Source organism: Mytilus californianus, unplaced genomic scaffold (assembly GCF_021869535.1).
Source record: "Mytilus californianus isolate M0D057914Y unplaced genomic scaffold, xbMytCali1.0.p SCAF_44, whole genome shotgun sequence".
NCBI lineage: Eukaryota > Metazoa > Mollusca > Bivalvia > Mytilida > Mytilidae > Mytilus > Mytilus californianus.
The window spans coordinates 1,619,395-1,688,492 of record NW_026262695.1 but is presented as its reverse complement, the minus strand read 5'-3'; the positions used below and the strand labels follow the sequence as shown (position 1 = coordinate 1,688,492).

At 32.0% G+C, this 69,098-nt stretch overlaps 2 protein-coding genes across 2 annotated transcripts; both read right to left on the bottom strand.

Annotated features, from left to right (window-relative positions):
- Positions 1-9,215: 9,215 nt before the first annotated feature.
- LOC127699925 (uncharacterized) lies at positions 9,216-29,979 on the bottom strand. The gene is made up of 11 exons (XM_052203306.1): positions 29,835-29,979; positions 26,679-26,870; positions 21,454-21,551; positions 20,155-20,257; positions 19,275-19,400; positions 17,973-18,152; positions 16,535-16,663; positions 15,115-15,219; positions 11,948-12,031; positions 11,533-11,605; positions 9,216-10,193 (listed from the first exon to the last, which is right to left on the bottom strand). Exons 1-11 carry the CDS (start codon positions 29,893-29,895, stop codon positions 9,704-9,706), a joined length of 1,641 nt encoding a protein of 546 aa, XP_052059266.1. The 5' UTR covers positions 29,896-29,979; the 3' UTR covers positions 9,216-9,703.
- A 32,551-nt stretch (positions 29,980-62,530) lies between these two features.
- Positions 62,531-64,797, bottom strand: LOC127699934 (uncharacterized). Its single transcript, XM_052203312.1, has 2 exons — positions 63,886-64,797; positions 62,531-63,146 (listed from the first exon to the last, which is right to left on the bottom strand). Exon 2 carries the CDS (start codon positions 63,140-63,142, stop codon positions 62,531-62,533), a length of 612 nt encoding a protein of 203 aa, XP_052059272.1. The 5' UTR covers positions 63,143-63,146; positions 63,886-64,797.
- Between the last annotated feature and the right edge of the window lie 4,301 nt (positions 64,798-69,098).

Here is a 69,098-nt window from a genome sequence, read left to right as displayed (position 1 = left end):
GAAAAGAATTAGACGTTCGATTGTCTAACTACTAAACAAGAAGATGTGGAATAACCCAGCGACACAAATAAAATTGAGAATGGAAATGGGGAATGTGTCAAAGAGACAACAACCCGACCATAGAGCAGACAACAGCCGAAGGCCACCAATGGGTCTTCAATGCAGCGGGAAACTCCCGCACCCGGAGGCGTCCTTCAGCTGGCCCCTAAACAAATATGTAGACTAGTTCAGTGATAATGGACGTCATACTAAACTCCAAATTATACACAAGAAACTAAAATTAAAAATGATACAAGACTAACAAAGGCCAGAGGCTCCTGACTTGGGACAGACGCAAGAATGCGGCGGGGTTAAACATATTTTTTGAGATCTCAACCCTCCCCCTATACCTCTAGCCAATGTAGAAAAAACAAACGTACAACAGTACGCACGGTAAAACTCAGTTTAAGAGAAGTCCGAGTCCGATGTCAGAATAGGAAACAAAAGAAAATAAACAAAATGACAATAATACAAAAATAACAACAGACTACTAGCAGTTACTAACATGCCAGCTCCAGACCTCAATTAAACTGATTGAAAGATTATGTCTTCATCATATGAATATCAGGCACAGTCCCTCCTGTTAAGGGTTTAGTATTATACCGTCATAAAATATATGAGAAGAACATAACCCGTGTCATGCCAACAACTGGTTTTAGAATAAATATGTTTAATTCCGATGCAAAGACCCTATATGTGAATCAATATTAAAGCCAAAACATGCAATCTTTAATGACCTGACAACAGTATCGTAACTATATCCCTTCTTAATAAGTCTGTTTAAAAGTTTTGTTAGTTTTTGAGGTGAATACTGACATTTTTGTGCTTTGTAAAGAATATTACCATAAAAGATTGGATGTGAAATACCCGAACGTATAAGATGTCTGTATGTTTAGTTATATTTACGAATGATATCCTCATACCGATGATAAAATTTAGTAAATATTTTGACTAGTTTATGATATCGAAAACCCTGGTGTAATAATTTTTCAGTAATATATGAATTTCTCTCGCTAAAATCTAATACGTTGTTACATACACGAGCGAATCGTACAAGTTGAGATAGATAAACACCATAAAATGGTGACAAGGGAATGTCACCATCTAAAAATGAATAATTAACGATAGGAAATGAAAAATCATCTCTTTTATCATAAATTTTTGTATTAAGCTTCCCGTTAGTGATATAGATATCAAGATCGAGGAAAGGACAGTGGTCATTGTTAGTATTAGCTTTATTTAAAGTAAGTTCAACAGGATAACCTTCTTTAGTATACATACTGAAGTTGTCATTGTTGAGAGCCAATATATCATCCAAATATCTAAAAGTATTGTTAAATTTTTGTATCAGATGTTGTTTCGATGGGTCTTTGCTGATTTTTTTAAAACATAAATTGTAACTCATAACAATACAAAAAACAGGTCCGCAATAAGTGGTGCACAGTTAATTCCCATTGGAATTCCGATAACTTGACGATATACGGAATCTCCAAAGCGAACAAAAATGTTATCAAGTAAACATTCAAGGGCAGATATAGTATCAAAGCATGTCCAATTGACATAGCTCTTTTGTTTGTTGCTACTAAAAAATGACCTGAAAGAGTTTGAACATATGTTTTCGCATTCCGACTTTTTAAATGCCCATTTAATCAGGTGTGTGAATTTTTTCTTAATAAGAATATGAGGCAAAGTGGTATATAGGGTAGAAAAATCAAAACTTCGAACAGATTCAAAATCACCAATCTATGCATGCAATTTATCAAGTACTTCCAACGAGTTTTTGACACTCCAAAAGTAGTTAATTCCAGTATTTTCAAAGGCCTGGCTATAATTAAACACAAATTTTCGGGTAGATTTCTTGTAAATATAACAAATAAGAGGGAGTTTAGTATTATCAAAAAATCCAGGAATTTGTTCGCTCGGACACACACTCCATAATCTAGTAAACTATAAGAGCATAAACCTGAAGCACGGGGAGGCACTCTACTGTCTCCTCACGGCAGTAAAGATAAACTCTGTGAAAATTAAATTGAGAATGGAAATGGGGAATGTGTCAAAGAGACAACAACCCGACAATAGAGCAGACAACAGCCGAAGGCCACCAATACATAAAGAAATGATTAATTTTCTTTTGGTAGTTGACACACATGACAGATAGTTTTCACTTATCCAGTTTTGGAAGTAGAAAAAAAAAGATGCGATATATATTGACATTGATTTATAATTATACACATGTATGTATCTATCTGTTAGTTTTCGTAAATAGAAAAATTAAACATAGTAAAGAATTATAGTCAAATACCCGTCTGGACAGTTTTATTCACGAGGGCATTTATATAGCATGTTTTAATAATACATGTAAAAGAATTTTTACACTATTTCACCTAAATCCTTAACAGCATAGAAAAAGACCACTAGCTTATTTTTTATACAATGAGAATTTTTGACAATATCATATTGAATTAATAGTTTAACATTTTTTTTCGTTACTTACCCATCACAGATTTTATATCTAAAACACAAGCTAATAGGATAATCCACAACAGGTCTTCAGCCATTGTCATTTTCTCTTAAAACTAACAGTAGCACAACAATGAAGTAGATGTGATACATAAAAGTTATTTAAATCTTTTAAAGTTAGTTATTTATGATGTAATGTTTACAAATGACGATACATTAAGGAAGTTGAATAACTTTTCAGTAGTTTCCCTTGCATGTTACATATTTTGTTCACTAAAACTACTGATAATGCGTATACAAGTATAATGATAATGTATTACATTGATATCATTCTTGTATACTGAATAACCCTATGATCATTCGTTCTCGCCAAATCAAACCAAACACAATGACGCATATATAAATGCATGCCATAGTAGTAAAGCTATCCTTTAACACTGGTTCATGCGTTATTTTCTTGTATTACAAAATCAACACAGAAACGTTCGTCTCGGCTGATGTTGTTAGCACGAGAAAAGCGTTTATCAATGTATTTTTTGTAGCCCCTGTTTGTTAGGTTGCCAGCAAAGTCTTGTAATTGTTTTATCACAGTATCATTGGTGCAAGAAATCCGCTTAATTCGCTTAATTCTAATGACCTGACTGTTAGAAATGCCTCTTGTACAGTATATATACACGTCTAAATATGTGACAACTTTACGACAGACGTTCTCCATCGGATAACCTATAGTTATACTGGGCGGACACAATTATTTATTTATACTTCTTCTCAAATTAAGCCCAACAATGTTAATCTTTATTTTTGTTCTTCTATCATCGGGATTCAAACCCCTGCATCTTACAGTCTTAGACACCGTGTCCAGCGCTAGACCACTGGACCAACTAGGCTATAACATTTCTTCGTTAGTCTTGTAATGCCTTTCCTCGTCGGCTTTATCTAGGGTTGTGATAAAGTACATAATGCATATTGGCAAGCAGATGGTATACCTTGCAGATATGTTTTGTGTTTGTATATATATATATATATATTTATAAACAAGTCTAAATTGTAAACAACGTTCAAACCTATGATTGCGTTGGATAAAAATCGCAATATTTATACGTGTGCATGCAAAACAAATTTCTTGTTAGAGGGGTCTAAATACAGGACAAACAACATTTTCCAAAAGACCAAAAAAGTGAACAAGTATATTTTAACAAAACGCATTTGATTAACAGGTCGAACAACAAATGTTCTTAAACCCTTCTGACTGCCATTGGCGATTGCCAAATAAATGGATCACCGATGTAACAAATGGAACTTAATTATAAATTTAATACTAAACAGAAAACAATAAACTTGCGGAAAAGATGATATACCGCTAACAAAAGGTGCAAAGGTTTTTGTACACCATATCCGGATTTCGACAATTAATGTCTTTTCAGTGATGTTAGGAATCGAAACGGTATTTGGAAAGCCATACAATTTACCTCAATTTAGGATAGACTCTTGAATTTTGAGGAGTCAAAATAGGATGAACGGATCATATAAACCCGAAGGCAAATATAATACAAGCCCAAACGAACAATATAAAGAAGTCTGAATTGTAAACAACTTTCAAACCTATGACTGCGTTGGATAAAAACCGCAAATTTTATACGTGTGCATGCAAAACAAATTTCTTGTTAGAGGGGTCTAAATACAGCACAAACAACATTTTCCAAAAGACCAAAAAAGTGAACAAGTATATTTTAACAAAACGCATTTGACTAACAGGTCGAACAACACATGTTCTTAAACCCTGCTGACTGCCATTGGCGATTGCCAAATAAACGGATCACAGATGTAATAAATGGATCTTAATTATTAATTTAATACTAAACAGAAAACAATAAACTTGCGGAAAAGATGATATACCGCAAACAAATGGTGAAAAGGTTTTTATACACCATATCTGGATTTCGACAATTAATGTCTCTTCAGTGATGTTAGGAATCGAAACGGTATTTGGAAAGCCATTCAATTTACCTCAATTTAGGATAGATTCTTGAATTTTGAGGAGTCAAAATAGGATGAACGGATCATATAAACCCGAAGGCAAATATAATACAAGCCCAAACAAACAATATAAACAAGTCTAAATTGTAAACAGTGTTCAAACCTATGATTGCGTTGGATATAAACCGCAATTTTTATACGTGTGCATGCAAAACAAGTTTCTTGTTAGAGGGGTCTAAATAAAGCACAAACCACATTTTTTCCAAAAGACCCAAAAAGTGAATTTTTATATATAGATCATATATTTGTAACAACCTTTGTTGCCGATGGGTTATGTTATTTCCAAAGAAAGATTTCATACAAAAATCATTGAGAGAGATCATATTAGTAAAAGACAATTGTGTTGAATTTAAAGCTTGGCCTACCTGAACCTACTGTTGCAAATTCAGTTTACGGAGATAAAACAAAAAGGGATATCTGCATCAGTAAAATCATGTTTCACGTAAGTATTTCTATACGATTATCCATATTCTAATGTCAAGTAATCAAGGCATTCCATTTAAGTAATTATTTCGGTGTAAAAGATTCATTAAACGACAATTCCATTAAATGATGATGTCTTTTTGAAAACCGAACAAGGTGACATCATCTGTATGCCTTCAATGTCAACGCCTTACTCTAAGTCTGTACTAATTTTCGTAGATTGAGGATTATGCTTTCATGGATATTTGATTTCGTGGTATGCCAAAGTCTGCATTCAAATCTATAGGAAATGTATACTTCCTTTACACACGCAATTCACCAAATTTGGTATCCCACGACCTGGGGATAGAAATGTGACTTACCATAGAGTTTGGTCACTGGTGCATTGTTGATGTTGTATTAAGACTTATCATTAAGTTTGGGCACTAGTTCATAAATGAAGGTAGTGGTTCATTAACGAAGGTAGATTGGCATTTTGTGATTCATTTCAAGCACTGATCTGTTACTACATGTTGTATTGTGACTTCTTTATGGATTGCGTCTTTAACTTGTGTAGACTTTAGCGGAACAGTTTACTGGATTACTACTTAGCTTTGTATGACTAACAAAAGCGGTCAAGGTTGTCTTGTGTCGTTTGGTAGGTTCCTTATTGTCGTATACACAAACCAAATACTTCATTTCTCAGTGGTTTCGTTCTATTTAAATTTAAATTTCTTAAAAGTTAAGTAACGTCCAACCTAGGTAATATTTTCAAATTCCTATATTTTATTTTTATAACTGAGACACTCAAGGCTTTACCTTACTTAGTTTATACCATCAGGGATTTCGTTACCACAAATTAATTACAAATTTTACAAAATATTTAAATAGATACAAAAATTTGGTAATGAAGTTTCATGAATATTTCTTATTATGAAAGGGTTGTCATATCCCAAATTTTACGGTGATATTGTTTAAAAAGGTTAGTGGAGGGTTATAATCTCACGAATATGTTTAATCCCGCAAAATTTTGTAATGGTTGTCGCAAGCTAGGAGCCTGTATTTCAGTGGTTGTCGTTGGTTTATGTCTGTCAAACTTCTTTTTATCTTCCTGGTTTGAACTCAGGTGGATAGTTGTTTCATTGGAAATCATCTCCCTATTCCTTTATAATATTTCGGTAGTCTGCTTATTCCATGATGTTTATTCATTTCTCACTAATTTTGCTTCAAATTAACAGATTCATTCGACTTATTTTTGGAAAAAAAACTAAACATAATTCACGATACATTGTGTACAAAGCAGAAGAAAAATTACGATAATAATAGTAATGGATTTTTCGCAGTATGTCTGAAAACTTAACTGAAAATGACTTGATAATTTATTGTTCAGTCTTTTCAGCTGTTCACATCAAAATGACCGTTTCACGAGGGCTTTTATTTAACATGTTTTAATAATACAGGTAAAATATTTGTTTTACTATTTCACATAAATCATTAGCAACACAAAGAAAGGTCATCATCTGATTTTTTATACAAAGAGGTTGTTAATTTGTAGCTTATTTTAGACGCCATATATCCACTGTTGACATTACAGGTGTTATATGCTTCCATCCAAGTGAACAGTCCACGTGGGGACAGCAAAACTAAAAGGGGTAACATCGAATGAGAAACTTCAATTGATGCATACACAACTCATAACATTTACCAAAAAAGGAATATGTAATTAAATGATTGAATAATTAAGCCAGTTTTGGACAGAACTATGTTGCACTGAGTTCACATGAACTAGACCAGGAAAAGCGTCTCATTTTCTAATGGTAATATATAAGTCGTGGAATTACGTAACCTTGTATAGTTTACCATGACAATTTTGTTCGAATTATTCATGCCTTACGAAAAATTCAACAAAGAAGATTTAGTACTTTGTTATATCAAACGTGGCGTATTCAGATTATACATACCCTTTTCGATTGGGGATCCATGTTAAGTGTCAGTTATTACGCATATTCTATACCATGATATAAAGCTGTAGTATTAGTGTACTGTATTTTGTTAAATTAACCAACGCGTGTTCCAGATCAAAAGTTACCAATAGTAACAGTCAGAGGGAAATTAGTTTACACCACCTTGTGGTATTACTGTAATTTGTGAAAAAGCAGCATATCCGAACTATTTGCTCCGATTGACCTTGAATTAAATTACAATCTCCCGTGCTTGCATTAGCAAAATCATCAGTATTGTCAATATTGTAATCTACGCCATCCTGGTAAATGAACTATAGTTATAAATTATCAAAGAAATCGTTTTGTCTCATAAACTATAAGCGAAGCAAATAACAACATCCTACTAGTTTCGTACAAGCGATATCATTCAATAAATTAGCAATTTATATGTAAACTTATTACTTACTATCGATAGAAAAAGGAAAACAAATTCTCCTGTACTTAATGAGCGTGATGTCAGTTTTGCTAGTTGCTTTTTCGAATAGTTACTTGTTCAATGATATAATGTATATACTTCTGGAGTTTAAGGGTTCTGTACCCCTAGGCACAGATGGCTTTAGCAGTATTTGCACAATTTTTCGAACAGTTTGGATCTCTTTGATATCTTATTTAATTATGTCTTCAAACTGATTTGATTTAAGTGCCACTGATGAGTATAATATAGACAAAACGTGCGCTTAGCGTAGCAAGTTATAAGCCTGATATCTATTATTTAGTGTTTACTGGATTGATTCCACAGCCGGTTGGTCGTTCAGTGCCTGAGTGTATTACCAGCCAAATAGTCAGCATTTATGTGTTTACATGAATTATCAATGATAAGGAATATTTCTGCAAATTGTTTGTTTACATCATTTTGAATAAGAATTCCAAACACTAAGTTATCATTACCATCAGACACATATGGCCTAAGCCGTGTGTGGAATAGTAATAATGTACAAATTCTGAAAATGTTCTGATTACATAATTTTGAATTAAAATTCCAAACACTTAGTTATCATTGTCCTCAGATACACATGGCCCTAGCCGTACGTGGAACAACTTTTTGAATTCTTTCCGCCAAAATGTAATATCAAAATCTATAGAATATAAGAAATTAACGTATATACATTAATGTATATATATGTATATATATGTATATACACTACTATCTAGTGTGTGATATGGATGTAAGGCGCAATTACTAGATAAGTAAGCCGCCTACCAAAAGCAATAACAACAACAACGAGTTCTTTTATTTTCATTTTTCTCACATGTCGTGTTTGATTATGACTTCAAGTGGATTCGTTTTTGGGGACCAATTTAGCATCTATATTAGCCAATTGTGCTTGGTGTAAAACATGCTGTTAACAAGGACAATAAGAAGAAAACATTATCCTTTAACTTCAATTTCCGCTGTATCGATGATGTCCTTTAACATAAAAATTCAAACCGTAGAGTTGACCGCATTTCTTACATTTCTCTGAACATCAAGGATACTATTGGTCTTTTATCAAAATCTGGCTGTACATTAAGAAACTAACAGTGTGTGACGGTTTGAAACTACAATTTACTCACAAATGGAGACTTGATATTTTCTATTATAACATTAATTTAGACTTTTATGCAGCAACCTTCCAACGATATCTGAATATTGAATATATATCTCTGAGTTATTCGAAATAACGTTGCATACACTATTCTTAGGTTTTTGTAGACGTCATTTTGATTTTAGTGACCATTATGAAATAAAAAGTAGCATGGTCACGGATTCACTGCGGTCATCCGAAAATCATTTAAAGATGCTGCGCGTCTTTTTGCCATTGGTATTCCGGGGATTATTTTGTTCGATAATCATACTAAAAATACTAATTTTGGACAATTAAATTTTGCTGTATGAATAGGTACCACCGTGAGTGACGCTCACATAATTTCTGGTTTTCTTGTAGAACACACAAGAGGCTTATATCATTGTCTCGGTATTGGCGCAGTCCAGTAAGTATGAACGATTAGATGCAGACAGAGATAAAAAAAAATTAAAAAAATCAGGGACTAGCATGCAACATAAGGTATAATGGTGAAAAAGCTATATACGCCACAAATTGTGTCTCAAAAATGCTATTTCGTTTGTATTTGATGTTTTCACTTGTGAGAAACGATAAAAAACCCGTATTTTCCTAAGCAGATATTGTTTAACAAGATTATTGTGCAATAACCTGAGATGATGTTGAAAACAGTCTACGTTTTTGTGGATATGATTAAAAAGTTAATTAGGTAAATAATATTTACAAACTAGTATTCAATACTAAAACAGGTCAGTTTATTGCATACAATATGTTTCGTAAGTACTTTCTACAAACTGGAGTAACTATAATGTTAATAACATGTGCGTTCTTTTGTTGTTTAAAAATTAAAAAAAAACCTTTAACTCCTCACAAGTTGTTTTAAACACCAATCTGGATTTATATGATTCATCTACAAATAACTTATGTGTAGATATTTGCTCCACCAATGTAAAAAAATTTAAAAAAATTACCATTTAATTTCTTAATCTGAATTGCTTTGAAATAGTTATGAAGACGATGAAGTGTATAAGATGACCGTAAGGTTGATACCTGGTTAAAATAATGTGTGAATTTAACCTGGATAAGATATAATTCTACCACATCAGTCACTTCTTGAAATCAGGGTTACAAATAAATCAATGTCATCAAATATTTTATTGTGTCCATATTCAGCAGTACTGAATTACCAATAACCCTTCTCAAGATAATAAATTGTTGCCGCTAGACTGCTTTATCGTATACATCATTTTCATTTCTAGTTTCTGATTTGAGGGTTGACGAATAACCGTAGTCACTACCGTCTGTTGATAATGTGTCTGTATGATCATAAACATCGTTATCAAGTTGCAGTCTTCTTCCTCCATGGTTGGAACTGTCGTATGTTTGGTCATATTCGTTACGAATTCCTACATGGCTGTCATATAAATTTGTCTTTGAATCAGTTCGCCTTTTTGATACACCATTTAATCGATCATATTCTCCGTATGATGTTTCAGTATAAGTGTCCTCAGTTGTTTGGAGTCCGTTCTTTTTAATTTTGTTTACGACTGCATACGTGTTGCTTGAATTGATTGAAGCTAAGCCATATGATTCGTTAGAAATCGGCGTCTCACTTGTTCTAACTTCTGGATTTTGTGAATGCTCGTAGAACTCGGTGGAGAATTGGACTTCTTGCTTATCCGTATTAGCCGATTTAAAAAATCCCCATGATCTAAAAATAACATGAAATGTTAGATCTAATTGAGACAGGTAGAAGATATCAAAGCGATAGTCATAGGTTTAAGTCAAACACAAACAAACAATATTGTAAATGAATAGAGAAAAGACCAAAAAGAGAAGAATGTCGGCAAGTTTATAAAATATTAAATTGAAAACTATGGAGTCAGCAACAAAACGCCACTTACAGATGTCGGTGCACTCCTGTGTCATATGAAAGTAAGAAGTTTACGTTGAGTGAAGAATATTATTGTATAGTTTTATCACAAAACCGTATGATCATATTAGGCAGCTTTAGTTCAAATAATCAAAATATAATAAGAAATATAAACAGATTGGCATAGTTTTTATTAAAATCAGTTCCCACTCAATGCTCATGGGAAACAAGTAGTCTAAGTTACAAGGTCTTTAAAGCAAGTTGATTTTCGTTTCCCTGTGTCAAGTGCAACAACTATGAATTGTTTGTCTTTTATAATCGTTTATTGTTATAGTCATATTGCTGTCTTCCCGGTCATTACCCCAGATCTCAATTAATCTAAATGCAACTGGACGAGGTGCAGGTATTAACCGTAGCACACACGTTCACAATTATAGCTAAAATACTTCAAAACCAAAAATGAAGTCAAATGGATAAGTTGAATCAAATACATTAAATGAACAGTTAGAAAATCGATAAGTAAACATGTGTAATAATGACTTTAGCACACACATGAAGTGATAATTATTTCTTTTGTAAGTTATCAAATGTGTGAGCTCAATTAACATGAAATATATTTTTAATGTGCAAATACACATTGTACAACCCTATAATTTTGTTTGTTTCAATGTCCATTTTTATAACAATAACAAGTTGTGCCCCGACAGTGAATATAGACAATGTATTTAGGTCGTGCAAATCAAAGCGCCCGCAAATCATTAACATGCTAGGTTATAAACTAACAGTTCGCTTAAAAAGCACAGTCTATGGGATAAATGAAATGTTTGATAATTTAAATAGGAAAGTATAAAAATGAACTGTTACACAATTCATTTTGTATCTAATTGTTTAAGTATGAACGAATGTAAATGTTAAAATTAATGCATACTGGTTTCAAGGCAGGCACTTCAGTTTACAGCGGTTTTAAAAAATGATTCAGATCCGTGGTCAATAGTGCATCATTGTATGATTTATAAAAAAAAAGATGTGGTATGAGTTAGTCTTAAAGTAATGATTAATTTAAGGTCAACAACGAATAAGTTTTGAAATAGCAAATTCAGATTTTTGTTTATAACAATAAATGTTAAGGAAAATTAAAATATTGTACTCAAAATGTAGTACGTATATATAATGTTACCTTATTTTGCAGAAAATTACAACCGAAACAGCTAAAAATGCGATTGCACCTGCAATACCACCAATTATTGGACCTAACAAGAAAAGACAACAATAACACATTGGTGGACAATACATATCACTTATATCGGATCCAAATGTAATAATAAATAAAATAACATTTGTTGATTAAACCAGATTTTCAGGTCTTATATCTGAGACATTGGTACATTTTTGTATTTCTGAAATGATAAGATAAGCTGCACAAAAAAGTGCTCAAAGGTGTTTATTTATTGAGTTGCAAAGCATACTTAATCATAAATAATATTTTAATCAGCAGGTAATCCATCACACGTTTTATTTTGTACACTTCAATTATATTAAAGGCAATAACTATCTGAAAAAGTGAGATAAGTAATTAAAAGAAATGAAGGTACCTATGTCAAAGATGACGCTAGAATCTTGTTCCATTGCATTTGTTGCAGTTACGCTTCGTCTTGAGATTGTAGTAGATGATTCGTCTAAAAAGAAGGTGGACAAATTGTTAAGCAGAGCTATTTTTGTACAAGTTTTATACAACTTCATCATTGACACAACGTTCTTACTTTATTTTATACAATTAGGTGTACAAGTTTTGGAACTGTTTTCTATTGAGGCAAGTCATAAGTGTTCGCGTGAAATCTGTTTCTAATAAAGTTATATAAGTAGAATGTTTCCTCAGTTTTTTTGTTTGTTTTCTGTCCCATATCATTTTAGTTTAAACATGCAAAAAAAAAAAAAAAAATAAAGACATTTTTTATTCTTAGTTAAAACGACTTTGGAATATTAATCGCTCACGTCTGCTTTAAACCAAAGCACCAAACGGTCAATTCCAGCCATTATTACAGGTTTTCATAATACCTGTACAATTTAAATTGAAAAAAGGGACTTATTTTCTTCGTCGGACAGCTGTATTTGTAATATCTCTTGAACATACAAGATACAGGTTAGACTAAAACTTTCTTGATTTACATTCATCAGGAACACTCAAGTTATGTCGTTCCAGGCTGTTCTAGACTTTGGATGATATACAGGTGACATATACAGTTGTATTCATACATTGTTTTTTTTTAATTGCGTATCAATATTTGTCTTACAAAAGAACAACAAAGCTAGTACTTTAATTTATCTTCGTTTTTCATGTATCTCCCTCTTCTTTTGTATAACCTTCTCCCCCAAGGGTGACAGGGGAATAGAAATATGGTCACTTGGTCTTCTTCCGACCGGCAGTAAAACGCTTGCCAGAGTCGGGCGGCCATTTGGTTGTGCGGGATGTACAAGTTTCCAGTCACGTCCGGTCAGAATGGGGACGTTGAATCCGATGACTCGTGTGAAGAGAGCGCCACTCTCTCTCTTTGCACGTTAAGAACGCTTGCAACAACTCTTTGAGGGGTCCGTAGGAGGCCTGTTTCAAAACAAAATTTCAGTCGCTATCCAATATACTAGTGCCCTAATTTTCCAGTGTCAGTCCAAATTTCCCCGACCATCATCCCGGATGACCTCCCAGGCAGAAAACCCTGGCCGTGTTAGGCGCAACTTTTTGGAAGTTTTGGTCCTTGGTGCTCTTCAGCTTTGTACTTGTTTTGGCTTTCAAACTTTTTTCATCTGAGCGTCACTGGTTGGTCTTGTGTGGACGAGACGCACGTCTGGCGTATTGAATTTTAAGCCTATTACCTTTTGTTAGCTATTATTCGTGTGTTTCTTTGTCCTATATGTTCTCCCATTTATTTGTATTGTGGTCCTGTCATGTGATGTTGTCGTTTTGGTGTTGTGTTTGACCAGGTTCAACCCACCATTTTTTTCTTAAAATGTCCTGTACCAAGTCAGGAAAATGGCCATTGTTATATTACAGTTCGTTTCTGTGTGTGTTACATTTTAATGTTGTGTTTTTGTTGTGTTGTTATTCTCCTCTTATATTTGATGCGTTTCCCTCAGTTTTAGTTTGTAACCCGGATTTGTTTTATATCTCTATCGATTTATGAGTTACGAACAGCGGTATACTACTGTTGCCTTTATTTACAAGACCTACCTATTGTATTTATTGTTAACTTGTTCTCGTCCTGAACATGCATGAAATATTTGCCACTGGACGTTTAACAATCAATAATCAATCAATCAAGTATATAATCATCCAGCAGGACGGTGCACATGAACCATTCGTTAAAACATACCACAACTGCATAACCTTCTTAAAAAAAAGATATATAGGAGACAACTTATTTAGCGTTTATACTAAGTATCATTCAAAGGCATCAGCATTATTCATTGCACAGTTGCATATAGCGTTACAAAAAAGTGTGGTGAGGTGGATTCAACCAGTGGTGTAAATCAGGTTTTGACTCTAAAAAGTACTAATGACCTACTCCAAAATCATTACACTAAATCTTCGCTATTTTGCAATATGTTTTTTAACTTTTATTTCATCTCCTTAAACCGTGTTTTCCACAAAAATGAAAATGAGAAACACACATTCCTAGTTTAAAGTCACGAAAACCACAGTGATACCAACAACAAAAACACCAAAGACTATATAAAGTAGACAGACGCTGGACTTTTTGATCGACTAATGTACATATACTAGTAATACAGAACGAATACCTATACTTCTATTATGAAACTATTTTTCATTATCAGATATAAAGACGAATTGCTCGAATTTTATAAACCCTAGAGAACATGGTATTGAAGAAATGCTAGCTTCATATCTGAATCTGTTTTCCTAAAATTGACTATGGTTGGCGAGTTCAGTTACTCCATTGTCAACTTCAATTGTATGGTGTTTAAATATATTAATGAATTCGTTACGAGCATGAATGTGCATTTTATGTCAATTTCATTGAAGTTTATTACGCAAAGACTGCTCTATATATAATAAGATGTGGTATGAGTGCCAATGAGACAACTCTCCATCCGAGTCACAATTTGTAAAGTAAAACCATTATAAGTCAAAGTACGGTCTTCCACACAGAGCCTTGGCTCACACCGAACTATAACCTATAAAGGGCCTAAAAAACCATGTAAAACCATCCAAACGGGAAAACCAACAGTCTAATCTATATAAAAAACGAGAAACGAGAAACACTTATGAACCACATCACCAAACGACAACTATTGAACATCAGGTTCCTGATTTAGGACAGATGCAGTGGGTTTCAACGTTTTAATAGGTACCAACCTTCACCCTTACCCGAAACAATAGTATAACATTACTACATAGAAAGACACACTATAAAATATCAATTGAAATGGCTGACCTCAATCAAAAGACATATAAACATAAGTGAACATACACTGAACGAATGAATTTGATTAATGACACAATGTAAATACAAAATCAATAAGATAAGGGGTGAATAAATAAAGGCAACAGTAAAATACAGCTGTGAAATGTTGAATAATTATAGATCTAACAATACCTTATCTTTTATCTGGTACACATCGTTTACTCAATATACATATAGAAATAAATATTTGATCAAGGAAAAACAATCCCGCTCTTAAGAAAGCAAAAACCAAGTCAAAAATAACACGCGTTACTTAAAGACAATAAACTCATCATATATACCAGGCTTCAAATCTTGTACACCAAACGCGCGTTTCGTGCTTGAAACTTTCTCTGGTGTCTGTAAAGCAGATAAACTTTGCTTTGAGGTTGTAGATAAAGCGGCGCCTGGAATATAGCGGAACACAATTTGTTTCAATTGAAAAATAACAATATTTGCATTTGTATAAGATGTTAATTAGATTGAACTTCTGTACTTTGAAGCCTTATAATAAAGTGCTCGTTGTGGTGCTTGAAACAATGGAAATAATGATTTAACGAGCACATCAATAAGAACGTGTCTCATCTTTGACACAGGCTATCATACATGCAAATAACCCTGTTTACAATATAGACAGAAGAAATGTAGACAATGTTTCACATTATACCTAAATTCAATTGTGCACATTGCCCTATATTTGTTTTTTTTTTTATTATGATCTATATAACAATGCAATGAACTAGTTAAAGACATATACAACGAAGTTCTTGTAATTCTAATGTTGTCGAATATACTCAATATACAAACCAATAGATATATATCAAACCAATAGATATAAGAAGATGTGCCAATTACACAACTCTCCATTCTAGTCACAATTAGTAAAAGAAAACCCATTATAGGTCAATGCATTGATATATTCATGTTATTCTAAACCAAATCATGTAAGCCCATTTATTGTATATCTATTACGAATATAGAACGTATCATCGACCCAAAAATTTACAATAAGTTATTGGTTAATGCCAAGTAATACAATTTTGAGTTTGTTGTCGAATTAACCGGAGAGTGAGATTGTTAAACAACCAACAAAAAGCAAGTGGAGCACCGGACAAATAAGTAAATCAACAGAGCCATTACAAACTTTTTTTGTATTTTCCATGCGTGTCCATTTGTTAACTACACTTTTCCGTAACAGTTGTTCAATGAGTTGGTGTTCTAATTTAGATTTTTAAGAATCAGATATAACTATTTACTGGATAATGCAATTGTTAAACAATCAACACAGAGCACTTGGAGCACAGGATAAATAAGTGAAATAACACAGCCATGATATCCTGTTTTATATCTTCCATGTGTGCCCATTTGTTAATTACACTTTTCCTTACAGCTTTTGAAATGAGTTGGTGTTCTAATTTAGTTTTTTAAGAATCAGCTATAACTACTAACCTAGCAGTGCACGATTGTTTATATTCTTTCATCACGGTTGTCCTTTAGCACTTGCGCTATGCAGTGGCCGAAGTTCTAACTGGAGGTTTCAGGAAAGATAATTATTCAAAAGAAGTATATTGATGCAGATTTTGATAATATAAAGGATTGACTTTTACAATAAAGTTTACGTAAACTTGATTTATAGTAAAACTTAGCATTTCAAGCATATAGATATTCAATTATTTTTTTATATTCGAAGTTTTATAGGACTTTAAAGGATGAATTATATACCTGCTCTGCACACAAAAAAATCTAACTGGTCATTGCAAACTCTTCTGCTTATGTTAAGTTCTCTTTTGTCATTTTTTTCTGTGAATGAGCCGGCTAAACAGAAAAGCGGATCTTTGGTACCTGCTTCAGCTGGAAATGTAATGGTTGCAAAGATATTTGTTTTCTTTTTGTTAATGAAACACGCGTCATTTTCTGCATTAATCTGTAAATCTCTAAGAATGCACCTCCAGTCTCTTAACATTTTTTAACGACTATTCTCCTGATGTTTTGCAATAAACTTGATAATTAGAAATGACATATATCTGAATCTTAAATTATGTGTCCAAATGAGAAAATAATGATACCAAAAGTGATTTTAACACATAACTTGAAAATGACTAGCATTGCCATGACAAAATAGACGACTAAAATACGAACAATCCCACATATCACCAAATAAGAAATAAAAAAAGTAGCAACACTTTGGTTAATCAATGATGCTTCGGATTGGAAACTAGATCGATGTATTTTGAAAGGTAGACGTGTCGATGAACACAATGCATGTTACTATCATCTTTAGTTTGCTGAACTTAAGTAAATGCAATTGCTTGTCAAAATTAGTTTATATCAGTCATCCAACTTTTTAAAACCATGATGCTACTGGCAAAATGTAGAGAGATAAAGTTAATAAATTATCCACGCTTTACTTTCAAAACATATATTGGGTTATTCATGTTTATCAGCGAACCTTCTTAGATTATGTTTCTTTTTATTGTACGACCATTAATTAATTACATGAATCTTACATTTTTCTAAACAAAGATAACACTAGAGTGGGGTGCTCATTTTTGCCATAATTTTCCATGTTTTCTGCAGTTTATGTTCAGGTCTTTATGTTTTTGAAGTAAACTGATATTTCTATTTGAAAATAACATCAAAAGCAAAATATTCTTAGTTTGAAAACGTGTTTCTTTGAAAAAATTCATCTGAAAAGTTAGATTGAAGGCTATTTGAAATTTCCTGATGTTTTGTCAAAGGGGGACACATATTCGCCGTTTTTACACATCTTTTTAAAACCAAATAATTGCAGCTTTAAACAATATTTATCAAATCAATTTCATTATAGATGAATAGCAGACATTTCAAAGGTGTAAAGAACTGAAATTTAAGGCAATCAGTCAAAGAATTACTAAGACATACTTCTTTGAAATCGTGTTTTTTATTCAGGAAATTGGACAAAAATAGTTGTCCGTTTTTCGGTCCTTTGCGGTAAGTGCCGAAATTTTGTCTAAGTTTAAAAAGTAATCATATTTGTTATAAAAATATAATTTACCGGCATATTTCTTCTATTTCAGTCATCCTTTTGATGTTTGTACGAAATTGTGTCCCCGGCGAACATGTGCGCCCCACTATACCGAAAAAATATGATTGTAAACTGTCAGATTATTCATTTATTTACCTTGTGTCAGCTTAGCTTCGGTTTCCGCCCGAAAAACATTTGTCCAGGCATAATGCGCTTCGTTTTCATGGCCCTTTAATCGGCAATAAGTTTCAGGTGGAATCAAAAGCTGATAACTACCCAGGCATATTTGTTTGCTTGTTGAATACGATTTACCCCAACCAACTATGGACCCATTATCTTTGAAGAGATAAAAAACAACAAACAGAGCATGTTGACAATACAATAAAAAGAAAAAAAGGCAAACTGTCATGCTATGAAAATATTAACATTGCATGTTTCTAGAAGGAAATTGAGAGTCAGTGTCTTTTTTTAAATTAAATGATAGAAAATATTTAGAAAAAACATTTTGAATAGCCATCTCAGGACATGTCATAACAATGTTCTCAGTTATGTAAACACCTTTCAATAATGTCAGTGTAAATTATTAGTAAATACAACTTAATCTTTGAATCACTACCTTTCATGTTGTTTAAGTTTCAGTGTTTCTGATGAATGTGTATCCGGAAAAGTGCTTCGTACGCACAAAATGTTTAAGCGTTTACCTAATTTACACGCACAGGGTCGATGTCGCTAATTGTGGACTGCAAGTTCCCAAAGTCATTTGTAGTAACCAGTTCCTCCCTTATCCATTTATTAACAACATATACTTGTTAAAATACCCCGTTCATTTTTAAAGAAATTCTTAAAAATTTGGTTACAACTCCCTCAGGCAAAATTGATCTAGATTAACTTTTTGGTCATATAGTTCCTAACGTTATAGCGTAATAAAGCATTCCTGGCTTTCAAATGTTAAGGTTTGAGCAATCACAATGAAAGTTATTCCAGGAAAGCGCTTCGGACGCACACAGTTTATAAAGTGTTTATCTAATATATATGCACAATTTGTAAACAGATTTTGTTTTACACATGAAGTAAACTTAAGATTTTTTTGTCTACGAAGCATGCTGCTAGTGTCTTTAAAAGCTTACATGGCCGAAAGGGCCAATGTGAGCTTTTGCTATTCCTTGATCTAGAAATAATTTATATATTGAAATTATTAATTGACTATTTCTATCAGTTATCACTCTTAAATGACGATTTTAGTTATTTGTTTCCTCGTTTTTGCCTAAAATTTGCGTTGTAACAAGAATGCCTTTTCACACTGACAGGACCACATTAAAATAACTGAAAGTTCATTACAGATTTCTAATAATTTGATCTCTTTATACAGCTTTATAAAGTTATAACAATAGGTTTTATTTTAATATACATCGTGTTGATCGACAAAATCAATTAAAGCACATAATGAATGATATTTACTGCATGTACTGGCCGTTTCATCATTTTGATCATCACAGTTTACTGCTGTCAGTCCATTTGTTCCATCAAAACAGTAAACAGTTGTACATTTACCATTGTCATAACCAGAAACAATCCCACTGAAAACTTAATGTGATTAAATATTACTAAATTATTTAAGATATAAATGTTAAAGCATTGATGGAAATAAATCTAAATAATTATACATTGTAAAATAACACCTGAAGAAATGTATCAATCGCTTAAAGCTACGAGATTTTGTGTCTGCTGGATGGTTCTGCCATTAGTTTATATCGGCTGTGTAGCCAGATTAAAACAAAATTGTAAAACAAACCAGTAGAACGATTGATGAAAGATAACGGGAGAACATGGTTGTATGTATCTTCATTTATAGAATTGCAAAGAAATGTTAAACTATATATTGCGTTATTTGTGATATTAAGACGAGTGACATTTCACTTTATTTGTGAAAAGTATTTGCAAAATAAAGATGATATGATATTTTCTATATATACATGTAGTTCTATATGTAACCCGATAATATTTTAAAATATATTTCTTTGAAATAAGCGAAGTGATCATATTTAAGTGCCAATTATTATAAGAATCAGATAATTAAAAAGAATTAAAAACATGGCCAAAAAAAAAACCGCCGACATAACATATTTTGAAGCTATCACACTCTTGAATAAAAAAAGGTAGATCGTTCGGTTTTAAGTGTGTGATATTTTGAGAAACATGGATATAAATTCTGGTTAGAATGATAGTGAATTATGTGGTTAGCTCCCCTTCATTGATAATTTCGAGTTTATTACCGCAGCCTGATTCCTAGGCAGATTTGCAATTTAAAAGTTTTTAATTTACAATGAATTGTACCTACCTTTATAGACGAAGAAATGAGTTGAATTTTTTTGTTCTATACAATTCTTTATACTGTACGAGCTACCGTTATCATGTAGACAGGAACACATTTTTGTTGTTTCCTATAAGGGAAATACAATTTTGTATTAAAGAATCATCCATAGCCCAGAAATTTCATTCGAGTCTAATATTTGAATTTGAAAGTCATTACAATGCATACATATAAGATAACTAGTCAATCGAGAGCTGTTTAGTCTGAACTATATGCTACTAGTGAAAACAAGTTGGATGCATCTTTAAATTGAACTGAGAAAATATCATTGTCAGACATAAGACATAATCCTATCTTTAGACAGACACATACTGTATTTTGAAGGATTACATGTATTTATTAGCATGCATTTTCTACATTAATGTTTTGTGGAAGTAAATCCAAACAAGTTAACATACAATAAAAGCTATTAAACTAAAAAGAAAAATGATCTCGCTTCCTTCATGCATAAAGCAGTATACATAGTTGTCCAGCATTAACCATGTGTACAAGAAATCATGCATGCAGATATCATTTCAACATATATTGTTCTTGGATCGATTGAATTAAAACATACTATTCCTTTACTTCATTTATATTTTCATTTGTTCACCCATCATAGGAATATGTTTTGACTTATAACGTTGATGTATCGTCTTGTATTTTCATTATATAATTTAGTTATTTAAGTGGCCTTCTTTTCATTAAAGATTGAACAAAACATTTGAGTGACTGATCTAGTATATACCTATATTACATCATACGTATAGAAAATAAATACAATTTAAAAGCATAAAAATAAGTTGCCGGGAACTATTGACGCTTAATGTTTGTTTTTGTGTAGTGTTCAATTTAAAGGAATTGAGGTATCATTACGGTTTATTGTCGTTTTGTTTTTACAATAGCATTTGTCTAATGTAATCATCTGCAAATTAGACAGTCGCAAAGCAAAACAAAACAAACCACAAAAGAACATCTACATGTCAACTGAATATGAGTAAGGGTTCAACCAGTCTCTTCAAATCTCAACCATCCCTTTAAATATCGACCATATACCTAACTGTGTTACTCAATTACATAAAAGAACAACACTCATTAACAATCAGTAATGGAAAAAGCATGCCGTAATTCACTCATGTAATGGTGGAAGTATGTCATAAAAAATAGTATACGGCAACTAGATACAAGACAGGTGAACACTTGAGTTTGTGAAATGGCAAGACTACACTTTTTACTGTTTTGATGTAGAAAGCGAAACGGAACTACAAACAAAACATTAATACTAACACTGTAACCAAAGAACTGATACGATTCACATTGTTTCTGACATAACACAATTGAAGGTTCTTTCTTGATTTCCGGAGCGTCTGGTACTGCAGAGCAACCTGTTTAAAATACAGTAAATTTCAAAAAGTTTATTCCGTTGATTTCAAATATCATCAGCATGCGCAGCAAGTCGAAAATTTACTAACAACGCCACGGCTAAAAAAGAAAAGACAATCAGACGAACAACAGGACACAAAACACAAAATAGAAAAACTAAAGACTAAACAAAACGAACCCCACCAAAAACTTGGGATGACCTTGGATGCCTCGGACGGTAAGCAGATTCTGCTCCACGTCAAGGCATCCGTCGGGTCGCTTATGTGAGGACACACTCGATAATAAGTCTAATACGGTAGTTCACCTTCGAGGAAAAGGGACGGGATTGTAGTAACGACAATTGTATATTGACAAAAATATGAACTAAATATATGTTTTTTAAAGGGGCACTAGCCGTCAAATTCATGTTCATCGATTTGACTTAAATTATCATATTTGATTTATAACCATGTACAACATTTATCCCAATTATAAAAAGTCTTAAATAAACTATTTACAGGGCATTGGCTCGATAATATGTAGCTTCATTACGTGTGTATTTTAGTCTTGACGCCATCTAAGTAACTATCGAATTGACCTCCGAATACCTATGATGGTCATATAATCGATATAAACATAAATATAGATATAAATAGAAAGTGAACTCGTGTAACTGGATTTTCTAGGTCTGTTTAATCAGTAAATAAAATGATTTACTTTTGTTTCACATTCAATGTTGACATTCTTTTCCTTTAAACAACTTAACACGCACAATGCATGCTTTATCCATCTCAAGCTAAGGGGTTACATTAAAGTTCACAGGTATACGGATTCAATGAGGTCGAGTTCTTCGTTTGCAAGTGAATAATTCATCAACAATGTTTCTTAGCTTATTTTGACAAAATTGAACCATACTGACTGATTAAAGCGAATTACTATTTCAATAGTTCATTTTCATTAATGATTAAACAAAAAAAAATCATACTTTAGATTTTTTTATATATCTCGTAGCTAGTGCCCCTTTAAGTAAAAATAATTAAAAATATATATATTCGAGTTTCGATTTTTTTTAACATTCTATCGCTTGACGTAATCATTGGAATACAAGCCATAAAAAAGTACATCTCATATATGAGGTGGAAATATACGGTGCCTGCTGAGAAAGATTTATCAATGTATTATAGGTATTTGTTCTCTGTAAATTCTTCCCCTAGCCGCCATCCCTAAAAAATAAATAAAATAAATTATTTCAGATAACTAAACAAACAAACAAATTTAGTGAACATTCGACTGGAAATTGGTTTAAAACACTGTTGACTTCCAAGATTATCTCAGCTTATGTAGACGTTATATATAAATTGTAGCTATGTTTATAATCGAGCGTATCTTTGTATGTTAAGTAAATGATTAAATATGAAACTAAGTTGGGGATATACTTTGTTAACACCTGTTTGTGTTATTTAGAGTCTTTAAGACAACAACCATTCCAAAGACAGATCTAAATTACAAGACATATAGCTTGTAGAATACAGTCTGAAACAAAATACAAAATACAAAAATTAAATAAATTTTGATTTGATTTGAATAAATCGTGCTTAGCAAACCTCACTATTTAGTGTTCCAATTGGCAAAAATAAAACAATATACATATGCTTATGATATTGTTTTGTTAATTTCTATTTTCAGGCCAGGAATTATTATTCCATTGTCCAGAGTTTCATTTGAAAACATTAGTGTATTTTTCCATGTTTGGGAGTTTGAGGTTGGCTTACAAAAGATCTATAAACGTTTTCGATGCCAACGCGTTACATTAATTTACAAACTTTACAAATTGAGTCATGTATAATCATTAGACGTCTGTTGATAATTGTCTGAAACAGTTTTTCAATTTTTGAATATCTAATTTTATTCATATTTGATGTTTAAGCATAAATTTCTTTTCTCATTTTTCTACTTGCATTTAATTTTAACATTAAAAAACGGAGTGTATATCGGGGTTTATATTGTGTTATATCCAGCCAAACTAGGAGAAGGAGAGAAGAACAGAAGAAAGATCTTCATCATGTTCATTAAGGAGTAATAACTCATATATTGAAGCGTATACAACGACGATAGTCTCGTCTAAACGAACATATTAGCTGTGCTAAGTTTTTTTTTTATGTCTGATATAGTTGTCATAAAATACGAAATGGATAAAAAAAAACGTTTGCTACAATTTATATAGGGATTCAACTTATTGTGGCCGTTTCATTCATTCTTTAGATATTATCTTACTAGTCGGATTGATATTCAACGTTTTTTCATCTACAATTGTCCTTGCAAAGGCGCAAACAATGAGATAAAATTAGCCATAAGACTTATTTGAAGATTTAACTGACCTTAGTTGTTGTTCAGAGATTACAATCATTTAACTTGTGTATGTGCATAGATCGTGATTCCCCTTCAAAAAGTTATTCAAATGGTTCTTTGACGTACAGATAGCGTGAAACTCTCACTACACCAGGATTCGGATATACGACATTTCTGTTTCGACCGGTCGAAGCCATGTATTTATACATCCGAACTGCCAAACGAACGCACTCCTTTAGCAAGAGTATATAGTCGGACAGGAGAAGTCTAGAGATATTCCTATATCCAATCAATCCTTTGGTTTTAGATAAAAGGAGACAAAAGTATACATTAATACGACAGCAACCCAACAACACAGGCAAATCAAAACATTAAGATTTTACATACAGTCTTTTGTAATAGCAAGATTCCTATACAAAATGATAAGCTCAAAACCGCTTCATGACTAAAAAATACGGAGTTGATTTAATAATATTTGCCGTCAAAGATATCCCAACATGCACAAGTGTTGAGTTGAAAAATATAACCTGCGCTTTTTTAAATTCGATCGGTGGAAATTTAAAGAGTTGAAATATAAATCAGCAGAAAAGAAACACTCCGTTTGATGTGTTTGAGCTTTTGATTTTGCCATTTGATTAGGGACTTCTGTTTTGAATTTTCCTCGGAGTTCAGTATTTTTGTGATTTTACTTTTCACTGTATAGTAACGGTAAAATAAATGATGATAACGGATGACGTCAAGCGGCAAACTAAATGCATATTCAGGACAAAAAAAAAAGTGAATATAATATGAATATTAACCCTGCTTTGTACAAGACCGGCACAATGCTCCGGATTGTTAACGTGTCAGTTCACAACTAATCCTAAAAGTAACCCTAAATGGACAAATTTTAAACTCCGAGCCGACCAGTTTGTGTTCTTATTCTTAGCGTTGAAACAGCAATTACCAATTTAAACGTCTTTTGTACCCAGTTGTGATTCGAACCAAAGACCTCCCTCTCTCGATGCAAACACTATCTCACGAGACCAACCAGAAGAACTATAGAATATCATTCCAACAACTCAAGTACAATAAACAATACAGTTTCACTGAATTTTCACATTTACTTAAGCGAGCTAAAAGTATCTAACCTAAATAGTTAAATAGTATTGGAAACTACACGTAAATATCGATGGCCGACTTCAGTGTAGATTTCATGGATCAACGCTCTATGCAAATTAAAACTCTTGTACCAATCATTTGAGGCGTCCGGCTGTGTCATTATTCAATATTTCCTCATTTGCACGTTCAACCCCACCCTCGATCTCCTAATGCAACCTACTTATTGTGTATAAAATTGATGTGTTCCCCGTCATGACATGCATGAAATATTTGCCACTGACGTAAAGCAAACAACAATCAATCAGCTTCATAAATCATTCCATTAACATAATACACGCAGACAAGATTTGGTATATTGCTATACTGTAAAAATTTACATTTAAAGCTCTCAATAATAATAAAATTAATTTTGTTATTTATAACATACCAGAACACGTTTTTTTTAAATATTTGTTTGCTATGGTTCTTGTCGACTGTTTTATTATTAATTTAAAATATAATCATGATCATATCAGGCAATTATAAAACTTGAAAAGGTAAACGTTTTTTTCAAGCTGTTTATGCTTCATTTAGACGGGAAAAGGGAATGACGGACGACGAAAACAAAAGTGTTTGTTTTCATAAAATACATTGTATTATAGGAATGATGAAAATATCTCAGCTTTACACGTTTTAATCGGACCAATCAATCCTACATAACTTGATGCAAAAGATGTTAAATGTATGCTATTTAATATAATTTTATTGATTGAAGTGTATACAAGCATAGTTTTAAATAAATTAAAAAAAAAATATTATTAATCAATTGGACTGTACAGACAGCACTAACTAGTTTGCATTTGCATATAACGTAGTGTAGGAGAAAAAACCCCCAAAAAATAAACATTTACCTGAATATTGTGAAGGACCTTATGCATCTAGGACTGTTCGATTAGAAGTTATGAAACAAGCTGTTTAAATAACTAATTGTTGAAAGAGTTAACTAACTTTTTTTCATATGGTCTGATCTTTACCAATATATTTCATGATGACTGACAGATTAAAAACATCAAATATATGTAACAAGAAGTTTTTGTACAGAACATTCCCTGGTCATTTGAAAATGACGTCTGTATAGGGTTTTTATTTGTTTATTTATAAAATAAAAAATCGTTATTTTGAAAAGTTGGATTTCAAAAATATAAATTTACCTCTTAATTTTATAACACTATCCAATGGTGGTATTTTAATGCTAGAACATTAAAATATAAATAGATAATTAATTGATGTACTGCTATTTAATCGGTCCATTTCCAATGCAATTCGCCTATTAGGTAAATTGTTATTTGTATTTATTAGTGTGAGTACTGTTTAAGTTGAATATATTAAGACTCGTCCAATTCATGGGAATAACGCTTCTGTATATGTTTTTTGCGCAATTGTCTTATGTTTTAGACTGTTTGTAAGTCAGTTAAAGTTCAATGATTAAGTTAATATTGACAATAAAAGACCTCCCCACAAAAAGGGCTGTTCAAATCTCAACATCCTTTTTTGTTCTTCGTCGGTCTTTTAAAATCAATATTAACTTATCATTGAATCTTTACTATTACTAAAAAGTACATTTTATTTGTTTGAAATTATGCTCGCTACTGTACAAATTATTTTTTTTTTAAATTACCATGCTTTTATTATTATGCAATTACTTTTACTGGCTCACGTACCTAGAACTTCAATCCATGGTGTAGTAACATGATAAATCGCCATGCCAATCCAAAATGCTTTATCCCACAGCACGTCAGTTTTCATCAACACCTTTTCGTCAAATTCTAATTCATTACTGTCACATTCATCAGAAGCAGCTGCCCAGGTTTTACTCTCTGTGTGATATGCTTGTTCATATGAAAAACCTTTTGCTTGAATAAAAGATACTTTCCCTAAATGTTATATGATGTAAAAAAAAAAAGAAACTGTTTATAACATTTTGTTATTTTTATTTTTTACGTTATTATTTACTTAGAGATATCTGTTTTAAAGTTTTTCTCTTTTTCAATACATACATTCACATTTGATATCATAGCTTAATTATAAGAGTCCGGAATGAATGATAAAATACGCCATGTAATCGTTGTCCTTATTTGACTAACAGTTAAGTCAAATTTAAGTTGCGTTTTTTTTTTAATTTGGTTTAAAAGGAGCGAAGAAATGTTTGACATTTTTGGGCTGGATTGAGTTTCGGTATGTGGTATGGTAGGCAGACAAAATCCGAGAGTGGAGATTTTCTGAAATGACATTTGTTTTTTCAATATGTCAAATTTGAACAAATTTAACGAATAACATCGGAGTCACCACGAACAAATCTAAAATCCGAGACCCCTCCTAGATAAACAAAATTTGTTTTGGTCATTGTTTATGTTCTATAGCCCAGTGAACCGTATTTTAGTGTTATATCGAAATAAAGTAGCGGTAACATTTAGAAAGTGGTAAACATATGTTTTACACAAAGTGTAATATATAGATATTAAATAGTTTAACTGATGGTGTACGATAAGAGTCATCCATAGCACACATATTTGTGAACCTATCGACGCTATCATTAAGCGTTATTACATTAAGGATGAACTTAGGTGAGGTTTAGGAATTTTTGTCAGATGTTTGGTCTCCTGGAATTTATTCGTACGATGCAGGGTAAATATTTTGCCCCATAGCACCCATTTTGTTCGATAAAAGACTTCAATAGCTCATAACAGGTCATTTACCAAAATTCAAGCAGCTTCCATATTTCTATTCTTTCGATTAGCGACCCTAATAATACCAATGCTAATCTAAGTTAAAGTCCAAGTCAGCCTTTTCCCGCAATTTTTTGAAAAAAATATACCTCAAAAAAGAGCTCCATAACCTATCAATATTTTTAGCCTATTTTGTTCCTAATTTAATTCTCTACAGTATCAATTTTAAATTTAAGATTTTTTTAAATTTCACATCCCTAAGTGTACAATATTTGCAATAATAAGTTAATTTATAATATGTAGCGTTTTAGTACACAGAGATTTACAGAAGACGAACACCACTAGATCTAATTTTTATCATTGCATACACATATAAATAATCCTAAGACATGGTTTTGGACAGTTTTTTTCAAATATCTGTAATCAAGGTGATGTAGCAAAACAGAAATACATTAACATATTCAGGGGTAAACATAACAATTATAGGAAAAGCAATTAACTTTCAATTCATAATTGCCACAAACGATGATGTGATGTTATTAATTTTTAGATGGTGACGTTCCCTTGTCACCATCTTATGGTGTTTATACATTTCAACTCCTTCGATTGGCTCGTGTATGTAACAACGTATTATATTTTAACGAAATAAATATATGTATTACTGAAAAATTATTACACATTATTTTTCGATATCACAAACTAGTCAAACCATTTACTAAATTTTATCATCGGTACAGGGACATCATTCGTAAATATAAAACAACATGCAGACATCTTATACGTTCAGGTACTTCACATCCAACCTTTTTGGTAATACTCTTTACAAAGCACAAGCATGTCGGCATTCACCTCAAAAGCTAACAAAACCTTTGAACAGACTTATTAAGAAGGGATATAGTAACGATACTGTTGTCAGGTCATTAAAGATGTCATATTTTGGCTTTAATATTGATTTACTTATAGGGTCTCTGAATCGGAAATAAACACATTTATTTGAAAACCAGTTGTTGGCATCATACGGGTTATGTTCTTCTCATATATTTTATGACGATATGATATTAAACCCCTAACGGGAGGGATGGTGCTTGATAGTCATATAATGAAGACATAATCTATCAATCAGTTTAATCTAGGTCTGGAGCTGGCATGTCAGTAACTGTCAGTAGTCTTTTGTTTATTTATGTATCTTTGTCATTTTGTTTAGTTTCTTTTGTTACCTATTCTTACATCGGGCTCGGACTTCTTTTAAACTGAGTTTTACTTTGCGTATTGTTTGTTTTTCCTACATTGGCTAGATGTATAGGGGGAGGGTTGAGATCTCACAAAAAATAAAACCCTAACGCTTTTTTGCGCCTGTCCTAAGTGAAGAGCCTCTTGCCTTTGTTAGTCTTGTATGATTTTGAATTTTAGTTCATATATATATTTCGAAGTTAAGTGTGGCGTCCCTTATCATTGAACAAGTACACATTTTTGTGAGGGGCCAGCTGAAGCACGCCTCCGTTGCGGGATTTTTCTCGTTGTGTTGACCACACATTGGTGTCCTTCGGCTGTTTTCTGCTCTTTGGTCTGATTGTTGTCTCTTTTACACATTCCCCATTTTCATTCTCAATTTCATTATCAAAATACACCGAATACGTAAAGAAATTATTATATTCTTTATGAATTTCATAAATATAACGAATAATTATCAATTCTTCAGTTATTCATAATAGGCAGAAATATTTCCGTATAATCTGTCATTGATTTTGAAAAAACACCTTGCATTTGTATTATTCTTCTAATTATTTGAATGAATTTCTTTTTACATTATCCTTTATCCTTATCCATAAAAACATGGACATGTATAGACCCATGTCATAACGATAATACATGTTCATGTACTTATCAGTTAGTTTTTGGAAACAAGGAAAATAAAACCTGGATTGTTGTCTCTTTGACACATTCCCATAAAGTCAATTACCCGCCTAAATAGTTTCACTCACGAGAGCCACACTTTGAAACATATTTTAAACATATACGTAAAAGATTGTTTAAGATTAGTTTACATATATCCTTAGCAGCATAAATAAAGATAGCACATTATATTTGATACAATGACAATTTGGTACCTTACCATATTAAATTGATAGTAAAAAATAAATTTTAACTTACCATTCGCACACTTTTTATCTATAACAAAAGCCACTATGATAATCCACATTGTTTCGTTCATTCTAAATCCCCTGTATATCGTCCAGACACAAAACAAGGAAGTACATCTTAGATAAAATCAAAGTCAAACAAGTCAAAGGGATTGTTTTTGATTTCGTGTTTACAAAGGATTACGCACAAGGAAGTTGAATAACTTTACAGTGGTTTCTCAGGTATGTTTCATATTTTGTTAACAAAACTACTACTTGTAAAATTGCAATTTATAATTTTTGATAGAAGTTAGCTATTTAATCATTTCAATCTGTCAATTATTGTATACCGTATAATCTTTCGATCATTCGTCTACTTCACAAAATCTTGCTGGGCAACTTGAAGCATATATCATCTATATGAGTGTATTCTATAGCAGTATGCTTTATACACCTGATTATACACATGTAGGAACCCTTGTTTCAAGTAAGGAGCAACCATCGTTCATGTAGATCAGAAATGCAAAACGCCTCTTACACTGTGTCTAAACTACCCCGGCAAAAAATGTTCGGACTGGATGGTATCTAATATCCGGCACGGTGACGAAACACCAATAGACAGAGAAAAGGTAGTTTTCTGTTTGTTTATTTGTTATTTTTATGATATCGAAGAATATATATATATACATATATAACTATTTTCTATTGTTAGATGTATATAGATTCTACCACTGCATCGAGTGTGATACGATATTTATCCACTATAGACAGTTAAATTTTCAAATTTAAAACGCGAGGCTCGCCGAGCGTTTTAAATATTTAAAATTTAACTGTCGAGAGTGGATAAATATCGTATTACACGAGATTTGGTGGTGGAATCTGTTTCTCTAATGATTTTCAGACAATATGCAGGCAAACTTATTCCTTCTTTTTGAATGATCTGCAAAAAGATGTGTTCTTTCTATGTGACGTCATCAGGCATGGTCGCCTTTTTTCATGCCGTCACAATAGGAAATTCAGAGGAAAGCAAGAAAATTCGACGTCATAATCGGATTTCAACCAATGAAGAACTGAGATCAAACGAACCACACGTTGATTAAATTTTTTTTATACAATGGGTGCAGAAAGGGATAAATTGACGAAGAATTAGAGAACATATTTTCTACAACCGTTCTAGATTAACTGAGAAAGAAGTAAACATGCACGTCAAAATGACGAATTCAGTGAACCTTGCCTCGAATTTGTTTAATTTCCCCTTAAAATGTTCACATGGTACTGAAAGAAAGGTACGGAAAGAAAGGTACGGAAAGAAAGATAACATGAAGATTGCTGCAAAACTAGTCACTTTGAGCACCTCAATCCCTTTAATTCTGCGTATGGAACGAAAGAAATAGGTCATGGCAAAATAGAAGCACCCGGTTTTGTCAGTGTTGTTTACTACACAATGACCCGGTTTTGTCTATGTATAGAACCCGGTTTTGTTTATTTTATGAAAAGCAATGTTAACACTGGTACCCTGAAACAAAAAATAAATTTACAACTGGCTGATCATGTGGGTTTTCAAACCAGGTACCTCAATAAAGCATGTAGCCAATTTTAATTAAATTGTTAAAGAGAAGATTTTTGTAAGATAATTGCCAAAAACGCAAAGCAATGGTAAACATCGTAATTAAAGGTCAACAATTCTTACAAGGATATCGACCAAGTCGACTTATTCGTATATATTGTCTTGCTGATCATTTTTGCTATATATATTTTATATATTTCAAGATAATAGACAGAAATGGAAAAAAGGAGAAATTTGTCATTCATGACTTACATGTCCCCGTCTTTCCACCAACAATACGGTAAGGTCTACGTTTAATGGTCGCACATTTTCTTTAAATTTATACTGATATAACTTGAAAAACAAACAGTATTATTTATTTACTCACATGAAACAAACCGGGGTGCGGTATTCAGTACGTAGGTGAAACTGGACGATATTTATCTAAACGCACGCAAGAACACCTGTATCGTTTTAAAAAACCCAATAAATACAAAAGTATCATTTATAAACATCTTAAAAAGCACAATCATCCTATTAAATATTTAACAGTTCAACCTTTAAAAGTAGTAAATAAGCAGCCTGGTGAATCTCATTCAAAGTTTGTACGATCACTGAAAATATTTGAATTAAATTGGATTAAAAAATTACGGACAGTCTACCCTCTCGGTCTTAATGATAATATCATGGGAATTGGTAATATATCAAGAACCGATTCTGTTAACATTTTGGATATAGTTTCTAAAACTGTTCGTAAAAACCGTTCTCATGGGCGTAGAAAAAATCGCAATCAAAGAAACTTTCGGACCAACCATACAAATATTTCGGACCTAATTTCTATTTCAAAAAACAACGGCAGACATTATCTATTAACCAAGCTCTGTTCTTTACCTATAAATAAATTAAATAAAATTTTAGAGGATTGCAACACAATTTCATATTGCAGTCCTAAGTATGAAATGGTTCAAATTATAATGGCATATTGTTATTCTAAACTGTTTCCCAAAATTGATCGCCCTGAAGATCATAAAAAACATTTTATTAAAATAAAGTATGTCAATAAAGGTTTTGATGTTGTAAATATTGCCGGTATTTTTAACGACCATTCTGTTAAAGAACAAATTCTGGATATTTTGATAATACTGAACTCCCTCTTATTTGTTATATTTACAAGAAATCTACCCGAGAATTTGTGTTTAATTATAGCCATGTCTGAAAAGATGTAAATATCAGTGAAAATACACCTACGTCATGTAATTGTAGTAATTTCGAATAGACTTATGGCCCCATTTCCCATGTTATAACAGGAGACCTTAACATCGTTCGCGACCGAGAGTTAAAATCATTCCTCAGTAAAGGACCTAAATATCGTCCCCCGTCAATTATTAATTGGAATGAGTGTCGTAATATCATCCACGACTCACTTCGTGCTTACTGTTTGAAATGGATAAAACGGGAAAAAGCTGACAAAAAATCTTTGGACTCTTTTTTAATTCAGTAATGAAGATAGTTGATATACGTATACAACATTTTAAAGAACATTTTACTCTTAACAACAACCATAAAAATCCTATTTCTCGTATTAAACATAAACTAAATGAACTAGCCAAGAAATTTGTTTTTGTCCCGGCTGATAAAGCTGCTAATAATATCATTATAGTTTGACGTAAATTTTACATTGAGGTTCTGCAAAAGGAAATCACGAATTCACCAACATTCCAACTGACGTCATTTTCAGAAAACGATATCTGTAACAAACATAAACTATTAGCTACTTCTTTACAAGCAGAACCAAATACAATGAAAGCCCCAACTATGTACTGGCTTCCGAAGCTATACAAATCACCTTACAAATTTAGATTTATTTCGTCTTCAAGTCATTGTTCCACTACTAAATTGTCTATTCTACTTACTAGTACACTTGGTACAATCAAAAACCTGATAATAAATTGTTCAAATAAGGCCTTTGAAAATAGTGGAATTAACTTCTTTTGGAGTGTCAAAAACTCGTTGGAAGTACTTGATAAATTGCATGCATATATTGGTGATTTTGATTCTGTTCAAAGTTTTGATTTTTCTACGCTATATACCACTTTGCCTCATATTCTCATTAAGAAAAAAATCACACACCTAATTAAATGGGCAGTTTAAAAGTCGGAATGCAAATACATATGTTCAAACTCTTTTAGGTCATTTTTTAGTAGCAACGAACAAAAGAACTATGTCAATTGGACATGCTTTGATACTATATCTGCCCTTGAATGTTTACTTGATAACATTTTTGTTCGCTTTGGAGATTCCGTATATCGTCAAGTTATCGGAATTCCAATGCGGACTAACTGTGCACCACTTATTGCGGACCTGTTTTTGTATTGTTATGAGTTACAATTTATGACTAAAATCAGCAAAGACCCATCAAAACAACATCTGATACAAACATTTAACAATACATTTAGATATTTGGATGATATATTAGCTCTCAATAATGACGACTTCAGTATGTATACTAAAGAAATTTATCCTGTTGAACTTACTTTAAATAAAGCTAATACTAACAATGACCACTGTCCTTTCCTCGATCTTGATATCTATATCATAAACGGGAAGCTTAATACAAAAATTTGTGATAAAAGAGATGATTTTTCATTTCCTATCGTTGATTATTCATTTTTAGATGGTGACGTTCCCTTGTCACCATCTTATGGTGTTTATATATCTCAACTTGTACGATTCGCTCGTGTATGTAACAACGTATTAGATTTTAGCGAGAGAAATTTATGTATTACTGAAAAATTATTACACCAGGGTTTTCGATATCATAAACTAGTCAAAACATTTACTAAATTTTATCATCGGTATAAGGACATCGTTCGTAAATATAACTCAACATGCAGATTTCTTATATGTTCGGGTATTTCACATCCAATCTTTTATGGTAATATTCTTAACAAAGCACAAAAATGTCAGTATTCACCTCAAAAGCTAACAAAACCTTTAAACAGACTTATTAAGAAGGGATATAGTTACGATACTGTTGTCAGGTCATTAAAGATGGCATATTTTGGCTTTAATATTGATTCACTTATAGGGTCTTTGCATCGGAATTAAACATATTTATTCTAAAACCAGTTGTTGGCATGACAAAGGTTATGTTCTTCTCATATATTTTATGATGGTATAATACTAAACCCCTAACAGGAGGGATTGTGCCTGATATTCATATGTAGAAGACATAATCTTTCAATCAGTTTAATTGAGGTCTGGAGCTGGCATGTCAGTAACTGCTAGTAGTCTGTTGTTATTTATGTATTATTGTCATTTTGTTTATTTTCTTTTGTTTCCTATTCTGACATCGGACTCGGACTTCTCTTGAACTGAGTTTTACTGTGCGTACTGTTGTACGTTTGTTTATTCTACATTGGCTAGAGGTTTAGGGGGAGGGTTGAGATCTCAAAAAACATGTTTAACCTCAACATAATGAACATATCTGCCCCTGTTAAATTTTCTTTATCTATAGCTGTTTTCAAATAATAGACAAAACTTGCATCCCCCTATGTTCTATTTTAAGCCATGTCGGCCCTCTTTGTTGACAAGCGGGGTCATCAAAATCTTTTTAAACTAGAGACCCCAATAATGAAATAGTTAAACATAAGTTCGTTAGACCTTTTAAAACCGACATAAGATTGTGGATAAGGTTTGTTAAATGTATTGTAGCCCAGTAATTTCAGAGGAGAAGATTATTTAAAAAATTAACGGAAGACGACGGACGAAGGGGCCAAGTGATGAAAAAAGCTCACTTTTCCCTTGGGGTCAGGTGATCTAAAACCAACCAAGAATTCCAAACAAGATTGCACCGTTCTTGAATTAAAAAAAAGTTCTAACAATTCATAATTAAGGCTTACACGAACGAGATAAACTAATCAGACATGGCAAAACAACTTCAATTGCATTTTTTTTAACAAAACAAAATACTACGTATTATTTATACAAGATTGACTGTACGCACTGACATGTTGCGACTGCTGGAATGATCGTAAAGTATCTCATAAAATTAACATTGTTCATGGAACCATAAAACAGTCAAGGTCTGATGAAACCTGCCAGACGGACATGAACACATAACAATCATGAAAACCAACCAAAAAAAAAAAAAAAAAAACAACTTAACCTTTACCAATTAATCAAGAAAATAAGTTCAAGGTCACTCAAATAGTCATGTGCGCCATACGAGCAAATATAGTTGACCTATTACTTATGGTATAAGAGATACAGACTTGAACACGAAATGTTAACCATTATCAGCTATTCATTTTGTTAGGAAATCGCTGAACCATGAAAATGAAGTCAAGGGCAATGGACATATGACAAATAGAAACATCGTTACATAAAGAATCTGTGTGCGAGGTATGTTGCAGTCGTGCCTTCTAACTTCTGACATATGAAGCTTCATACAAATAGTTCAAGCCGCAACGAATTTGCATCCCTTAGTCTCGCATTCTGACAATTCCAAAATATCAATGTGAAAGTTTTGAATAAACATGATAATCGTACTCACATACATCCAATTTCGCGGGTGTCCCTGCTTTCTTATTTCTTATAAAATTTTAAGTTGGTATACGATTTAGTTATATAACATTTGTGGCGAATCCAGGCGGCGTATACGTCACACGCGGCCATCCCCACCTTTGATGGCCCAAAAATATCAAAACTTTTTTTTACGATTTTTTTTAGCATAATTCGTCCAAAACATTGTTCGCTTTGCTACGCTTTGTGGTATGTAAGCTGTTTGAATTACGCCCACTTTCAAAAAACCTGATTGGGTCCCTATATATTGTCAATAAAATATTGATCAACGTCAATGAACGATAATCGTAACACAATGGAGAGATAACAGAACCGTTTATTAATACAACTATAAATAAAATAATCATTAATGCATTTTCTCGATGGACTGAGACTATTATACTAATTTATACTTAGTATTATAGTTACAATTAGGGATAGATAGATTTGATTTTTAATGCATGTTTATTGTAATCACTAATCATTTTCTATGGCGATTCTGCAAGCATATATACATTTGTCTGATTATCATGCCATATAATGAACATTTAGCCTGAAAAAGATTTATTTTAAACGATCATAGGAAATATAACACCCCTAGGTTGATTGGATTACTTATAAAGATTACCATCCTGTTGTGCAAGAAAATCACATATCAAATGTGCGTCCTTCAAATTATAAGACCATAAACCCTAGTTTTAAGTTTAAACACTAAAATTTACATAATTCAGATAAGAAAAAACGTATAGAGAGCTTAAACCTCAATTTGCGGTTCAACCTTTATTTCTATCTATTTCGCAGTTAAGAGTATTTTTTTTAAATGTAAAGCAAAATAATAATTATTTTTGTTCCAATAAAGTAGGAATTCAAGTGTTTATAGATTCAAGAAAATAATAAGTTGTCCTCTGTAAGAAATCAGTTTCCAACCAGCCACCAAACTCCTTTTAATTGCTGAAGTTCAATTTTGTTACGCGATTATGCTTTTTTTTTCTTTGACAAAACCGGGTTCTGCCTTGTAAAATCTAGGACAAAACCTGGTTGTACGCATTGACAAAATCGGATGCTTCCATTTTGACATGAACCATTTCTTTCGTTCCATACGCAGAAATACAGGTATTGGGGTGCTCAAAGTGACTAGTTTTGCAATCTCCATGTCAATATCTTTCTGTCCGTACCTTTTTTTCCGTACCATGTGAACAATTTAAGGAGAAAATAAACAAATTCGAGACAAGGTTCACTGAATTTCTCATTTTGACGTGCATTTTTACTTATTTCTTCGTTAATCTAGAACGGTTGTAGAAAATATTACATCTCACATATGTATAAATATTCTTCGATATCATAACAATAACAAATAAATAAACAGAAAACTACCTTTTCTCTGTCTATTGATGTTCCGTCACCGTGCCGGATATTAGATACCATCGAGTCAAAACGTATTTTGCCGGGGTAGTTTAGACACAGTGTCTTATTAACGACAAAAATATATATATATAAATTGTGTGCATATGATCGTGTGTGTAAAAATCACCAGAACAAATTGATTTTTAACCGATGGTGCCAAGTCTTAATTTGGTAATCTAAACCTTCCTTTTGCATGTTTTGTCAGCTTCCCGTTCTAGTGTTTCGTGTATAAAATACCCTCTTTTTTATGTCGGTCTGACGGCGAACTAACCTTTCTGACAAAAAAGATGATTTCAGTTTCCCAATTGTAAACTTTCCATATCAATGTAGCAACATTATTATAGCAGCGCCTGTTTATATCTCCCAATTGATACTATGTGCCAGGACTCCATTTCCTAACTTGATTTCCTTTGCTGCTAAAGATGAAACCATTAAACTAAGGATGAAGTTAAAGTCATCCCTTCAATATTTATGCAGATCTAATCACGAACTGATTGACCGTTGTGAAATATCTGTTTCATAAATGACAAGCGATATGTTCATATCTTTGTCACTTAAAATACAGGCATTATGTCCTCGAATTTGAAAGCACCTAATTAAACTTATCTTCAAGTTTGTACTCACATTAGAAGTAATACTGGCGTAATACTAATAGTAATTCACATGTAGAGCAGGATCTATTTACCATTCTGGGGTACCTCATATCACACCTGGTTTTGAATAAAGGGGGTTTGTGTTGATCTTGCTTTAGTTGTGAGTGCTATTCTTTGTGCCTTTTCATTTATTCAATGTTTGTGTTGTGTACACTGTTAACAGTCTTGTAATTCCCCTGTCATGACAAACGCGCTAAAATTACAACTTCAATTCATCTTGGTCGATGGGAAAAGACAAAATGTCAAAAACACAGTATATGTACATGGACTGCGATACAAGATTGCCTTTCTTTATCTGCGAAACTGGTAGGGATTATCTGGTCTTTTAAGTTCAAAAGATGTCAAGAATGTCATTATCTATATATAAACGAAATTATAATACGGTTGTCTGAAATAACCTTAACTGGTTATTTTCAAGAACAATTATAAAATGTGGAAGAATATACAAATGCCATAAAAAAGCATCCAAAACCAATTTTGATCAATTTTGAACATAATTTTAATGACATGTTAAGAATCACTCGATTCAGGTCTGGAACAGCTACTTTTCCATGTTTAATTATGCTTCATTTGCAACTGTATTTATCTAAAAAAAAAATCCAGATTCGTCACATCTTGTTACTATTTATCCAAAGTATCCACCGTCTACAACTAAAATCAAAATTATCATAGTAAGTATATAATCAAAGTAAGTGTATAATATTTACAAACCATGGTTGATCTATGTGGATGCAATCAAATGAATCTCATGATGTTTGCCAGTTATAATGGTTGGCCGCTATATTATATCTTTTTCTGTGATGTCGACGGAGATTTTTTAATTGCCGAAATCACCATCCGGTTTTCTTTTCTTCGAATGAGATATCATCAAATTAGACACATAACCGAGTGTGTACCTACATAACAACATGGATAAAAGAGGGGCGAAAGATACCAGAGGACAGTCAAACTCATAGATTGAAAATAAACTGACAACGTCATGGCTAAAAAAGAAAAAGATGAACAGACAAATAATAGTACACAAGACACAACATAGAAAACTAAAGACTTAGCAACACGAACCCATCAAATCATAACAAATGCCATTTTCCTGACGCGCTACAGGCATTTTCTTATGTAGAAAATGGTGGAATAAACCTGGTTTTATAGCTAGCTAAACCTCTCACTAAACTACCGATAATCTACCATTTTATCTTAAATACAAACTGAATATAAAACATCACATAGAGTGAACCTTTAGGTGTAATGATGGTGTATAAATGAAAAAGCGTCTTCCACACGACGGTTTGTACCCCAATTTTTAATACCTAATACATATTTTGTCTGTTTTGTTCACACACCGTTGTCAATATAATAGAATTTTATACGACTGTCATATAAGTGAGAGGTTTAGCTAGATATAAAAACAAGTTTAATCCACCATTTTCTACATAAGAAAATGCCTGTGCCAAGTCAGAAATATGACAGTTGTTATCCACTCGTTTGATGTGTTGTGCTTTTGATTTTGCCATTTGATTAGGAACTTTCCTTTTTTAAAATTTTCCTCGGAGTTCAGTATTTTTGTGATTTTACTTATTACATTAAGTTGGTGTTTATCTGCATGTTCGATATAAAATGCAGCGACATCCAGAACTCCTGTATTGGCTGGGCCTGAACTAGGCCGAAACAAAAAAATCAAATTGTTTGAGTTATTCTGTACTTGCCGAGTTGACACTTTTGTATGGTACAGAAAGTGTTTATTATATAACAAGTCAAATAACACAGTAGTTAAATAGTAAAAGATATTGACACATTGCTTACAAAATCTGAATGAAAGGCAACAGTGCTGATTTTGCAAACACTTAACATGTGTGTCAACATACGTTTTAATGTTAGCTAGTTGTTTTTATTTATTTTGAAATGAATTTTAAACAACAACTTGAAAAAAAAAATTAATCCTTCTATACATTAGTGGAGAGATTTAAATGTATAAAATCAGATATTTAAGTTGCCAAAAAGAGAAAATATATCGGAATTATGTCAAATATTAGTTTTCAATACTAATAAAAAGTACATGCTTGCAACCAGAATTGAATTTATATCACGCATCTCTGTTATTGCGATAAATAGTCAAAAAGAGTGTTTAAACACTTCTAATATAACGTATATATATGTTATAAAAGCTGCTCTGTGCGCCAATATGAACATTGGAAATTAACATTTGCAAATACATACCACCGGATAATTTTGTATATATTTGTTCTGTTTTTTGATACTTAAAAATTGTTATATTACAATATATTCTATAGTGGATCCCTCAAAAATAAATTTCTTATTCATTTTAACACGACATATCAAAGCAATGTACTATGCTAACACATTAATGAGAGGTATTTGAATTAAAAGTTGAAGAATGTGTGTCTCACTTGCCGCAAATACACAATTAATAATTTCTTAACAATAAAAATTGTTATTCTTCTTCAAATGTGTTTACATTTACAGATATCTCTAATCCAAATAGTACACTGTCTACGGCAAGTAAGTATAGTTTTCATTGTACGTATAAGATCAGAAACAAAATGTATATTATATAGGTATTAAAAATATATAATTATTAATACAAATAGAACAGTGCTATATTATGCTGTACAATATATAGTTATCATTCAATGTACAAGAAAGTTCGCATCATAAAGAATAATTTCGAACAGTACAAATACTCGCACAAGATTATACAAACCCATAATGAAAGTGACATATTTTAATAACATTGAAAAGGGAATAGTTTTTCCTTCGTTCAAAGAGAAAATCAATATAAATCTGCAAATATACATTATTGTTACTATTTTGGTAATAAAGAATGCATGTTCATGTTATAATCGTTATTCCTATACACGTGCATGTACATCTTTATTACAATTTTAATACTAAGTTACTTAATGACTGGTCGTACCATTAAAGTGATATTTTTAAGCAAAAAAAGTAAGATCAATCACTGTTTTATTTTCCATAAACACAACTAGTTGGTGAAATCTAGACATAATATCCACTTATACCCGCATTGGTGTATTATAAATTTCTGCGTAATTTATTTGACTTTATAACCTTTTTTATTCTAATTAAATAATGACTCTTTTGTTTACGAAACGCACAACTAGTGTACAAAATTTTAACCCTTGTAGCTATGATAAGTTTATTTATAATCTTCTTTTTCACATACCTAATATATGTATTATATTCTGTATTAATATCTAAACTGTTCATTATTGTGAATTTTTTTAGTCAACATTGATAAAATTATACTAACAAATATGTTTATACTAACAGATCCCTCACACCCTACTATTATGCTATCTACAACCAGAAAACACAACTCTAATATTAAGTGGTTACCGATAGACTGTACTAATTACAGATAAGCATATTCCCATGATTTGATATTCTAATTCACGTCTGAACGTTACTGCAACCATTTACATATCCGTCTTTGATTGTTGGTGGCATTATGTTGCTATTTTTTTTGTCTCTAAGTAGGTCCTTTTTGGAAGATTGTGATGTGACAATGCAAGCTGTGATTTCAATCTAACATACATATACTCTTGCTCAACGAAACTGTCATCAGGTAATAGAGAGCACAATCACCAAAATGGCATGCAATTACCATTATTTAGACAAAGACAAACATCATTCAGATAGAAAGAAATAGAATGCACAGACGAAAAAACACTACGCAAAAATAAAAAAAGAGGCATAACATGAATATAATGAATATTTACTGGGCATGATCTCAGGAATAAATTTAAGGAAAAAAATTAAAATACTGAACTCCAAGGAAAATTCATGACGGAATGTCCCTTATTGAATGGCAAAATCAAAAACTAAAATAACTAAAATGAATGAAAAACAACTGTCATACTACTGAATTTGAACAGACATTATCTTATCCAAAAAAAGGGTGATTAAACCTGGTTCCGTAGCTAGCTTAACTTCTCACTTGTATGACAGTCGCATATAATCCATTGTATTTACATCAATGTGTGAGCTTAACAAACAGACATAATAGGTTTGGGTTACATATTATTTTATATATATTTTTGGGTTACAGCAATCATTATTGTGTTATAATCTTAATCACTATTTAAAAAAACAACTATGTCAACAAAGAAAAATAAAATATAAACGGAAAGTAGCCCTTGATTCATAAATTGAAACCGACTGAAAAACTAAATAAAAGGAGAGATCCTTTGTTACATTTGAAACTCATAAATCAAACAAAGAGTGACAGCGTCAAGGCAAAAAATCAACAAGTTCATAAAGCACTACATTGAAAACTATAGACTTAGCAAAACAATGCCCAAAGATGATCGATGTGATTTTATGTGCCCCAGAAGGGAAAGTAAATCCTGCTCCACATGCGATAACCGCAATGTTACTTATATAAAACATGAGCAGATACGTATTAACTAATGATTTCTCAACTAAGAAAGGGGTTATTGCTACAAATGAATCGATTGATATATTGATGATTGTTTTATGCCGTATGTCGCGACAAGTTACAATTGAAACCTTATTGTTGTCATCTATAATGTAGTTAATTTGAAAGAACTAAATCATAGTGACATCTGTTTTGGGTGGGGTTCGTGTTGCTTAGTCTTTAGTTTTCTATGTTGTGTCTTGTGTACTATTATTTGTCTGTTTGTCTTTTTATTTTTTAGCCATGGCGTTGTCAGTTTATTTTCAATGTATGAGTTTGACTGTCCCTCTGGTATGTTTCGTCCCTCTGTTAAACTTCTATAAATAATATATGACTTCGAATTAATAGTAAGATCCCTTACGAGATGAATACTCGTATCGCAAATTACACAAAGTGGCCGATATGTTTGTGTTAGGTAATCTTCATATTATAATAGTCGCACTATGTGTCTCCTTTAATTCACATTCCGTTATCATATCTTTATATATTTTGTCATATATTTACAGATCCCTCTCATTAGCCTACTGACCCATCTACAACCAGAACACATCACTCTCATAGTTTATGTCTTATGCTCTAAATTGATACCAATTGATTAAAATGAATACAGACACACATGTTACAATATATGAATGTGATGTTTGAAATCTGAGGTAAATAAAACAAAGACTACCACTTACATTTCAAACAATCGTTAGTGACACTTAACAACAAGAAATGAGCGGAACACTTAGTCATAAAAACTAACTTTTAAAAAATAAAATACAAAAAAAGCAGGAAAAATATACTAACTTCCAACAGAGAAAGGAATATTATAAAAAAGAGAAAAAGAGTGAAAAAAATACCAAGATGACATGAAGTACAATGAGCCAGAGAACAACAATCCATAAAAAGGTGAAAAAAAGCCGTTCACAAGTAACTATACAAATAATAAAGATGAAATGTCCTTTTCTAATACGTACCATGCAATTACTTATCATCGTGATCATTGTGCATTAAAATTAGATTTTTATGTTAACAGATTACTCCTCTCATCCGACTACTGTACCATCTACAACCAGAAAACACAACTCTCATAGTAGGTGTATTGTAATTTAAATAAACAAATAACAGTAGAATGTACGGAATGCAGTCAAACCTATCAACATATTTTGGTTTGTTTGGTCATTAATATTGTCTTTCGAAGGAGAGTTTGATAGCATTAAAATTGCTAATAATTCATCTTGTCTGACTCCTGCTAAGAGAATCATCAAATGCAATATAATGTTTTTACTAGATAAATATATATATATGATTTCTTGTGGATATTATTAAATGGCACGTAGCATGATGCTATATTGTTCGTGTAGATTTATCCACCGTTAGTTTTACCTAAAGACCTAAAGACATAAATTATAACCCTGTACACGTTTTACGTAGATGGTGTTTGCATTTCGTTGAAGTGTATTCACTTCACGTATAAACAAAATATATTCTAAAACAGTTTTTTTTTATCTGAATACCACTTATAAATGTTATGAAAGAACTGCACAAATAATTGTTAAGAGATTTTCGGTCTTTCTGTCAATTTTCAGATTCATTCACTACAGTTCATTCGGTACTTCGTTTGAAGTCAATTAATATCTGTTCAGTCTATGTTAAGAATACTTAGTGGTTGTTTTTATCAAGGCGAACATTAAAAACAGTCTTCAAGGCAACTTTCTGCATGTCATGTAATGACCAACAACATAACATGATTCTGGTGTATTAATATGTACACTATATCTTTTTTATATACATAAAACATAGACATTGAATAAAGTTGGGTATAATTGTAAAACGTTTTAATGGCAATGTTCATGATAATCTTCAAAGTCGAATGTCACTTTATAAAGACATCAAAAAGCTGGCATAAGTAATTGATGTATTGTAGATTACCAATATAGTATGATAATTTGAAATATCTTTTTTAATTTATTCAAATGTGAAATTTAAAGTACAATTGATTTAATTACTTTTTTTTGTGGTTATATTATTAAAGCTCCTTCACAGCCGACATGTTTAAGTCCTTATTCAACTAGAAACCATAACTCAAGTAATAAGTATAAGTTACTTTAAAAAAAAAAAAAACAGTATATTTTAATGAACACAACAAAACATTTTCAAATAGTTTGTAGCCATTTATAAAGACTGTATTGATGGGTTTTTTAATTATGATAGGATATTCGAAACTAAAATAAATTGTATATTAATTTGAAACAAGAATCAGCAAGACATCGACACGAATTTTACAGATCTTGAAGTAAAGTAATATTGCCAATATTGCTGTTCTACATCTCAAAACCATAAGGACTTGAGCAGTGAAAATAAAACTTTTAACAATCTTTTGATCTGAACTATTTTTATCCTTTATGCGACCTAAAATAAAACCATAATGCATTCAAACACGTTTATATGCAAATGTTGACCTTATGAGTGTAAGAGGATGAAGTAAACTTATCATCAAACCGATTTTACTTTAACATTTTCTGTAATCATATGATTTCCCTAGATATGTAATTTTACTGTCTGTATTATATTTTCTATTTATTTTACTTTCAATACTTCACTATTCCGTAATCAAAATGTATACCTCCATAAAGATTTACTTTTCAATGACATTCTTTACCTTTTATCTTTTTTCACTCTAAATATTCGTGCTCTCCACTTACAGATTCTACATATCCGACCCCGATTCCCTTTAAGAACAAAAAGCACAACTATCTTGGTAAGTGCATATCTTAATACCGAGAGATCACATTAAATGCCCTTAGACGTATTTAACTGTTAATAAACTCTTCAAAGATTGTCGTTATCATTTGTTAGATATGGAGATGTTTGTTCAAACAGTTATTTTATTATATTTTATATTATTTATGTGAAACATAGACGTATACTTTAGAGACCACTTTTGACTTAATTTCAAGTTGTCATACCACCAAATCACAGTACGTCACATCCGGTTGCATACGAAAAACGTCGAAAAAAATATTCCCTTGAAATTGACAGTTGCAGGGAAATATCCTACATTCCATTCCAGGAAAAAATTGCTGGGTCATAAACATATATCTTGGGTGTTTCAAAGCACCATTATCTTTTATTTGGTGTTTCTATAGAATATAACATGGTTACTAAAACTTGTACACAGGTAACAAAGAGATACAACTTTACGCGAGACAAGTATTTCTTTATTTGAAACAAAGATAAATTCTGCACAATGTTTTGAAAAGTGCAAATTTAACAAAGACTAATAGAGGGAAATCAATGATGGTATTACACCTAATTGCATAATTACATGCCTGTATTGCTTTTATGTCCCTTCCTATTTATTGAATGGACAGAAATTTTCTAGTCATGCTCAATGTAATAGTGAAAGGAAAGGTTTTGTAAAATGTCTCAAACCTTATAGACTTTTCTAAAAATCCCGTAAGATTCAGGTATTCTATATACGGAACAATGTATTCAGTCATTCTACAAAATACCTGAAATTATGTGTAAGCATGAAATGTTAACAAAAACTGATCTATTTAAGGTATTGAACAACAGATTGGTATTACAAATGTATGTATGCTAAATACTTAATAATCAAAAACAAATATTACTGAATTATTCAAAATGCCCACAAGTGTTAAACTTGACACTTATTTGTTTTTTTTAAAAAAAAATTAAATGGCAGGTGCTATTATTCATTTGTTCTGATATTTCTCCAAATACACTGTGAATATCGTTTTGAGTTTAATCTGCAATAAAACCACATTTGGTGAAATCCGGACCATGACACATTCAACGATGTGAATAATTGTTCTGATAAAACACTTTTGACGTTCGAAAAAAGATGTGGTAATGCAAAAGAGGGGCGAAAGATACCAGAGGGACAGTCACACTCAAAATACGTTTCATTTTCATGTGTTCCTAAAAGATTCAATGTAACATTGGCATGGTTAAGTTGACCTACATCATTTACCTAAACAACACATGATGAGGTATATCTTTGCATGGCAGGTGATGCATGAATAGCAGGAGACACGTGCGCTGTTGACGCACAGGTCTCGCTTTTGATAAAGTGCATACGATTCCACCAGACTTTATTTTGTCTCATTTTTTCAATTTTCAAGGTCCTTAACATGCATGAAATATTGGCTGCTAAAAGGAAGCAAACAATAATCAGCCAAAAAATGCTCTACATGATTTTGAGTCTAGATTTTCTAAAATTGTTTGTTAATTTTGTTCTATTGTAAGAAAGTAGTGTCCATCTGCTATCATCACAAGAGCACAAAATTATTATCTAAAATACAGGTTGAGTACATACGTAACGTAGTGTCACAACAAAAGTTTATTGTAGTTTTAAAAACTTTCTCAAATGTTTATTGAAGATTAACTGAATTGGTTATTTTCCTTGCAAGATATTGTGTGTTTGAAAATATATATCTGAATGAAATCCTTTTTCTACAAATGACCTGAAACTGAACATAAATTTTCTAGAATTTGTTTCAAAATTTCGGTCATTTTACAAAATGGCTAGGTTTTTTTGTCACTCTATATAATGCCTGTCAAGATTATGCATTTTCTGAATTGCCTGAAAATTCATTCATTTTACAAAATGCCTGTAACATATATAAATATATGAAGACTAGGATGGAAAGGTTGTTTTTGATTCCTCTCAGGTTTTAAATGCCACTTTCAACCTTCTCTTATAATGATGGTCAGTTTTTACTCGTAAAGCAATCTAGAGCTCTCGCAGAGAACCACCGACCTTCGGTGGTATTACTAGCAATTGAAATAAACTTATTTTGGAGACTAACGCACCTTGCTCTGAATTTGGTCATAAAGGGTTTTTAAAGTTACGAAATGAAATGTGCTACTATGCGCTTCGTAGCCTTTATCTCATTACCATTTATGACAAATATACCACTGAAAATATGAGAGTTAAAACCTTGAATGATGTTTTTTTGAAACCATGTATGTTCATAAAGATTAAAAAAAATTAAAAAAAACATTGAATTCAAAACCCTGTACTTATTCTGATCACTTCTTCTTCTTCTAAGTGCTATCATTTGAGTCGTTATTGGTAGAGTCGGACTCGTTCTTATTGTTTCACTTTTACTAATAATTTGTAAGAAAAGGTACGTTTTGTATTCTGATCCAAATTAGTTGATGATGATAAATGTCTGTTAAACTTTCATCGGAAAATTAATATGCATATTCAGGACGAGAACATGCTAATACAATATGAATATTAACCCTGCTTTGTACAAGACCGATACGCTGAGCCAGATTTTTAACGTGTCAGTTTCTAAGGTAATCTGTCCACAAGTGAATATGTCCTTACCAAGACACATCATTCTTACTTTGGGCTACCAGTTTTTCCTCTTACTCCTTAATGCCACGGGTTTAGTGGAGTAGCAAACACTACCAAATTATAAAGTCTTTGGTTGGACCTGTCCGGGATTCGAACCCATAGTCTCACTCGAGTCGAACACACTACCACGAGACAATCGAGGCGGTTGAACTAAACTATAAGTATATAGCATATACAAAAAAAAAACACATCGCAGAAAGCAGGTCGTAGATCCAATACAGTAATTAATTATTTTGCAAAAAAAAATTGTTACTAGGAATTCCAAACCTTACATCTCGACTTTGGGTTACTTTTTAACGACAAACATAAATTGCATTAGAAAAAAGCGATAACTGTAGTAGCATTTGCTTCAATATCAGTGCTAAATAAGCAGTTGTATGTTTTTCATTTTCGGGTTTGTAACAATAATTCGTAAGAACACTTTCACTGGCATGTTGTTACAAATTGTGAAGTTGAAATGATCCCTTCGTAAATTTTACGGACGCCATCACGAGTTGGTTGACCGTTATGAAATATCCGTTTCACAGATGGTAGCGGATATGTTCTAGTATCGTAACTACAATCCCGTCCCCTTTTCACGAATGTGACTTACGAATTAGACTTGTTACCAGGTTTGTACTAACATGAGCGACACAACGGGTGCACATGTGCAGCAGGATTTGCTTACCCTTCCGGGGCACCTGAGAACATCCCCAGTGTGCGGTGGGGTTCGTGTTGTATAGTCTTTAGTTTTCTATGATGTGTTTTGTGTACTATTGCTTGTCGGTTTCTTTTTTAGCCATGGCGTTGTCAGTTTAATTTCGATTTATGAATTTGAATGTCTCTCTAATATATTTTGACCATCATTTATATTAGGCCTCATTTACAATCTAATATCCTTGCTAGTACCCATTTATCTTTATTATGCCATTTTGCATAAAAAGACAAAAAAGCAATATTTTAAAAGCATTAAATACTTTTATTATAAAGGGTCATTATCTACACTTTAAATCATTTTCGTACCTTGATAGATCTTTATACTTTAAACATCACAAGCATGAACATTTACGAATAAACAAAAAACACATAAATCGGTCCTTTGCAAATGGTCATATAGAATTATAATTCTGTTGTTTTAACCGCTCATCCACCGATTTGTGATTCTATATTTATTATTATTAGCTCCCGAAACGTTCGGTCTTGACTGTTCTTCTTTCAATGTAAGATAGCAAAAAAACTAAAATAATTGTGTGACTGAATGAAGATAATTCAGTGTTGTTGCTTATACTATTTTTGTAATGTTTGTACTTAAAATTATGAATTTTCATTTCAAAATAATAAAAATGACACATACATCTAATGCTAGGTGATAAAAAAAGAAAGAGATAACATAGACTATGGTTATGACAACTTTATACGTTAGAAAAATATTATATATACGATATTTTTTTTATTAAATAAAACCCTAGTTTGTATTTAATATGCATTACATGAAGGAAACATGTTTAACGTCGAAAACTGTAATTTCAAATCATGGTATATGTTGCTTTGGCACTCGAACTTGTGCTTGCGAAAGATTGAATGAATTTTTTCGCCATGATTTGTTATCTTCAAATTGTCATTACTACCACTTTCATATCTTCCACGTCTTTTCTGTAAAGTTATAACATCTTTTTCATTTGTACTGTTAGAATATTTATCAATAATAGTCTGATTGTAATGATCTTTAATATCACATCGTCGTGTGTTGTTTGACGGGTTGTGCGATGGTTGTTATATTTCACGATCTGCATCAGATGTCTCTAAATATTAGTAATTTCCTGAAATATAATATCAGTTATATAAAAGTATGTTGTATTCAATTAACTTTTAAGTAATTTAGATAAACGTTATGGTGTTTGTCTCTTTCCTTTTTCGTTTTAGCAACACCAAAGTTGGTAAGGAATTTTTTATGTAACAAAAGGAAGTGTGGTATGATTACCAATTATAATTAAAGGTCATCGACTTTCTTTAACAATACCTTCACATTTCAATATTTTTGAAATATTCATTCGAAATCAACGAACAACATATTGTTTTTTTCAGTTTTTCAAGGCATGTAGTTCTATTCATGAATTAAAAGTAAAGAAAGGATACATGAACTTTTCCCATCAAACATACTAGGTTTTCAAATGCTTTAATCTAGAAAAGAACACACAATTTTATTTTACATTTCTATAACTTCGCATTATTCAAGATATTTTTTATTTTATACAAGCATTTTTCAAGATTAAAGCATTTGAAATAGAATGGTACTACTAACGAGAGGCCAAAGATACCAAAGAGTCATTCAAACTCATAATTCGAAAATAAACTAACAACGTCATGACAAAACAAGAAAAAGACCAAAAGACAATCAATAGCATACAAATCACAAAATGGAAAACTAAAGAGTGAGCACCACGCATAAGGATAAGGGAAAAACCCATCAACGATACCAGGTTTATAATTGGGTAAGCCAGACGCTCGTCTACTTTAGCGTATCCTGCTACATGTTTGCATGTACCAGTGTATCATTATCATATGTGTACACGGCAGATGCTTGGACAGATAATATGTTAATGAATGAGAATTGAAAGTTGACAAAAGGTTATAATTAAAACAGCTGAATCCAATGATGCAAAGACAAAACAATAATTGAGAATGATTGATAGTCATGTAAAATAATATAACGATGAACTTAAGTACAAAATGGGTTGAAACTCTCAAATTTGCAAGACAGCATTGATGATTTGTAGATCCAAGACAGTCTTTAATTATTTTATTTATTGATTGATTTTATTTCATGTAAACCTAATGTATGTATGTTTGTAACTTTTGGTTACTGAATAGGAATTTCAACCCTTACATCTCAACTTTTGGTCCTTAATGCTTTAAATTTCGTACTTCATTTGACTATTTTAACTTGTTTGATTCGAGCGTCATTGGTGAGGATTATTTAGACGAAAGGCGCGACTTGGTTTCTGCGATGAGTTTGTTTGTATATGCTTCATACATATAGTTTTGTTCAACCGCCTCGATTGTCTGGTGATAGCGTGTTCGCCTCGAGTGAGTGAGGGAGATTATGGGTACAAATCCTAACCAGGTCCAATCAAAGACTTTAAAAAAATGTAGTTTTTGCTACTCCACTAAACTAGCGGCATTAAGGAGTAAGAGGAAAAACTCGTTACCCAGAGTAAGAATGATGTGTCCGGGTAAGGACATCTTCTCCTGGGGACATTTTACCTTAGAAACTAACACGTTTAAAATCTTGCTAAGCCTGTCGGTCTTGTAAAAAGAAGGATTAATATTCGTTTTACATTAAAAAATATCTAATTTTAATGCACAATGATCACGATGATAAGCAATTGCATGGTAGGTATTAGAAAAGGACATTTCATCTTTATTATTTGTATAGTTACATGTGAACGTCTTTTCTTTTCATTTTTTTATGGATTGTCGTTCTCTGGCTCATTGTACTTCATGTCATCTTGGTATTTTTTTTACTCTTTTTCTCTTTTTTATAATATCCTTTCTCTGTTGGAAGTCAGTATATTTTCCCTGCTTTTTTGTATTTTATTTTTTAAAAGTTAGTTTTTTATGACGAAGTGTTCCGCTCATTTCTTGTTGTTTAGTGTCACTAAATATGGTTTGAAATGTAAGTGGTAGTCTTTGTTGTTTTTATCTCAGATTTCAAACATCACATGCATATATTGTAACATGTGTGTCTGTATTCATTTTAATCAACTGGTATCAATTTAGAGCATAAGACACTTATGATTCACTTATAGGGTCTTTGCATCGGCACTAAACACATTTATTTTAAAACCAGTTGTTGGCATGACACGGGTTATGTTCTTCTCATATATGTTATGATGGTATGATACTAAACCCCTAACGGGAAGGATTGTGCCTGATATTCATATGATGAAGACATAATCTTTCAATCAGTTTAATTGAAGTCTGGAGCTGGCATGTCAGTTAACTGCTAGTAGTCTGTTGTTATTTATGTATTATTGTCATTTTGTTTATTTTCTTTGGTTACATCTTCTGACATCAGACTCGGACTTCTCTTGAACTGAATTTTAATGTGCGTATTGTTATGCGTTTACTTTTCTACATTGGCTAGAGGTATAGGGGGAGGGTTGAGATCTCATAAACATGTTTAACCCCGCCGCATTTTTGCGCCTGTCCCAAGTCAGGAGCCTCTAGCCTTTGTTAGTCTTGTATTATTTTTAATTTTAGTTTCTTGTGTACAATTTGGAGTTTAGTATGGCGTTCATTATCACTGAACTAGTATATATATTTTTAGGGGCCAGCTGAAGGACGCCTCCCTCCGGGTGCGGGAATTTCTCGCTGCATTGAAGACCTGTTGGTGGCCTTCTGCTGTTGTCTGTTCTGTGGTCGGGTTGTTGTCTCTTTGACACATTCCCCATTTCCATTCTCAATTTTATTACTATGAGAGTGATGTGTTCTGGTTGTAGATGGGTCAGTAGGCAGTATGTGATGAGAGGGATCTGTAAATATATGACAAAATATAATAAGATATAATAACGGAATGTGAATTAAAGGAGACACATAGTGCGAATATTATAATATTTTTCAAGAATCCACTGACTACTTCGTTAACTTAAGATAACTTATTTTATAACTTTAAACTTTTAACTTACGATTTTTTATCCTCTCAAAAACGAGTGGCATATGAAGGGTTCGAACTCGCGCGTATTTTCTTCATAATCAGTAGAGTCTTCAGTCTATGCATGATACCACTATACCACGAGTGCTCACATAAATCATCATTTAAATAACACTCTTAAAGCGCACAACTGTCAATACATGTCAATAAACTGTATTTCTATCTCAGAGATAATTCGCTTTTGTTATCTAACAAAATATATATACTATGTCTGGATTTGTTCATGTTCTTTTCAAATTTATTTACATCACGTCAACATTGAACGGACTCTAATTTGAGTAAAGTGTGATATATAAGCTACGACCGTAAAACTACTTCTTTGACTGTAAAACCAGAAACAAAATCATCGCCTTTACATGAAAATGAAGTATATAATACCTCTAAGATTAAAACTATTTTTATCGAGAAAAAAATTACAATGAAAAAATTTCATTCCGGATACAAGGTTCGAACTTTGCACTGTTAATATCACCGTTATGACATTCGTTACCAACGACTAGACGATCACAGCTATGAACAGCTTGATGGTAAGTTTATGAAATCAAGATAATTATTCATTGTACATCCGTAGCAAAAGCAATTCTGATGGGGATTCAGAATGCGTACCTCAGATAAAACTAGTTTATTTACCGGTGAACGATATATGCGAAATGAAATTATAACGTTAAAATAATCATAACTTAATGAAACGGAAACAGTTTAAACAGATTTGAATATAATTGTTCAATTTAAATCGTAAGCACAATCGTAATTTTAATACTTTAGGAAAGCAACATGAATTTGAGCATTATGAAATGGCAGATTTATGGCATCTACCTTATCAATATTTTTTGGACTAAGAACGGCTTAACGGTGTTTAGTCTTCAATTAACCAAAACATGTTGCTAAATATTATATGTATAAATTTTGAAGGTTCTAAATTTTGGTAATTTAAATTTTTTAGCTTTTCAAAACAAGATAAATAAATTCTGTATATTAATATATGTCTTTTTGAATAAATTAAATATACCAAAATCTATTCAATATAAATAATTTGTAATGATTAAACATTAAATGAAATATGTATATATAAAACTAAAATCTGGTGTTAAAAAGGGGAGCTAACACCCCATTCAAGTTATCTTAAACTTATGTTAACTTGTCAAATGTCTAATTATAGATGCGAACCGTGTGGATATAATCATTTCCAGCTATTATAGAATAAAAAAGACAAAATACTAAACTATTTTTATGAAATATCGTTGATTCATTGTCAAAACGTAAAACATACAGTCGTTTTAATAGAAATGGGTTAAGCTAGAGAATTGATAAGAAGTAGTGGATTCGGAAACGATAATCAACTTGCGACTAAAGTCGCTCGTTGATTATCGTTTACGAATCCACTACTTCTTATCAATTCTCTACTACATATTATTTATAGTTGTTTAACAGAGGGGCGAAAGATACTAGAGGGACAGTCAAACTCATACATTGAACATAAACTGACAACGCCATGGCTAAAAAATAAAAAGACAAACAGACAAATAAAAGTACACAAGACACAACATAGAAAACTAAAGACTAAGCAACACGGACCCCACCAAAAAATGGGGGTGATCCCAGGTGCTCCGGAAGGGTAAGCAGATCCTGTAGATCCTTTACGAATAAAATGTTCTCGTCCTGAATATGCATATTTATCTCCCGCTGAACGTTAGCAGCCATTTATCATCATCATCTAGTTTGGATGAGAAGACAAAACGTACCTTGTCTTACAAATTATTAGTAAAAATAAAACAATAAGAACGAGTCCGACTCCACCAATTACGCCTCCTATGATAGCACCTAGAAGAAGAAAAAGTGATCAGCATTAGATCAGGGTGTTGAATTCAATGTTTCGATTTTTTTTATCTTAATGAACATAAATGGTTTCAATAAAACATCATTCAAGGTTTTACCTCTCAGATTTCTTTTGGTTTATTTGTCTTACAGTCCGTTTAACGTAAAAGTTAACAAAACGAACGATGCCAGAATCATGTACGGACGATGCCCGAACGATGTACGTACGCTACCCGAACGGTGTACGAATGCAAACGAAACGCTGACCGAACGTTGCACGGACGCTGAACGAATGATGTACGAACGAAACCATGTACCATAAACCATACCCTAAACGATAACATAAGTGTCCTTTTATCGTACATCGTATGGTTTTGCGTACTTCGTTTCGTTTAGCGTATACCGTATCGTTTAGCGTACATCGTTTCGTTTAGCGTATATCGTATGGTTAAGCGTACATCGTTTCTTAGCGTGCATAGTTTCGCTTGGCGTACTTATTTTTTTTTAAATATAAAACTAGAATTGTGTTCTGTTAAATATTTTTATATAGGTGATAATAGGCTTAAAAATTTAGATTGGATGCGTAATTCAGTTTTTAATCATTCATTAACAATAAATTATAATTTATTCTGTCTCGATGTTGATCCAAAACTATTTACATAAAAAATTTGAAAAATAAACACTGAAATAGATTTAAACAAAGTAAAAGATACGATTATGAATTTTGATAGCCGTGGAAAATGTGAATGTGCGAGTAAACTGCAGTCTGCAGGGTGTTTAGTCAACAGTTTTTAGATTATATTTATATTTCTTTTCATCTATCAAATCAGTCGAAAAAAACAAATATTCAAGAAATTTCATATAGAAACAATATTCTGTTATGTGCCTCATCAACCCCAAACATAAATCCCTACCAATGTACAAACGATTGTGTATTATTTTTACTACTAATGCACTTGACTTAACAATCATCAAAAAAGAGCGTGTCCGGCAAATGAAAAATTTCTAAAAACTGAAAAAATGAAAAATCTAAAAACTGTAAGTGAAATTTTAATTTAGCGTTTTCATTTTTGTATATTGTAACAACAACAAAAATCTAGACCATTTCCCTCTTTTCTTTAATAATATAAGACCATTTTCCTCTATTCTTTATTTTGCCCGTTATCATGGTTATACTCTATTCTTATTTTATATTTTTTTCTTTATTTTCCTGTAACTATATACCTCCTGTATTCGGAGCAACCCCACCCTAAATATACATATGATACACAGGGTCTATAGGTCATTGCTTGTGCCGTGATACACATGTTTGCATAACAAAGGATGTCCTTGTTTATATTCATCACATTTTAAATGTCCTCCTATTAATACATCTAATAGTTGCCACTGGACGTTAAACAGCTAACTATAAATGCATCCGTCATATTCTTAGTTTTGTTATAATGTGTAAATCAAACAACATGATGAAACAATTGCAGATTTTCACTGCCGACATAATGGGAAATAATTGTAAACAAAACCACTCAGGCCCTATTTTCCAATTTCTATTGTAATGTGGTTTATGCAAAAAAGGTAACTCCTGAATACTGATCTGTACCGATCAAGCATTTAGGATTAATAACAAATCTATGGTAGTCTCTTTTTCTTTACTCGCAAATTATTCGACTAAATCATGTTTTATTTATGAAAATAGTTTATTGCTGGCAATGGTTAAATATTGATTCCTAGATTTTCAATTGTTTAGTTGTTGGGTTACTGTCTGATCTCGCAAACTTGACATTTTATGGTCAGTATTGTTTGCATCCAATTGCACCAATTTATCAAAAAGATAATAATGCAACACCGTACGAGAGTCGTCACTTTACATAAACTAGTAGGGTTTTTTCTATAACGAAATACGAAACCACTTCTCGTAATTCGCCTTGGAGTAATTGTGCATCTCATTTGACAAAATATGGCCTTGTCTCAAAAAAAAAAAAAAAAAAAACAATATAATACAGAGTAATATATAAAACTGGACTAGAGTGAAGAGTTTGAAAGTAGGAATTCTGAATTTTAATTGAATGTTCTAAATCTTTGTGTATTTTTTATATAAGACTGTGCAGACTCAACTATTTTTTTATTTTTGCTGAGCTGAAATGAAAGGTCACCAGCCAATAGTAGCAAAAGGATATCGTAGATCTTTCTAATTTCGAAAATTATATTTCTCTTGCTTCAATGTGAAACGGGCACCAAAAAAAAAGAAGGTGAATACTATATTCAACAGGATGGCCACAGCTGCTTGCGGGATTGTGTTTGATATTAACAAGGTTTAAATCTGCATTTGAAGAACTTCACATATTTCTCAAACGTGTATCAATGATATTAAGATTTATATCACCACAACTAAAATAGGAAGTGCGTACTGTGAATAAACACTCAGTTTAGTATTGTTTACAGCAATTTATCACATATAATACCATGTTAACAGTTAAGGTGACGGTATTTGTCAGTCTGAAGGAGACAGCATGGAGGATTTAATAAGGCAAAGCTTCTGTTGTACTCAATCTTACTAAAGTGTTCTTTATTATATTTTATAGATATGTATTCGAGATACGATAATGTAGTTTCCTTTTTTATATTACACCTGATCATCTATGATGGGATAATGTCTAATGAGAGAATTTAACCATATAATGAATAACGTAGAAATGACCAATTAAAGGCCACTGTACGGCCTTCAACAATGAGCAAAATCTATACAGCATGGTAAGATATACAAGGCTTCGAAAGGACAAATGTAAAATACACTCAACGTCTTCTCAGCGATTGCAAAGTACTTTTTCTAAATTAATTAAGTTTTGAATCAGGTTACACAGTCACAATGTTCAAACATCACCGCACGTCAAACTTTGTACAACAGAAAAAAGGCTGATTGAACATTCGTAAAAATGTGTCACGCCCTCATCAATTGGCGTACATCCTATCAAGTACCTTCAGAAAGCTTCCATTAAAACAATTTTACATACAAGTAATTGTGTATTTTATTTTCTAAACAAAGCAAAATGTGCAATGAAGCTACGGATTCGTAATCTTCAAAAATAGTTCACAAACGGTTGATAAAATGTGGAAAGTCTAAATAGAAATATAACAATTATGTCCAGTGTGCGTTTATAAAACGGGCTCTGTTTGGACATTTTGAGATACTATAAGTACTAGTTTAATGTGTATAGAATTTTAAACGTCAATACGACTTTTGATCAGTTGGATTTTCAATTTCAATATAAAAAAAAAATGTTTTGGGTTTTCTTCTTTTCTTTCAATTTATATCATGATTCTTTGGATATTTCCCATTATCTTCTGATTTTTTTTTTGTCAGCTAATGTTCCTAGACACAGATAACAACGAGAAAACCTTGTATAAATGACCTAGATCAAAGAGTCTGAGCTATGTTTGCTGTTAATAAAACACAAGTTGAGTAAAATGTCATTTATTCAGAAATTAATTTAAAATGCAACTTACATCTTAACAATTATAATAGTACTGCATAAATGACAATGACTTTAATAAGCAAAGGTGGGGTTGAAAAAGTGCCACACCCTTTTGAAAAAATTAACTCACCAACATATATATATATACAAAGTATATAAACAATACAATGAATATTGTCCTTAATTGATGTTTAAAGAAAAATAAATGTCCTATATAATAACGCTTAAAAGGGAGGGAAATGGGAGGGTTTTCAGATAAAATTCAAAAACGATCTTTTCTCTCTCCCAAAACAAAGGCGAATGACCGCATGTCCGAGCACATGTAGAAATTTGATATTAATTATCGATCTCAAGAACTGACCAATCAGATAATGTAATTAGATGATCATGCATTGAACATGCAGTCCTTGACCTCATGTTGATATACTTAAACAAAGAAATGCCTTCTTACACACATGGCATTAATAAAATCAATATTATCGGAAATTCCAGCCAAAAAGTCTTTTATTTACAATAAATGTTATTTTGTCAGCTAATGTTCCTAGACACAGATAACAACGAGAAAACCTTGTATAAATGACCTAGATCAAAGAGTCTGAGCTATGTTTGCTGTTAATAAAACACAAGTTGAGTAAAATGTCATTTATTCAGAAATTAATTTAAAATGCAACTTACATCTTAACAATTATAATAGTACTGCATAAATGACAATGACTTTAATAAGCAAAGGTGGGGTTGAAAAAGTGCCACAAATCCCAAGAGGGATCCCCATCCGAGGACTCTGTATTCAACTTAAGGAACTCCAGAACTAGAAAAATTGAGCAAGCCATGTTGACCTCAACAAAAAACACCCAAAATGGAATAAAATATACACCTTTTAACTTTTGCATTTCAAGTAAAAGTGTAGAGCAAACCATGTTGACCTCTACAAAAACATTAACACAGATTATAAACAAAGCAAAAAATAATATATACTAATATAATGAAACTTGTAAATGAAAGGTAAAGCAAGCCATGTAGACCTCTACCAACCAAATAAATACCATTACATATATAATAAATGACTGATGGCAAAAACTTAAATTTGCAGAGCAAACCATGTTGACCTCTACAAAAGTAAATAATTCTAACATGTATAAAACAGTCTTGTTAATCCTTACAAAAAATGAATCACAATAAGGTAAAGCAAGCTATGTTGACCTCTACCAAAGCACTTAGTAAGCGACTGTGATTATATTAAATCTAAGTGTGAAAATTATCAAGTCGAATATAATGTTGAAAAGCGTTTGACTTCCATCTACCCATGTTTTGGATCAAGGCTAAAGGCACACCTCTGGCAGCTGCAGATGTCGCAGCTCCAATTCTGAAACTGTGACCTTTATAAAAATTTGTGTCTAAACCTACGAAATTAAGCAAACTTTTTAATGAAGAATTGAAATAAAAACCTGAAACAGGTTTTCCACATTTAAATCGAAATAAAGGACCAAGTGGACAATTATGTAACCTTAGATATTCCTCAATAGCTTTAACAGGACATAGATAATTTTCAGGACGTCTAGCTATTGATAATGTCTTACTTTGCAGATTACTATGTTTGTAGAACTTCATAGTAATTGTTATATTGCTCACATGACCATTTACTCTTTCAAACTTTATATCTTCCCTTTGAATTACTCTATAGAATTCAGACTCAGTTTTAACTGCAATTTCTCCAATACGTAAGAAACAAAAATAAGCTGTAGACATCATAGCCTTTAACAAAACTTGATTATAAATGCCAACTATTACTTTTGGTAAAGCCTTAACTAATTTTACAAGAATATCATAGGTTATTGGCAACCGTGTATCAACAGAATGTCTCAACTGTTTTGTACCTTTTAACATTTTTTTAATAAAAAATGTGTCTGTTGGATCCTGTAAGAACTTAATTTTATGTATAAAACTGATGGCTGATATGTATGACGCAATTGTAGCTATAGATGGTTGATAATTTTGAATAAACAAATGTGAAATAAAATGAGCAACCATGACATGAGTAGATGGAAGTACAATAACTCCTGGAAAAAATTTCTGACAAAAATTTGAATACACACTTAGCATTCTATTATATGATGACACAGTAGCATCAGATAATGATGCACTAACAAGCTTATTAGTCATAGATGCAAAAATTGAGGTGGAATGGCCACAGGAGTTGGACTTAACCAAGGAGCAATCTGATGAGCTTCTTGAAATGAAAAACGAGACAACAAGTCACAAATAACGTTTGTTTTTCCAGGAATATGTTTGGCTCTAAAATAGATATTGTACTTTAATGCAGCTAGCACTAATCTTCGAATCAATTTCATAATATTCTTTTCTCGAGATGATATTTTATTTATAATTTCAGCAACAGCTGAATTATCTGTTAAAAACAGTATTTTATGATTTGCCAATAGAGGGCCCCATATATCAATAGCTAACACAATCGGGAAATTTATTTCTATTCCGTTATATTTGGAATTTCCCTATTCTATTTCTATCTTTAGACTTGTGGTACAAGTTTGGCTAGTATGTAAATCAGAAGTGGTCTGATGTTACTGTTGTTTTCTGCACGAATATTTCGAGGGCGGTAGTACGGGTGGGGTTTTATAGGCATATATAAGTCCTGATTACGTTTGATTATTATCGATGTGCTCCAGTAACTTTGATAGACGAAGTTAACGTTAAGCTCTGCAAAATATATTACAGTTATGTTTGTATTGATATGTATTTAGAGGACATTGTGAATGTATATAGATGGAATTGTGGTATATTTTTGTAATTTGTAAAATGTTTACAAGATATTAAATGTTGTTTCGCTGAGAAAATAAGAAAGTTACTGCGAGCAAACAAACCTAAATTATGACTTGTCTCTTGTTTAGCCATGTATTTAGAATAGAAATGTTTTAAATTCGGACGAATTCATGAGGGAGAATTTAAAAGTTCTTTCACTGTAATGTGTAAATCGACTAACTCCGGTGGCCATTCACCTGAAAACCATTTGCTGCCAAAAACTGCAGCAAAACCACCATATGTACCTGCAGCATCAGAAAAAAGTTTTAAAAAATCTGATGAAACCCATTCTTTAAATAAAAAACAAGATTTACCATTGTAATTTTCAATAAAATTGTACCATAACTTCAGATCTTATCTTGCATCAGAATTAAGATTGATTCTATAATGAGGAGATGTATGGCCTATAGTCAGGTCAAAAAGCCTACGTAAAAAGGCTCTTCCAGGTATGATAACTCCGCATGCAAAATTTAAAAGACACAATAAGGATTGCAATTCTCTAAGTGAGATACTGCGTTTACATTTGTATTTACTCAATAATTGCAAAATTTTTTCAATTTTTTCCATAGGTAAACGAGCTACCATCTGAGTAGAATCAATTTCAATACCGTAGATAATAATGCAAGTAGTAGAGAGTTGTGTTTTGTCTGATTTGATGGGTACCCCCAATTTATCGGCAAGACAAAGAAAAGTTTGTAATGCACTATAGCATTCATTTGAGCCAGCTTTTCCGACAAAGAAAAAATCATCTAACAGGTGTGATACCCCATATATTTGAAATTTAGCATTTAAAATCCAGTGGAGGGCTGTAGAAAAAGACTCAAACAGCTGACACGAGGACGAAGCCCCCATGGGGAGGGAGACATCATAATAAAATTGTTTGTCCCAATGAAAACCCAATAGATGATGATCTTTTTTAGCAATTGGAATTAAGCGAAATGCATGCTCAATATCTGTTTTGGACATTAGACAATTTGATCCATAAGATAGGACTAAATCTATAACTGTTTCAATGTTTTGGTATTGTACAGCCGAAAATTCTGGGGAAATACCAGAGTTTACAGAGTCACCCTTAGGATACGACAAATCATGTATTAATCGATAAGAATTGGGTTCCTTTTTTGGAACTAAACCCAAAGGGGAGCATACAAAGAGAGGGAAAGGGGGCTTTGTAAAAGGACCCTTAACTCTACCTGCTTCAATCTCTTTATTTAGTTTTGATTGCACAACATGATAATTTTCCCTTACACTTTTATGGTTTGGAGGAAAAATCTCTTTATTTAGGGATGTAGAAAAACAAGAATTAATTGAAAATCCAAAAGAAAAACCATGAATCAATTTATCTTTCAACTGTGTTTCATAACCTGCTAAAAAGTGTTTTAAATTTTCAACCTTTATTGGTGTTGGAAGTTTTGACAAAGTTTGCTTGTTTTCCTTTTTGCTCTGGACATGTAAGGGTACAGTGTTTCTTGCTGCAGTGTACACATTGGTGTTTAAGTTTACAAAACTTTGATGTGCATTCCCCTGATTTACAGAAGGCCCAGCAATAGCCATTTGGGAATTGATACTGATGCTGGGCCCTCCTATGAAAAGAATTTGGGCCTGAGTTTGAGGTTTTGGCAAATGACTTCTTATTTTGACCTGAAAATTCAGATTGTCTGTCATATAAAGCTGCAGATCTCCAAAGTTCGTCATTTACTTCATCCCATCGTAACCCTAAAATTTTCCTTATCTTCCTAAATTTTTTCGTCATATAATTTAGCGGCTTGGAAACCCAAGGACTTGCATAATGACCGTACATTAAAACCATATTTTATCAATGCTTTAGCAGACCTCAAATTCTTTTCAAGATATATAGACATAAATATATCAAAAGCATTTGTCCATTGGTGAATGGACAAAAGCTCTTTGTTAGGTTTCCTATTTGAAATCGTAATATTTAAATTTTCAAATAATGTTGATTCATTACATGTATCATCAATATTAGAAGGTAACAATAGGCAAAATTTACATAATTATCACACCAAACATCAGATTTAACCTTATTGCTGACATGGTAATCTAAAGGTATAGTATGTCTCAACATTTCACATGCATATGGATTTTCTTCATTTGAGTTTAGCAGCTCACCATCAGAAGGAGTGTTGATATTAGGATCTGAGGAAACTGGTGGTTGAAAGACAGCTAACATTGGTCCCTGGGAGTCAGTAGTTGACGAATTTTCTGGTTGTATAGATGATGACGACAATATACCAGTTAAGTCATTAATTGGAACTGCTGTATTGTCTTTGACAAGTTGAACGCCAGAACTTTGAAACTTCAGGAACAAAGCATCAGCAATGTCATTTGCGGTTGGAACAGACGACTGTTTAGTATTTGTTTCATGAACTGACAGATTTTCAGGAGCTGTTTGTCTGGCCTTGCGTCTCCGCACTGGTGGCCTGTATATTGGTGGTAACTCCTGACTTTGTTCCTCCACTAAATCGTGAACATCCTCTACCAGGTTTTGTGGAGCAGCCTTTCTTCTTGTTCTGCTTTTCTGCTTTGGCATTTTGCTATAAATACATAAAACAAAAAATAAAAATAGAAATCCTGTATTATCACAGAATTTAAAGAATGTTACTATATAAGTAAAATTTTTAAACCAAAATGCTTGTCCGGCATATTAAACATAGTTGATATGATGATATATCAAGCAAAATATACTCATGTTTAAAATTAAGTTTGATTATGATATGCTAATTAATACTCCAAAACCAATTTTTAAAACCAACCAATATGTATAAAGTACTTCAATTGTACCAAAATCGATCCCTATTGTGACACAACCATTATAGGGAAAGACGTGATTTATTCTCTGATTAAATAAACTAATAATACACTAATATAATAGTATATAAACCATGATTATGAATAAATAATCAAAATTAAATATAAACAGAGACATATTATATTATATAACTCTGATATAAATGATGTAACCAACCAAAATAAAATATAGATAAGACATTTTTCATGTCACCAGTGTCACAACCATGTGCATATAAGCACAACCACTCAGAGATATTTTAAATTATAAAATCGTTAAGGTGATGGAGTAATAATATGCAAATAATTCATAGATAACTAAATAATTGTATTGTATGCTTCTTCTTCTTCGTATGTCCTTCCAATTAGGAACAATAAGTAATAACAATCATACACGGTAGTTTGCAACGCAAGTTTGCTCGACATTACATGTACGTGAAAGGCTACCAACAGCAGCACGAACACTTCTAGCGTATATTTCCATACCTTCATCATTAAGATGAACTTTATCTTTTAATAATAAATCTGGGGTGTTCTTCCACAACCCCCTATGATGCCAGAAAGTCGCATTATCTCTTTGTTTTAGTAAATGACTAAGTTCTTTGTTTACAATGTAAACCTTGTTGTTATAATAGGTTTCCGGTCTTTCGGAATACCTCGGGAGAAGTTGACCAATAACCACGTGGTTAACATGATAGCAATTAATTATGTAATCGGCAAAAACGCTGATATCTCTTGCTAATTTTACGGGCTCATTTTCAGACGATAAATCGTTGCCTCCAACCTGAAGAAAAACCGAATGTGGCGTATATTCTTCAATTATATGCATATAATGTTGCTTTTGAACACATTTATTACCGGGGCGAAGAGTCCCTCCCCCAAACCAAAAAATTCCACCTGGATATCGGTTCCGTCTAAACCTAAATTTAACCAACCTCGATCACAGTTTTCATGAGTAAATGTTTCTAAACGACGAATAAAAGAATTACCAAAAATTAAGGCACGCCGGACCATGGTTCAAAAGCAACTAATCTATTATAAAAATTAATAAATTAAAAATTAAGCTATCAAAAATATATTGAATAATAGTTAAGGTTCGCTTTTACCTTATAATCTGTGGATTCTTCGATGACTGCCTTTCTTCAGTACTTTTTCAGTTTTTCAGATAAAATTCAAAAACGATCTTTTCTCTCTCCCAAAACAAAGGCGAATGACCGCATGTCCGAGCACATGTAGAAATTTGATATTAATTACCGATCTCAAGAACTGACCAATCAGATAATGTAATTAGATGATCATGCATTGAACATGCAGTCCTTGACCTCATGTTGATATACTTAAACAAAGAAATGCCTTCTTACACACATGGCATTAATAAAATCAATATTATCGGAAATTCCAGCCAAACAGTCTTTTATTTACAATAAATGTTATTAAGATGAATAATTTAAAATTTGTATACCAAACATTTAAAATTTTACTCTGCATTTATAGATAGCATTGAAAGTACAACATCTTATAAGCGATAAACATTGATAGATGTAAATGAGCCACTCTTTCTCGTGTTGAGATGGAATATGTTCGTTATTTGATTTGATGAGTTTAACAATCGAAACCCCTGAAATATCGTCTCATGACAAGCACGAAAAATGGCAAAACTGAACTTACAACAGCGGGCGATGATTTCTAAGTATACAATACTCTTGCAATGGATTTTTAAATGCATTGTATAAATTATCAATTTAGACATTTCTGATCCCGAATTACTTCTTTGTTAAAACTATAATGCACTATTTCATGGTCAACTAACCCAAGAAGTCAAATGAAATATCATAATCGTGGTAATTGTTTCATGATATGTTTCAGCTATCATTTGTGACTTTCAGCAAGTGACATTCCCTGTTGACCATATTAAACAGTGCACAATAATAAATTAACATATACGTTTATACATGAGGTTAAGAATTATCGAATGGACTAATTTTTTTCTACGGTTTCCCTTTATCAATCGATGGGCATTCCATTCCCTTTTGAAATTACTTAATCGAATATGAAGTCTCATGCACGAAGAAGTTTGTCTGACGTGAAAATACGTAGTCCCATATCTCGAGGCTACATGGAGACACAAAGAGTAAAATAAAAAGGCAGGACTACATTTACATTGAGATTATATACATTTAAAGAAAAATGCAGGACAAAATTTTTCATCATAGCCTGATCACTACAACGTTTTTACAAAATATTCGTTCCCGTGAAAATTAAGATTTGTTTAACTTAAAAATTTCATCAAGGTCTCTTCTTAGGATATAAGCCTTCTGGTGGCTGGCTTTCAAGTCGACAAGATAGCAGGTCAATGTATTCAAGTGAATTTAAGATGTGTTGCAATTCTAAAGTACAATGGGTAAATCAATCTTATCTTCGATTTGCCACATGGGCATCTCTATAAAGTAATACAGTCCATGCGTGACCTATAACATTAGAAAATTTTATGCATTTCATTGGATATTTTCTATTACAATCCAGGCCACCTATAATTACCTATATTAATTAACTTGTCTGAACGCGAATTTTTATAAAACCCTTTGTTTGATTTTAATTTCTGAAAATTAAACTTAACTCTAGAACAGACCTTTTACGAACGTCGGGCTGGGACTTGTGTGAATTCGGGATTTACAAGTATTAAACTCAGGAAAATATCATTAACTTTTCGGGATTCGGAGGAAAAATTGCTTCAGTAAACACTGTTGAGGAAAAAAAATCATTTTATATCATAATTCTAATTTCTTAAATATTTGCAAACTCTTAAAAAATTTCAAAACCAGCTGATTTTTTTTTTGGCATTTCTTGTTGAATAACTTTTAAAAATGGTGATGTACAAGACTTCCCAAATTTAATCCAAAATTCAACTACGTTACTCAAAACTTTTAATATTGAAACAAAACGAGATATCAATATTTTTTTTTATATCAAATTCGAATACTGGGAGCTATCTGCAGTCGGTTCATAGGACCTCAGTTTTAATATAGGCGTGGCATTCCATCACTTTTATCCAATCAACGGTCAATCGAGCGTCACTGATGAGTCTTTTGTAGACAAAACGCGTGTCTGGCGTAAATATAAAATTGTAATCCTGGTATCTATGATGAGTTTATTTATAATAAAGATTGGCGTGCAATCATGTATCTGAATCCAATAGTATCAATTTAGATAAATATATTCATATTTCTGGACGTACATATGTCGAGGTTTAGACTATTTCATTCGATAGTTATATCTATCTATAACTGGATGCTGAGTATCACATAATTATTACTGTTTCGCAAATTATAATAATTTAGATATTTGACCAAAAAGAGGCAAAATCGTAGAGGCAGTCCCATTATGTGAAGAATAAAACATATTGAGCTTTCTGGACTTTCTTCTGTCCACTAGCAAATGTCACCCTGTGTCTCTGAAAATATATAACTACCCGACTAGCAAACACGGGCGACCCAGTGACTTATCATTCTGCTTCAAACTTAACGTCATGTTCTAAATTCATGACAACAATTCCCTATAATAATCACATGTTGTTTAAATTGCTATAAGAACACAGAGGTTTATAATTTGTTTATTTAATATTTTTATCTAAATTCACATTTCGCCTTAGTTCAATTCCCATCTCGCCTTAGTACCATATTTTTTACCTTTTTTACCTGGAATTCACAGCTAAGGCGAAATGAGAACACACCAGTAAGATTATCTAGTCAGTACATATTTCATTTTTTTTTTAATTTAATGTTGTGCTTGCACAACTTAAAACGTATTCTATATGTGTATAGAAATTACCATTGGGATCAAAAGTAATTCCTAAGTGTTAATGACAGAAGACAATTCTACTACTTGATTTCTTATGTCATCTGGGGAAAAATTAAAGGAAAATAGCATATTTTGCATTTGTCTTGTTAGGATTAAAATCAATAAGCCAATCTTTAGACTATTTATTCTAAATCGCTATTTAAGACAGCCTTTATTGTGTAAGGACTATTACTTAAATTAGAAAGGGATGTTTAATCAGCACTCAATCGAGGTAGACTTATCAAATTACCAGCTATGTAAATAATAGGGGACCTAATACAGAGCCTTGCGGAACTCCTGCATTTGTATTCTCAAAAGGCGAATATGAACTTGAAACAAAAACGCTTTCTTGTCTATTTGAAATATAACTAAATAAGTGATTAAATATATTTTTAAATACACTTTTTTCAAATACTTTGCTCACTGCTGATAATAATGAGATTGGTCCATTATTGGAAATCAGGTTTTGAATACATATATATATATATACATGTATGCTCAAAGTCAACACATTTTAAAGATTTTGTGAAAATACGATGGTTATATGCATTTTTTTTACATAAAGCACAAATTACTTTACATATAGTGTCAGATCAAAATATCTTAAATACCCCAGTCCAGAGATACCGTGTATATTCGACTGGAATATACCATATCGATAATTTTACATTCGTACTTGTTACGTAATGAAATAAGTGTCAACGTAAAAAGAACCAGCAGGTGGTATATATTCTAAAGTGTTTATCGCCTTCCATTATACATCTGACGATGACATTTAGCTTTAGGGCCAGCTTGTTTTCGCGAAGAATTTTCTTTAAATTTTTTTTATATTTATAACATTTGGTTAAAAAATCATGTTAAAGGTAATCTGAGCATAACGTCCTCGCAATTTCTTGTTCAGATCCAGGGACACAGATGTCGGAATGAATAAGAATACACTAAATTCTTAAACGATATGTTGTAAAATGGACACCAAGCACATTTTGATAGTGTACTTTAGTCTAATAGATTTTTTTGGTGTATGTTCTATGTTCTGGAAACTTCATCATTCCATCAAAAATAAATTAAATGTTATTAATTTTTAATATTATTTGCGAGGCTGCATGCACATTGCACCTATTATTTTCTTATGTTTCTTTTCCGCCATGCATAAGTTTAATGTTTACTGTGACTTCTTTATATAATAATGTGTTTCATCGATTTAAAAAACTTAATGCTAAAAATAATTGACCGACACGGAGCGATAGCACGGACATTGGAAAATGCTTCTGAAAGAGGATTGTTCGCAATTCATTTTGAAAAAAAAACCTGTGAATTATTTTGATATCCTTATGATAGTGTTTCTTTTTGGCAGCATTATATTTTGTTGATTATTCAATATATTTATATGGTATTTAATTGGCATTTATGTACATGTACATGCATAATAATAATCCCTTGGATATATTTTAGTTGTTTGATTGTTGGTTGTTTAATGTCCAGTGTAAACTATTTCATACATTTCTATGAAGAAAGAGGTCTCATTCCAAGGAAGATTTGAGGTGTTTTTCGTGCAAAATGAAATTTAAAGAATTAAATCCGTGTTTCAAAGTCAAACAAGATAATTATCATTTTTCTTCATATTTCTTTTAAAAAATTTGAATATCCATATAATTCAAATCTGGTTTTGTTTTGTTTTGTGCTCAATGGAATTCACTACGACAAATTCAATTTTATTGACAATTTTGGGATCAAATGTGATGAGGTTTATATGTAGGTATGTGCCAAACAGGGTAACACTAAACTGGTAAGTTGGAGACCATTCATTCTTCGTTTAGATGAGACACATCTTCAAAATCAATACAGTTTAAAATTTTGGGAAG

Coding starts and splice junctions, on each gene's coding strand:
- LOC127699934 (XM_052203312.1), bottom strand. CDS start 63,142: ATGCCAAAGCAGAAAAGCAGAACAAGAAGAAAGGCTGCTCCACAAAAC.
- LOC127699925 (XM_052203306.1), bottom strand. CDS start 29,895: ATGAACGAAACAATGTGGATTATCATAGTGGCTTTTGTTATAGATAAA. Junction 26,871..29,834: donor AGATAAAAAGTGTGCGAATG/GTAAGTTAAAAT, acceptor CTTTTATTCAAG/CAAAAGGTTTTTCATATGAA. Junction 18,153..19,274: donor TGAAACGGCCAGTACATGCA/GTAAATATCATT, acceptor ATCTCTTCAAAG/ATAATGGGTCCATAGTTGGT.